We start from the raw sequence: 72,089 nt of genomic DNA, 5'->3' as shown, positions 1-72,089 counted from the left end.
ATCCTAATTTATTTACAATTCATTGTGTAATCCATAGGTAACATTTAGTTGCTAAAAAAATTAAGTAATCATCTACACACCTCATTGAATTTAGTTATTAAAGCTGTGAACAAAATTAAAAGACATGGTTTGCAAACTCGTTTGTTTAAAGAGCTTTGCAATGTCAATGAGGAGGAGTTTGACAACTTAATCATACACACTGAAGTCTGATGGTTATCAAAAGGAAACTGCTTGGAAAGGTTCTTAGCAGTTTTTGATACAGTAATTGAATTTTTTTCTACAAAAAACAGTGAATTATCAATTAAACTGCAAGAAAGAAAAATTGACATAGCATACTTGTCTGACCTCTATGGAAAATTTAATGTTCTGAACAAACTCCTACTAGGAAAAAATTTAAATATCATAAAAGTCAAGGCTAGTCTAACCAGCTTTACAAACAAACTGTAACTGTTTGAAAGAAACTTCAAAAAAGATCAATTCTGCCAGTTTTCAAGCTTAGAAAACTTAAAACATCAGCTAAGTAAAGATGAGGTAGAAATTTATACATCCCACTTAAAAGAGCTAAAACTTGATATAGTTCACAGATTTAAAGATATATTTCAATTAAATGTTCCAAATTGGATAGTAAGCCCCTTTGAAGCAAGTCTTGATGAAGTAAAAGTTGAATTACAAGAAAAGTTCATCGAACTAGTTGCTGATCCTGAGCTTAAAGTAAAGTTTTTGCGATTTGGGTATGAAAGTTTTTGGTTGCAAGAAAAAGTTAGACAACAATATCCAGATATTTGGGAGGAAATAAGTCTTTTATTCATTGCATTTCCTTCTAGCTATGTAGTTGAAAAAGCTTTTAGCTCAGTTATAAATGTCTTAAATAAAAGATCAAACTTAGACATATCCAAAGGAGGAGACTTGAGGTTGTATCTAACTGAATTAAAACCAAACATAGAGAAGTTAGCCAGTAGTCATCAAGCTCATCCTTCACATTGAATTGTAGGAGCAGACCAAACTTACTGTGAGTTTTTTTTAATACAAGAATTAGTAAATGTTTTTATTCGAATTAGATGTTTCTAGTGTACATTTATAGAAAAGTTTTACATATAATTTTGCAGTTTGATATTGTTATGTTTATAGTATTTAAAATAAGCTTTTCCAATATACCTATGAACAAAAAGAATTAACTATATGAGTTCCTTTTTTTTTTATTGGCTTAAAATATTTCAATCTGGTTTAAAAAAGTTATAGCATAGTTGTCTAAAAATTATAAAAATGTTATTATATACAGAGATTTGTCATTATATATATAACATTGATTAAAGTATTCTAATCAAGCAAACATTTTTTTTGATTTTATAACACATTACTTAGTTTACTGGTTGAAATGTCAAGAGTTTTTTTTTTTGATTATTTATTTTCGAGTACAAATTAAACCAGATTTTAATTGTTTTTTGACTTATTCTAAAAATAATTTTTATATTGATTTTATATAATTATAGTACTATTCATATATAAGACCACATAGAATGTTTACTTATGAATTTAAATAGAATTGTTTTTTACAGTTTTAGTTCAGCTTTTATTTAACTAGTATGGTTGCCACACAATCAGACCACCTCAATGGTTTTGAAATTAAAAATTAACTCAAGCTGGTTTGAACTTGAAAGTTTTATTTTAAATTTTATTATTTGTCACATTTTTTCTTATTTTTATACTTTTAAGCATTTCTTTTTCAAATTTTGGCTGTTAGTTTTTTTTTAAATAATGACCAGGTCAGTTTTTAATCAGTCGTGATGATTTTACTTTATTTTCAAGAGTGTCAACCCTCACTTAATTAAAAGGCCAGTTTTTTTCTTGTTAAGTTATCTTAATTAGGTATTTAAAATAGCTAGATTTATAAACTAAGTACAAATTCAACAGTCTTTAGCAAGCGAACTAGCCACATCAACTAGTCTACAGCAACGTAACTAGACAATCCAGCAATCAACACCCTAACAAGCAGTTTGCCTATCCAGAGAATAGTGTCATCTAATTTTATAACTCGATTATGTTTTATGTTTGTTAAATAAACTAATAATTTCATTGTCCTGGACAAGACGTTAAACTGTATCCAAGTAGTGTACAACGCGATTACCGAAAGGTTTTTTCAAATACTAGTACATTGGACTAAGTATTTTTGAGTTCTTTTTTTTCATTCCACAGAATATTAATTTCTTTGCAATTTTTATGTTACAACCATTAAAAATATCAAAATGTTTTTGATTAACGTTTCCTTTTCTAAATTTGATATATAAGGTACGAATTAAATTATTTAATGTGTTGCAACTAACATTTACAAAGACATATCAAATTAATAAATTGTATTTATTCCAAGTTTTTATTGTGATAGAGTGGCTTTTATTTAAACAACATTTTTGTTACAATGAAAATTATTTATTACAACCAGATGTAATGTCAGCGTTAGAAGCGAATTAAGAATTTGAATGAGTCACCTTAAAAATTCAAAAATAGAGTCTTTTAGTAACAGTGGTATTACGCTGAACTTATTAGAATGCACCTATTCGTTTTTTAACGAATAAAAAATGTGCACAATATAATTTTGTGAAGCCATATTGTAGGGGGGCCATGGCCTTTTAAATTTACTCGAAGGGGGCCATTAGAAAAAAAGTTTGGGAAACCCTGAGTTATACAAAGCAAAAGTCAGTTTCAATTTCAAAATTCATATTTATTAAAAAAAAAGTCTGAGCTGTAAATAAGCTGATTCAGCAAAAATAAATTTAATGTTATTTTTATTATTAATCATTTAAACTTCATTTTTTATTTAATTTTGTGTAAATAATTAAATTTATTAGTTTACTGAACGACAAAAACACGCTCAAAATATTTAGTCCCAGGACCTGGTGCAATAAAAACATTTTGGTTATTGAGTCGTACACCAGAAATACTTGTTGACGACTTATCCAAGATCATAACTCATAAGCGTAAAAGTATAAAAAATAAAATATTTAGCTGACTCTGCTTTTTCAAGCTCAGACTTTTTTCCATATTGTATATTGAACGATATTAAAAGAGCTCAAAATTTGGTCTAAGGACCTGGTGTACAAAAAAACCTTTCGGTTATCGAGTCGGACACTACCATAAGTAAACATGTAAAACGTATTTTTTAACAAATTTTTACATTAAATATATTAGTATATATTCAAGTTCTAAATCAAAAGTATTATTTTGTGTTAGAAACAAACCAAATTGAAAAAGAAAAAAACAGTCTATGTTTAAAAATTAGCATCATCTACACCAACAGAAAAAAAATCAAAGTCTTCTATTATGTAATTAAATCTTAGACTAATGACTTTTTCTTTTAAAAAGAATACTTGTAGATCAGTATGAGCTGAAAAAATCTGAGTTAGCTAATTTTTTCAAAGCTTTATTTTATTTTTTTATAACCTTATCCCTAACCTACCTTACCCAAAAGTTTTGAAAACTAATCATAGTATGAAATTTATTTAATTAGAGTTTGTATTAAGATCAAAAAAAATCCTTCTTTTTTACTTAGTCAGCTTTTTTAAAGCTCAGTCAGACTGACCTTTAAGTATTTAAAAAAAAACGCTGCACCTTTAGGAAACTCAATGATTACTACTATTATCCCACCACCATAGAAGCCAAATGTAGCTGAAACGCAGAAAATTTGTTAAAAAATGAGCTATTTTCCACAATAGCTTTTAGCTTAGCATAAACCTCTTTTAACCTAAATTTTGATTTTTATAGCAGAACGGCCTTAAGGTGCGTCACGTAAACGTTAAGGGGAATCCTGTTGTACAAAACATTTTGAAAAATAATTTATCAAAGTTTATAAACTGTAGTAACAATGCTTGTAACTACAAGTTGAAAGGTTTAAAATAATAAGTTTAAACTGTGACAAGTTAAAACATTATAAAAAGTTCTAATGGAACACTGTTCTTCAAATAAATTAAATTTGGAAATATTTAAAAAATTCTCATGCTCATAACTTTTATAAAAAAAATCATCAGTATTAAAAATCCAATTTTTAGTATGTTTTAAAATTTCAATTAGTTATATATATTTTTACTTTTTTCAGGTAGAAAATTAAATAATGTATTTAAATGTTAACTTAAACTTATTTAAACTTTTTTATATTGTTTAACGAAAATAAGACAAAATACTTTCAGCAAAATTCTAAGCTAAGTAAGTTGTTTATGAAACATTGCCAAATCCTTAATTACACTGAAAATAGAATTTTTTAAATTTACAAAGTGTTCAATTTAATGTTAAGAAGCAAAATAGAGGGTGAAGTAAATCTGATGGTTGTCTACCATAAAAAATTAAAAAATCCTAGAAATAAAATAATAAATTGTGATTAAAGTCTTAAAATACTCAAAGATTTTTATAAAAAAGTTTTCTTTTTAGTTCAATTTTAGTATTCTATTTTATATATTTGAATGTTATAATGAATTTTTAAATGACTTGATTAAATTTCAAATTACTATTTATTCAAACATAAGTTTATCTTTTTTTCAAAAACAAACATAAGGTTTAAATTTTTTTTAGTTTTTAGAAATGTCTCTTTGACTTAACTTTTGCACATTTTTGCTGGTCACTATTTACTCAAAAAAAAAAAAACAACAGATTGAGTCTTAATGAAATGGCTAAATAAGATTTCTTGAAAGAACCTATCTGCAAAATTTAATTTAATAATGCCACGCATTTTTAAAGTCTAGGACTGTTTCTATAGTAGCCATATACAAAGTAGCCTACAAATGTGCATAATTATGTTAACCATTAAAATAATAAAATTGTTTAACCTGTGTTATTAAGTTAGTCCAGTTTTATAAGGTAACTCTTGTTAAAAATATCTTTAAAGACTCTCCTTTTGTAACAACTAAATATTTTAACTCTATACTTATTAATTATTCAAGAATTAGCTAAATGACTTTAGACTAGTAAAAAACATTTTATGTATTATTTTAGAACTTAACAGTTATATAATGTTTTCTTTTTAGTATTTAACACTTTATTTACTCTGTTTAGCTCTTCTTTGATTTCTTAAATAAGTTCTTCTGTTATTTGATAAATATTTTTGTTTCAATTTTGGTTTTGATAAATCATGTTTTTCAAGAATTCTAGAAGTTATGATTTTATAGCTTAAGTTTAGAAGTGTACAAATTTTTCTAAAAACAGCTGTGTTTAAATCAAAATCTAAACAATGTCTTAGATTCACTAAAAAATTAACAAAGTATTAAGTAAAATAATCCTAAAAAATTTAAAAATAAGTTTTGTGTGATAAGTATATTAAAATGGTAGTTAAATAATTGATCTTAATCATCTAATTGTTATAAAAAGGAATCATTAAGAACAGTTTAATAAAATATTCATTAAAAAAATTTCCCATAAAAATTTGGTGGATTTGCTTCATTAAAAAAGTTTTCAGCTCACATTTCCCATATCCTACAATATATGAGCAAAAAATAAAATTATGTCTTTTAAAGCATTCAAATAGTCAATGAAAATGTACATTAATTTTTGTGGTGGACTTTAGATAAAATGATTGTGCTAAAAATTAATGTTTCAGTTTTAAAATTTGTTTGTATCATGTAGAAATTTCACATCAGTAGATTAATTTTTTTATAGTATCATCCATAAAGTCTATAGTAAGATTTTTTATACAACCAAAAACAGTTTAAATTAACTTTTAAGATATATTCAGTTAAAAAAAGTTTCAGATACATACTGTGTGTGGCACTCTTAGGCTAGTATGAACTTTTTTTGAAATCTCATGCTAGTGTTGATTTTAAAGTATCTCATACCAGTTTTTATGCCTTAATTATTTCTTATTTCTTACAAATATTTATTTTTAAATTTCTTCTGTAATTATTTAGGTATCTTTTTGTATTTAAGATTAATTAGTACTATTTTTATTCAAAAATTTGCTAACAAAAACGTTTTGTTTCTATTTTATTATAAACTCTAACTAGTCTCAGGTAACACAGGCTGACTATTTTGCCTCAAAGAGTGGCAATTCTGATTATTATTAACTCAGCTAAATTATAATTACTTCAACTTAGTAGTTAGAATAGTTAAAAGCAAAGTACACATTTGTAAGTTGTTTAAAAAGTAGGAAAAACATCTAACTAACTAACTAATGAATTTTTATTAAGTATTAAGTAAAAAAAAATATTTAATATTTATTTTAATAGCTTATTACTAACAAAACAATGTTTTACTGCTATATTTGCATATAGGAGATCCTCAGTTGTTGTTAACAAATCTGAAAAAAAAAATTTGAACAAATAAATGGAAGTAAAATAAAATTAAAAACAAAATATTAAAATAGGCATTTAAGTCAAGAACTTTAAATTGATTAATTTAAAAAAAGTAACAATATTAGTAAAAAGTATGTACAATTATGATTCCCAAGATTTATTTAATCCAAAATACTAAAAAAATATTATTTGTTATTTTATGATAGTTATCTTTATAACAGCCTATTTAATATAGGCACTAAAACATTTATTTGTCACAGCTGCTTAAAAATTATAACTGTGGAAATTGAAGCACCTACTAGGAAGAATAAACAAAAATATACTTCTAAATGGAAATCTGTTCCTGAGTTTAAAGGTAAATTAGTTGATTATTGCTTTACATAAATAAGACTTATCTATTAAATACAGAATATGATTTTACTAATAGACTAGATTATGCCTGATGTTTCTAGTTCATACCACGTAAGGTGTAGATATTGTAAGAAGAGATTACAAGCAAAATGCTAAAGTCTTAAATACCAAGCTAATACTAGCCAACATTTGAAAAAAGTTAGTTTTAACTAATCATCCTATCAAAAATTTTGAATAACAATTAAAAACATGTTAAGGGCATAGTGATGTAGATCACTATTTTACAATTTAGTCTTATAATATTGAATTTTAACTAAGCTACAAGTTGCTTTTTACAAATTAAAAATATCAAATTACTTTTTGAGATATAGCAGGTCAAATTGGACGGCAACAATAGGTTCCTTTTGGAAGGGGCAAACTAAAACAGCAAAAAAAGACTACTTCACTAAAAATCTATCTTCTTCTACGTTTTTCGAGATAAATGCCACAAACTTTCAGAATATGCTCCTTACAATTTTTAAAAAAATGTGTCGGAACAGAATTTAAACAAGTAAAAATAAATAATTTGTGACAAAAAAACAAAAAAAAAAACTGTTTGTTTTTTGTTTATTTTTTTATAATTTTTTTTTTTAACTTTAAAAACATTGTTTCTGACAAAGTTTTAAAGTACTTTAAACAACATATCCTGAAAGTTTGAGGTATTTATCTCAAAAAACGTAGGAGAAGATAGATTTTTAGTGAAGTAGTCTTTTTTTGCTATTTTAGTTTACCCCTCCCAAAAGGAACCTATTGTTGCCTCCCACTTTGACCTGATATATCTCAAAAATTGTTTTTTATTGTTAAAATCGGTAAAAACCATCTTGTAGCTTAAAAACTCAATAAAATGAGACCAAATGTGAAAAAAGTTTTTAACCCCCCTATGCCCTTGATGCTTTTATTAAAATTTGTAAGAATTTCTTGATTTTAAAAATAACAAAGTTAATTTTCATACTGCTCTACTATTTGCATGTAGTTTTTATAGATATTCATGATTAAAACTTCAGTAACAGTTTAATTCATTAATTTTTTTCATAAATAGGCCTAATTAAGCATGCTTGTTTTCAAAAATCTTATCATTTTGTATAAACCTTACCTGAACACAGTAAGCTGAAAACCGGTTAAAGCGTCCATTAAGTATGATAAAATAATCTTGCTGAAAAAAAATTGTACAATGAGTTAAACATAGTTTAACAAAGTTTGATTTCTTTGTTTTAAAATTTGTCTTGTTGTTTTTCTGCTTTAAGTATTTAAGAAATTATGTAAGTTTAAATTCAACTAGTTTTTGCCTATACAGTTTGAAAACTACTCCAAATTCTTCATAGTTTTGACAAAATTTTCTTGCAGAATGTTAGAGAAAAATTTCTGTAAGACTGATTTAGAGAAACTTTTTTAGCATTTTTCTTAAACTTTGTTGAAATGGTGTTGGATACAATAAATTATCTAAAAACTTAAAATTTTTAACTTAATTTTTTTATTTGATATTTAAAAAAAACTGAAATTAGTTAATTTCCTAATGATTGTTTTATTTTGTAAAATTGTATATAGAATTCTTATCATATATGCTAAAACATAAAAAAATGAAGATATTTCAGCACCAAGCAGTTGAAGTATTCTCTTTTAGAAATACTTTGTAGTATATTACCATAAATACATCAATGAAATTTTCAAAAGAAAATCAATTTTTTTGCTGAGAAAATATAGCTTTTTTTTCAAATTTTCAAAGAATTCAGACATTTTTTAACACTAAACCAAAGAAAACAAAAAATCTAAAAAAAAAAATCTATATAAAAGCTTTTAAGGTATTTTTTAGTAGTTGCTGTTGGCCTTAATTTTGACAAAAATTTGAGGTTTTTTCAACTTATTTTTCTATTTTAAAAAATTAAAAATTTGCTACATTTAAGCTTACAAAACTTTTATTAAACTTCAAGCAGAATAGAATCAATGCAAATTTAAAAAAAAGGAAGCCTAGCTATAAATAACTAACTAAATCTCTGGGTTTGATTTTAAAGTTACTAAAATGTTCAATAGCCATTTTCCAGCCCATGTGCTGAATTTCTTTATAATTTTAAAAATAGTATTATCAGTGAATACACAATTATTTTTAGTAAACTTTTTAGTTAGCTAAAATGTATTTTGTATTTGTATCAAAGTTGTTTTTTATTTATTTTTTGTTTAACTTTTTAATTGAAGTATTTGTACAAAATGATCAATTTTTAATGTTTTATACTTGAATAAAATTTATAGCTTTCTACTTTTAATGATATTTTATGTTTAGTATTAAATGTATATGTTCTAGTTCAACTTAATCTATCTTAAAAACCTTTTTGAATTAACAGGAATTCAAATCACTTAAAGCGCTGATTTCAGTTAAGCCAACCGCAAAAAGTTAGTTAAGATTTCAAGATAATGTTCCAGTTTGATAGTGCCTTTCAAAGTTGCAAAACAAATAGGATTTTATTGTCCCAGGAGCACTCATATCTTCTAGTTAGTTTTTGTTTTAATATTTCAGTTATTCTAAGTAACTCAGCAATGTTTGTAAGTTATCTATTTATTTATTTTTTAGACCATCTTTCCTAAATAAATAGATACTTTGGTTTTTAAGTTAGTTAAAAAAAAATGTTTTACCTTTCAAAACTTTTTATTTATTTTACAACTTAAATAAAAGTAGGATTCCAATTTTTCCACTTCATAATATTTATATTGTTTTTCTAACTCTTCGTTTTAAAATGTTTAATAATATTATATTTAACCACAATGGATTTTCAAATATTATAAAAATTATTTTTGAGTGATAAACAAGTTTTTGAAATTCAACGCTTTCTGTAAAAGTTTCAAATACAAAAATATGTAAAACAAAGCTTTTGTAGTAATATTTTAAAAGTTTTAACTAATTTAAACAACTTTTCTTATGTTCTTAAGCAAAGAACCTTGAATTAAAAAAAAAACATAATATATATCAATTAAATTTAGATATATTTTTACTAAAATGCAAAAGAAAATCAACAAATTTAAAAATGTTTGTATAAAGATTTTTATTTTTATTAGAATGCTAATCCAAGTTTAAGTAAACATTAGAGATTGAAAATACTCAAAATACTCTATTTTCTGTTATAATTTGCTCTTGCTTTGTGGCATGTAATACAACTTTCTGATCAAAAGAACTGTAATTTTTATTTTTAGTTAACTTTAGTATTACTTCATGAATACTGTATTGGTTGAATTGAAGTTTAAAAGATGCTAATGAATTTTGAAAAAATGTATAGCTTGATATTACTTTGTAGATTTTAAACTAAATTATATGTTGTTTATTTGTATTATTTAACAAATTATGAAATATAGCTGTTTAAAGTTGAGAGCTTATTTAATTTTTAAAATATTTAACAAATTTTAAATTTAAAATGATAGACAATAAAATGATTTAGATAATTATTTGAACTAGAAATAAAAAAAATAAATTGGTTTTATATATGTTTTGTAATTATAAATAAATGAATCTTAGTTATATACCAAGTATTTAATTTCCTAATTGTTTGCAATTTTAATTATAATACATTAAAAATAACATACTTCACTGCTAGGGTAACTTGAAGTAATTTGTTCTAAATGTTTTTCAGATAAACTTAAAAAATATTTTTTTTAACCTTTTTAATTTTTAATTAGTTTAGTACATATTTATTATTTTATTACTAACAGTTTTATGTAACAAATTTTGCACTTAAGTAAATTTAGTTGTGTTCAAAATGTTCACAAAATGTTGTTCTTGTGTTTTTTGAACTTATAGAACTTATAGTTTTATTACTAACTGTTTTGTAAAACAACTTAAGTAATTATATAAACTACTTCTTTTTTAATTAAAGTGTGTTCAAAAAAATCTTTTTTTGTTTTATTAGATCTTTTAAATGTATTTAGCTTTGAACAAAAAAATAAATTTCTGGTTATTATTTATAGTCATGTTTATTAAAAGATCAAACATTTTGAAAATTATATACTGTAGAAGTTAACTTTTTAAAATGATGTATGTTAAAAGATTAATAGTTTCAATAAAAAATTCCTCCTTGTTATGATTCTTTTACATTTTGGTGTTATTTTTTAGACAGAAAAATTACTTAAGTGCCTTAAAAATAAAAAACAGTTACTGTTTAAAGCAATTTGTTTTAATTGCTTTGGAGTTTCTTTATGTTTTAAGCCAACTTTACAATCTACAATGTTATTACTGATGTTTTTTCTACTTATTTTTATTAGTTAAGAGTTTATTTAGTTTTAGTCTATTTAAACTATTGTTTACATTAAATGTAAAATTTAACTAACTTAGTATACAAACTTTTTAAAAAAATTTAGAAATATTAAACAGTTTTTCATTCAGTGTTTCAACTTATAAATTGTTGGTTTTGTTAAAACTTATTTGTCTTGTTGATTTCTGATTTACTAGTTTTTTAATAATGCTTAAACAAATCAGCTGTGTAAACCAAGCTTATGTAACATTTTAAAATATTTTTAAATATATATTGTATTTTTATTAAACCTCTATTTTCGTTCAGATGTTTAAAAATAATTAAATGCTTAAAACTAAGTTAAATTTTTACCTTGTACCTTGGAAGTTTTGTTTTTAATAGAACATTTTGATATTTATTATTTTTGATCTTAAAATGCACTTTAAGCTGTATCTTTCTTTCAATTTTCTTCATACTTAATTTAAAATTATTTATAATTTTTTATCACAAAAGCTTTTATAGAAATGAAATTTTGAAACTACAAATGTAAGCTCTACTTTTTATGTGAAAACTACCTTTTAGAAAAAAATAGTGTGGAAATTTTTTTAAATCTATTTGATTAGTCTTTTTAATTACACAGTAGATTATTTGATGTTTTTTGATCTTTTTCTTATTAATTTTTCAAATTAATACCTAAAATAATGACATAAAACATTTAGTTATGAAGCTTAAATAGTATTACTTATTATTTTTATGGTTTAGTTTTAAGAAGTACCACTAGAAGCAATTTAATTCTAATAGCTTTAATCCATTTGTTTTTCATTATTATGATGAACAAAAAAGATTAAAAGACCAGCTTAAAATTTAAAATAAATTCTTCTAGGTGTTTTATATTGTAAAATAAGTTTTACTGTTTATAAGGTGTGTTTTTTAGTTATGTAAATAGTTTTGCAGAATTTTAGACAGTGAACTATTACAATTTCTGCAATTACTTTGATTTGTTTTTATTATTTGTATTTTTTATATGTAAATTATGATAAAACTTTAGTTTTTAATATATTCTTTTTAGCTAGTTTATCGCAAATTTTTCAACAAGTTACTTAATATATTTTAAGTATTGGAAAAAATACTTAAATTAGCTACAAAAATTAAACTTTAAGCTAATAAATTTTTTACATTTAAAAGTTTTCTGTATCCTAAAGGTAAATGTACTGAATTTGTATACGTGCAATTATTAGAAAAGATATCTTTTTTTATTAAGTTTATCCAAAAATTCTGTTCACTGTAGGAATATGTACAAACTAAATAAACTAAAGAGTTTTTTGTTTATAAAATTTATTATAAAACTGATAAATAACCTTTTCATTAAATACGTTTACTAAACTTCACTTTGTATTCGAAATAAAAGTCTAAAACTATATAAATATTACAGTTCCATACTAAATTAATGTATTTTTTAAATTACTCGATTTATAATAAAAAAAAGCTTTTATCCAATATTATCCTTAAAATTTAAACCAACATTTATTACAAAAAGGTTACATACTTTGAAGTTACTGTAAATTATAAAAAAAATCATAGTCTAAACATTAAGTACAATTTCATTTACAGATTTTTAAAAGAATCGTCTTTTAATAAAAATTGAAAAACAATCTTATAATTTACTTTTTTCAAAAAAAAAGTTTATTACTGCTATTTTGAGACTGAATTTACAGAAATATAAAATTAAAGTTCTCAATTAAGAAATGATTTCTTTGATTAGAACATTTAATACATTTAAAAGTTTTTCTTTAATTTTCTAATGTTTTTATATATTTATTTATATAAATTAGAAAAAAAATTACTCATTTGATAATAATATTTTGAAGCAAATATTAAAACTAAATTCACTTAACTTAAAATTGAAAAAGTTACATACTAAGCAATTTTTTTTAATTTTAAATCCAAACTTAAACAGCAGTGCGAACTCAATATTTGCAAATTTAACCGACGTTGCGAACTCAAAAAACGCGAACCTAACTGATACACTTCTGCATTTGAAAATTTTAAGTATGAACAAAAAACTGCAAACAACTTTTAAATCAGCTAAAAATGATACCGGAATTTGTACTTTTAGTTTGCAAGAATTATTCTTTTAGTATTTTAGTATAAAGAAGTTAATTTCAGTAAACTGAAAGTTAATAAGAATAGCACTATAGTATGGTGTTTTATTTGTAGACTAATTTATTTGCTGAAATTCAAAGAAAGCCAAACTTAGCTCTTTGGCGATGCTTAACGGTTAAAAATTTATATATGTCAATTTTCCTGTAGAAGTTGAATGAGGGCAAAAATAGCAGAAAAATTCTGGCAACTGTGCACCACAGTTGCCGTGCAGTTTAACGATGTCCACATTAAAACATAACAGTAGCCCAAAACAACACATAGTCTACAACAGGGTTTCCCAAACTGGGGGCGATTTTGGTAAGTCGGGGGGCGATAACTAGTAATGGGGCGAAATGGGGGTGATTTTTAAATTTTATGCAGTCAAGAAATTTTCACTACTTAGCTTGCTTGTTTACTAATTTTAGTTTGCTGTTAAATATTTGACCCTGAGGTAAAACTTAAACAAAAAAAAGTCTATTTTGTATAAGTGAAAAATATTTAAATGCCTAGGACTCCAATTTTCAATTAAGTTACAAAATTTATTTATATCTTTTATAATTTAACAAGTACATAGGTCATAGACGAATGAAATCCCTCTCACCATTTCATAACCTGACATATATGTTATTTGGGATCATAAATGGTTTGTAAAAATATATGTTATTTATTATAAACTATCACCTCATGATATTTACAATTGTTTTTCATAAAGTGACTTAGTTAAACTAAAAAATAAAACTATATTAAAATTAATTTTTCAGTAAAATAAAAAATTTGTTGTACTTAATTAACATATACTTGGCAAGTTTTTTTTTGAACTCAATATTTTGTTTTTGAGCTTGCACTACTAAATTAAAAAAAAACTTTTGAATATCATTTACTCACATATTTGTTATTTATATTTGATAATGCATACAGAAGTGAGATGGTTATCAAAAGAAGACTGTCTAGGAAGGTTTTTGACTGTTTTCAATTCAGTTATTGATTTTTCTGAAAAGGATAAGGTAGTGGTAGACAATCTTGTTTAAAGAAAAACTGAACATGTTTATATGTCAAACTTATATGGGAATTTCAACCATCTGAACAAAACTTTACAAGGTAAAAACGTGAACCTTGGGAAAGTCAAAAGTAAGTAACTAGTTTCAGCAACCAACTTGAACTGTATGGAAGAAATTTCAAAAATAACCAGTTTTCACAGTTTGGAAAACTTCAAATAAATAAAGGTGAAGTAGAAATGTTTTCATCTCATCTGGAACAACTTAAATGTGATATTGATAAACTGTTAAATTACATTTTTCAATTAAACGTCCCGAACGGGATTATGGATCCCTTCAAAGCAGATATTTTTGAAGTAAACGTTGACTTACATGAAACCTTCTCAGACTTACAAACTGATCTTGAGCTTAAAGTAAATTTTTCCAAAGAACGATATGAAAGCTTTTGGACTCAACAAAAACTAAGGCAAAAGTATCCCATCATTTGTGAGAAAGCTAAATTGTTTTTTATAGCTTTTCCTTCTAGCTATGTTGTTGAAAAAACTTTAAGTTCAGTTATCAACATCTTGAGCAAAAGATCTAATCTAGATAATTGTAAAGGAGGTGACTTGAGGCTTTATTTGACTGATTTTGAATCAGATATAGAAAAACTTGGAAGCAGTCATGAAGCTCACAATACTTCACATTAGATTAGACTTTAGTAGCAGGCATTATTTTCTGTAAGTTTTTCGATTTATTTGGTTTTTTGAATATTTCTTTTTAATCTAGTTTGTATTGTATTTAAGCAGTCTTTTTACAATAACAATTTTATTAAGTTATTTGTTCTGCAACAGGTTTGCTTAATGCCTAATAAATATTAACTACGGTAAACTTCCTCTTGAGTTCGCACTTTTTACCCAAATAAAAGTGCAAATTTATATTTTCTTAAATATAACTCAAATAAAGTCTATTACTTACTAAGTATCAACAAAACAACGATTTTTACAATATTTAATAGCTTATACAGATTCTTAAGAAATCAATCTTTGACTAAACTTTGCAAAAGTGCTAATACTTCTATGAGTTGCCTTACGTAACCTTTATAACGGCTTCATTCGAACTAACTTGTAAGATATATACAAAAGCATGAATACAAAAATAAAATGTTGCACCTTAAGGATAATTAATAAAATTTTATTTCTACTTTTGATTTTTGAAGCCACAGCTTCCTTTAGAATAAATTTTGCATTGCAGCTTTTTGACAAAATAAAGCTTTAATGCCCTAAATGTTACAATTTGGATGTATTTAATTCGTTCAATTTTTTACGACACTAAAAATGCTAAAGAGTACATATATGTCAAAATTATCTCTCAGGAGTGCAAAATTAAGCATAAATGAACACTAAAAGCTAAGACAGCAGAGTCTTTTCAAGCTGAAATAAAAGCAAGTATTTTCGAACATAAGTATACGTTTCTGTAGATTTGCAGAAACCTACCAAGCTACGTCCCTGGAGTATACTAAGGTTGTGCATTTTTTATTTGTATTCATGATTTTGCATATATCTCTGATGCTTTTTCGATTTAATCCGTTATGAAATAACTTAAGGCAGCTCATGATTGTGCGGACACTTTTAAAATTCTTGTCAAAAACTTATTTCTTAAGTTTTTAAGCTAATGTGATGTAACAACTTTTGCTCTAAAATTATGCGGGCTATTGTAAAGTGATGTTAATAGACTACGTGATGTTTCGGACTTCTGTTATGAGTTAGTTGAAAACACCGTTAAATTGCACGGCTACTGTGATGTGATAGTTGCAATAACTCTTAATTATCCTAACGAAGCAGCAATTTTAAAATACATTCATGCCGTTCCATATATCTTTAAAGTTAGGTCGATTTAAGCCAGTTGAAGGTACTGTAGGAAAACTGAGACTTTAAGCAAAAATTTAAGATGCTTTTCATTGTCGCATGACGAGAAACAAAAGTTAAATAGATTTAGTTGAATTTCAATTTAATACTTTTTAATTATGTCAGTACATAATTTTCTTGAGTATCCTTAAGGTGCAAAATTTTTAACTTTTATTCATGCCTTTGCACATATCTCTGAGGTTAGTGTGATTGAAGTTGTTTTGAAGGTAACGTAAGATAGTTTATTAAAGTGTGGAAACTTTTGAAAAATTGTGTCAAACATTGACTTCTTAAGTTTTTCAGAAAATGAGATGTAATAATTTCTGCTCTTAAACGTTGCGGACTACAGTAAAGTGATAGTTATAGACTACGTAATGTTTTAGGCTACTGTTATGTATTAGTTGCAGACACCGTTAAACTGCACGGCAACTGTGACGTGAGCGTTGTAGATTCATAGTATTGCAGTCTACTGTAATGTGATATTTGTAGTGAACCTGAAGGTGCAGCATACGTTTGGTTATATTCATGCTATTGAACTATTGAATATATCTCTGAAGCTATGTCGATTTCAGCCATTTTAAAAATACGATCGGAAATATAAAATTCTCAGCAATAATCTAAGATGGCTTTCATTGTTGTATAACAAAAGTAGCAGATTATATACCTCCAAATGTTTACTTAATCACTAATATGTTTTGTTAATTTACGATTTCTCAAATTTTATTAAGGTGCAGTAGTTTAATAAATACTAGTTCATATATTTCTGAAGTTAGATCAATTTAAGCCGTTTTGAAGAAATTTTTGAAAGCTAGTAGTCTTAGCAATAGTTTAGGATGTTTTTCATTGTCGTGTAATGATAAATAGCAATTAAATAGCTTCTAAAAGTTTACTTTAATATTATTAAGTTTTGATAATTACTATTTCATTTAGTATCCTTAAGGTGCAGCATTTTTTTATTGCATTCATGCTATTGCATATATCTCTGAAGTTAGGTTGATTTCAGTTGTTTTCAAGGTAGCCTAAGGTAACTCATAAAAGTGATGAAAAATTTCTAGAATTTGTCAAAATTTGATTTTTTAAGTTTTAAAACAAATGTGTTGTAATAGTTGTAGCTCTAAAATGTTGTAGACTATGTGCTGTTCTACGCTACTTTTTTGTGACAGTTTTAGTAATTGTTATATTGTAGCGAAACTGCGATGTGATACATGTAGATCCAATTTGTTGCTCTTTAATGTGACGTGAAAATCGTTAAGTCCAAAACTTTTCAATTTGGATTCTTGCTATTGCATATATTTTTGAAAATCTGTCGACTTTAGCAGCTTTGAAGGTTCTTTCAAATTTTGAGACTCTCAGCAAATATTTAAGAATTTTTTTTTTGTCGTATGATAAAGAAAAACAATTGTATAACTTTTAAATTTTGTTATAAAACTAAAATACTTTGTTAATATACGATTTCCTCGAGTAACCTTAAGGTGGAGCATTTAAAGTTGCTTTCATGCTAATACATATATCTCCTGAGATAGATCGATTTCAGCCGTTTTGAATACACCTTTGGAAAGGACGTAGTTTCAGCAACAATTTAAGATGTTTTTGGTTGTCGTATAACCAGAAATAACAATTATATGATTCTTAAAAGTTTTCTTTAAAACTGCTATGTTTTTTTAACTCATGATTTTTTTAAGTATATTTAAGTCGCAGCATTTTTAAGTTGCATTCATGCTGTTGCCTAAATTAATATAAGACAACTCATGAAAGTCCTTACACTTTTTTAGAGTTTGTCAAAAATTGTTTTCTTATGTTTTAAAACAAATTTGATGTGATAGTTGTAGCTCTAAATTGTTGTAGTCTACTGTAAAGTGATAGTTGTGACTACTTAATGCTTCGGACTACTGTAATGTGGTAGTTGTAGATCCGTAGCGTTGCAGTCTATTGTAATGTGATAGTTGTAGTATTTCTTAGGTATCCATAAGGTCCAACATTTCTTTAGATGATTAGTAGTTTTGCATATATCTCTGAAGTTATGTCGATTTCACTGTTTTGAAGGTACTGTCGGGTGGCCAGGAGTCCTGGCCCAGGACTCTTAGCAACAAAATAAGATGCTTTTTATAGTAAGATGTAACGTTAAAAGGCGTTAAATCCTGGAGATCCTGATAAGCTAAGCTTATCGGAATAAATACCACAGATGTTCTGTGCTAAAACTTTATTTCAACTAACGACGTTTCACTGCTCTCAAATAATTTTAAGAACAGATCTACGGAGTCTATAAAATATTAACACACATTAGATGGAGATCCTGATAAGCTAAGCTTATCGGAATCAATACCACAGATGTTCTTGTGCTAAAACTTTATTTCAACTAACGGCGTTTCATGACGTCTAATAGAACTAGCGTCTAATGTGTGTTAATATTTTATAGACTCCGTAGATCTGTTCTTAAATTTATTTGAGAGCAGTGAAACGCCGTTAGTTGAAATAAAGTTTTAGCACAAGAACATCTGTGGTGCTTTTTATAGTAGTAATACTGGAAATAGCAAATATATACAAATTTACTTTACCACTATTATAATTTGTTAATATACTTAAGTATCCTTAAGGTGCAGCATATTTTAGCTGCATTTATATTTTTGCATATTTCTCCGAGGTTAGACCAAATTCAGCCGTATTGAACGTAACGTATAAAACGTATGAACAACTAATGAAAGTGTTAACAATATTATACAGTTTTGTCAAAGATTGATTTCTTAATTTTAAAAAATGTGATTTAATACCGTTAGCATTAAAATTTTTCGAACAAAGTGATAGTTGTAAACTACGAAATATTTTGGGCTACTGTTATATGCTAGTTGTAGACATCGTCATATTGCAGAGCAACTGTGATGCGATAGTTAAAGATTCATAGTTTTACAGCCTATTGTGATGTAATAGTAGTAGTAATCCTTAAGTACCCTTAAGGTGCAATACTTTTTTTTTGTTTAATTCATTCTATTGAATATATATTTAAAGTTATGTCGGTTTCAGCCGTTTTAAAGGTAGTGTCGGAAAGCTTAGACACTCATCAACAATCTAAGATATTTTTATTGCTTTGTTACCATAAATAACAATTGTATAACATTAAAATTTTTACTTTAACACTATATTATTTTGTTACTACAAGATTTGATTGAGTATCCTTTAGAAGCAGTATTTTTTTCGTTTATTTTTGCTATTGCATATATTTCTGAAGTTAGGTCGTTTCTGCCGTTTTGAAGGTACTTTCAGGAAAACTGAGACTCTTAGCAACATTATTGTTTACGGTGTGCTTTGTTTTTGTTAAACTTATTTATAACTTTATTAAAGTTTTGTTTTGTTAGTTTAATAATATGTTATAAATATTTTATTCGTTAAAAAAAATGCTTTATCAGAAAATTTAATGAGCGTTTGAATATATACGTTGCATTTTTTAAAATAACTATATTACTTAGATAAAAATTGTTTTATTCTCCGGTCAAAGACTCATCATTCCATAATTACTAATTATAAAAAAGATTGCCAGACATGGCCTGATTTGCGAAGGTGCACTATTTATATAAGTAGGGAATAACTGTTCATTGTTAGAATTAAATAACTAAGAAAAAATGTTTATTTCCTATATTGTATTATCTAACAATACTATAAAACCTAACACTAGTTCTAATTAAAATATTACTATACAAAGCACTATTGCAAAAACTTATTTACTTTTTATGACATAGCATGTAATTTTCATAAGGGCTGACGAAAAGTATAAACTATGGCAACACGACACAAATATTTTGCCAATAAATTAATTGACCTCTTTTATAGTTGTACTATCAGAAATTTTTACTATTATAAAAACTATAAATGTTTAAATAATATAAAATTCTTTATTTTTGTAAAAAAAACTGTACTTTATGTGTCTTACAACACGAACTAATAAATTATTTACTGCATATATATAAATTAACTATAAAAGCTAAGTTTGTCTTTTTCTTAAAAAGTTCAAATATTTTTTTACTGTTAAAAACTGATTGCAGGCAAACCTAAAAAAGCAAAGGTAGAAAGATTTAACTATATTAATACTGAAAATTAAGTTCTTAATAACTTAAAGTCTAAAAAGCTAATTATTTTATTAAAAACCGCTTCTTTGTTTTTTATTTTCAAAAATTAAACATTCTCCTACTAGAAATTAAGCCTTAAATATGTTTCGGCGCCTTCTTATTATTTACATTTAAAAATTGCTACAAAAATATTTTGAAGGCGGTATTTGTTAGAAAGAAGTTTCTAAAAATATATCTTCTTAATATTAAACTTCAAACTAAAAATTTTAAAGCGATTTAGTAGTGAGTTTGACAAAAAATCAACACAATATTTGTTCAGAATAAAATTAAAGAGTATATTTGTGAAACTCTGGCATAAAGTTACTAAAATGCGCTTTTTATGTACTAGTAGATTTAAAAAAAAAAATTGTTTTTATATGTGTGTCTGAGGCAAGAGACTTTTGTTTAACGAACCGGATCTGGCCGGAGTACTGTAGTTTGCCGGCCGTTGTTTTAATACGGAGATCGGCAAACTGATGCTGGCAGACCCAATTAAAAGAAAACATTTAATCATTTTAAGATTTAATTTTTAATTTAAACCTAGTCTATTGAAAAAAAAATGTTCAACTCAAAACCAGGCAGTTATTCAGTTTCACTACTGAACGGATCACCAAACTGCGATTCTTATTCAATTAGAATTTCCAAGTCTAATATATGAATGCATAATATATATGAATAAGTTGTATTTATTTCTTTTTAAAATCTTTTTTAACCATATAATTAAAAATTAAGATATATCCTAAACTAAAAAAAACAAATTGTTTTCGGCATGTTAAGATCGATCTTTTATAGACCTGACGACCCCTGGTTTAACAATAAACTTTCAGATATCTTAAACTCTAATTTTTGTTTTAATTGTTAAACCATTGTTACATAACTACCCAAGGTCTATTTGTTTTAAGTTTTTTTAATCTTGTTTTTAACAAGTTATTGTTATGAATAGGCAACTCAATACCAGCATAGAATAGATAACAAATGATTGCTGTTGGAGTCTCAAAAAACGTCTGAGTACGTTTGTCTTTTACTGTATCATTTTAGTAAGTACTATAAAAATTGAAAGGTTTTATTGTTGATCAATTTATCTTTTGAATCGATTAAACTAATGCAAGTATTTTCTTTGTTGGCAAAAAATAGTATCTTATTAAGTTCACTCATTCTTTTAGTAATAATTAAATGTTAACCTTTACTTTTTGGTTGTAAGGTGTTTTGTTTTTGATAAGATAACTAAATCGAAAATATTCTACTAAGCATTGAAATAATTTGGTTAAAAAGTAGATTTTATTTTATTAGGTAGTCGTTATAAATAAGACTTATATTACCATGTGACTTTAAAAATTACACTGTTTTCACTTAACTCAACAAGAATAAATGCATGACAATTTAAGCTAGTGGTTGGCAACGTTTTTAGTCAGAGGGCCAGATATAAAAAGTTAAACTTAGTTTTCTTAGCGGCCGGAACATTTTAAGTTCAATTAATTTATTGAAATTACTCAATTATTCATTTCGACAAAATACTAGTTCTATATGACCTTTTCGTTACCATACTTCGTTTGTAGCTCATTAGCGCCTAAAATTATCGATACTAAAATATTTTATGCTTAATTAAACTATTTAAAATAAATTTACTACATACTAGTTTAGCTTTAATGTTATGTTTAGTATTAAGAATACTTTTGTTGAAACTAATTTTTTTAAATTGCATTTTCTTATAACTAATAGTTTTGTTTTACTTGAAAATTACCCGGATATCATACCTGAAGTTACTATAAAAATCTTATTTCATTACAAAAAAACGTTTAAAACTTGAATTCAAAGTTTAACTGCTTTTATAACAAAATATATTATGAAATATATATATATATATAAAAAGATAAAAAAGATAAGTTATAAATCTAGTAAAGCAAATTGTTGTTATATAACATGTTTCAGTAGGTTATAAAACGTTACTAGTTAATTGCATAAACAAGTGATTCAATGTAAAAAAAAGCTTTTTTGATTGGGATCGTCAAATTTATCAGTTCTTTTTTTTTAGTTTAAAAAAAATATGTAAGTTCTATTTTTTTCTTTCTATTTACAGCATTTTGAAATAATGAGAAAAGCAGAAAGCAACGTGTTATTTGTAATTTAGTAAAAGTTCTCATCATAGTTGAAACTAAATACAAATTAAAATTTTAAGTTTTTCAAAACCTTTTGAGTTAGAAAAATATTAAAGTCAAACAGTATATTATATATATAATTATATATATAAAATAAGGTTAATTTTCAAACTTGAACACCTTCTACTGCGCCCACTCGAAGGGTTTTAAAATAATTTATTAAAATGACGATTTTAAAAATGCTGGACCATATGTTTTATAAAGTCAAAAAAAAATTGTCTCTAATCTTCAGCCAGTTCAAACTTAATATATATATGATACCTTACTGAAACATTTTATAACAAAGCAATGATTATAAAGCTTAATAAACGCTTAAAAGGTATAAAAACTTATATTAATTAAAAAAATATGTAATAAGTTTACTTTATCTATGATTTACAAATTTAATCATTTTTAGACTAAAAAAAAGAAGTCTAAAAATATAAAGTTTTTGTAAATCATATAAAACAACATGAAAATGTTATTAAATGACTTTATATTTTTTTTGTTATTTAATAACAATACAAAAACGTAAAACATTTTTCTATAGCGAGAAAGTAAAGTGCCTAAAGTTTTAGTTAAAATGTAAAAATAAATATTAAATAGCAACAACATTCGATCTCCAGTAAGGTAGATTGGTACTACAAAACGATGCCCATTTATCTGCTTTATGATCGTGACATTCAACATTATTTCTGATAACTTTCCCTCCAATGGCTGCACTCCTAGTATGTATGTGTTTTTTTTATACTTAAAAAGTAAAAACTTTTGTAAATAAAAACACCAAATGCAAGGCAAATACCAATTACTTTTTATAATCATAAAAAACTATAATCAAGTTTCAATGTATAGCTGAATGAAAAATAAATTTAATTTGTAGAATATTTATTGATAAAACTTGTGCTCTATGAAATATTACATTGATAAAAGAAGTAAGAAATAAATACCCTCCAACGGCGTATATTTTATCGTCAATGACAACAGCATCCATGCCGTATCTACTCAGCTGAAGGTCAGCAACTTTCATCCATTTGTTCATTCGCACGTCCAACTTCTCACACGTGGTTACCGGGTAACCGTCAAACCCACCTATTAACAATAGTAAAACAATTCGTAATATTTTGAAAACGTAAACTGTCCGTAAGTATAAAACTTAAAAATGTGAAATTTTATAATAAGTAATTAAAAGAGTTATAATTACATAAACTTAGAAAAAGCACTGCACAGTACTTGCAATGTTAATAAAACATTTCATTAAGACTTATGCATTCAGTATAATAATTTTTGTTATTATTTTGATAAACTTAGGTTTTGCTTAATTATTAATCTTATATTGCTTTGATTTTATCTAGTTAATGCTTAAAGGTTAAAGTGTTTTTTTAGGTCTAACCTCTTATAATTGCTTGTTTTTTTGTAATTAAACGGTAACTTAATGATGAAAACTTTGGAAACTTTCTAACTATGATTTGTTTACAACTGTTTACATTTATCTCAAAATGCAATAAATTCATATCTTAGTTTACCAATTCCAAAAAGTTACAACATATAAAGCGTTTATACATGGAAAAAAATGAACTGTAGTCTTTTTTTTTTTTTAATTCTTATTTAAAAAACAACTATAGAGTTTTATATATCTTGAGATGAAATCATTAAAGTTTTTAAGAACAAAATAAAACCTTTATTAAAAAAAAACAATTTAAATACTTATTTCTAGATCTAACAAATTATATTTATCTATAAAACTTTTACCTGTTACTATAATTTTTTTAAAGTTCTTTAAGCATATTATTATATAATGGCTAAATACTATATTATCTTATGTATGTTTATGATGCTATAATACAAAAAAACAGATTTGTTTAATGAAGCGGTTTAACTGAAATTTATATAAGCTAAGCAACGTATTACCATAATAGGATTAGTTTCAAAAATTTTAAATGGTTTTCAATAACTTATACAACATTTTTCAAATTACTTATGAAGTAACTCTTTAAATCAAATTTAGGCAGGCTATAATTGTATTTTTAATAAATATCTTATTGATTTAAAACATTAGTTAAATAATAAGTCTACTAAAAAGGATAAAGCGAACAACAAAAAGCGATATTATTTTTAATTTACTTCATTTTTTATTTCAAATTAAAATATTCTTCTTCTAAACATTATAAAACAAACCAAAAAATAGATGAGTTTTAGCCGAGAACTAAAAAAGTACAAATAAAGACATCGTCAACAAACAAGTAGTTCTAAAATTATAATACTTTCAAAATACAACATAAAAATTCAGTCGCACTTTTGAAACCATTTTTTTTTAGTAATTAATAGCTAATTATACAAACGAGTTGTGAAAAGCAATAAGATTTAAAACTTTAAGCTTGTAAAAAAAAAATCATTTAAACTTGAAACTCACCAACGGCGTATATGCAGTCATCCAGTACGCAGGAGGCGAACAAGTTCCTCGTCTGCCCCATCTCCTTCACATCACTCCTCCACACTCCCTCCCTGCAGTCGTACGTTTCCACGCACTTCAGCCTTCTCACTCCTCCCCACCCTCCCATGCAGTAGAACCTCCCTCCGCAGTACTCCGTGGCGTGGCCATACCTTTCAAAGATTTAAACTACTTTGTTTATTTTTTTAAAAGATTTTCATAGGTAGTAAATATTCAAAAGGCACATTATAAGTTATTAACAAACTTAATTATTAAGCAAGAATATTTAAACAATGCTCTTCTGTCTTGATTGTTTAATAAGTTTTCAAAAACCTTGGGGTGCTCAAGTTCCCGCAAGAAGTCCACTGAGACGATCCTATTTTGTACATTTCGGCTTCTGATAAAATGTCGCAAGCATCTCCGCCGGCCACGAAAATTGTAGAAGTTCCTGGGTAGTTAATATGAATTTAAATTAAATATAACTAGTTAGCTGTTTTTTTTTTCTTAAACAGAAAAGGTTATTCTTAAAATATTTTGTTTTTGTATATATAACTACATTACAAAAAATGTTCTAAATTAGTTTTATATGCTAGTTTAATTAACTTCCATTCATGTAAGATATATTTTAAACAACAGCTTGTTTAAAGCAAAGCTTAAACATTGGGTACGGTATAAGAAGTTAAAAATTGTACAACTGCTAAGGTACAAACTTCTGTGTTAGGGAATAAAGTTTTTTTTAAAGCATAATGCTATCTAAGCAGTAAATAACAGTTTTTTATCTTTAGTAAATACTCCTAAGTAACAAAATTTTTCAAACAGTTTTTTACAGGATTTTTTTTAACAAATTCATACAGAAAAGAAAGAAATAAAACAATTAATAAAAAGATTAACTAGTGTCAATAGCAGCCGAGCTGTAGCCTCTCTCCTGAATCATGTCGGGACCCCTCTTCCAACAGACTTCCTCCGAGCTCCGAGTCTCCAAAAAGTCCAGCCTCGACACAAACACTTCAGACGTGTTTTTACCTCCGATCGAACAAATCAAGTCGCCGTGGCTCACTGCCATTCCCGACCATCTACCATCCGGTATATCCTATTATAAGTATACAATGAAAAGTTTACAAAATAAAAAACAAATGTATGAGTCATGAATTATATTATTTTCTACGGGTAAAATTTTTTACCGAACAATTAAGATTAAAACTTACAGGTAGGTTGGTCCATTTTTGATTTGTTAAGTCGAGTTTTGAAACATTTGTGTAGGTTTCAGGCTTGAATCCACCTAACACTACTAATGATGCTGTCAAATATGAAAAATTTTAAAACAGTAAATATAGTTTTTTGTAAATACTAGCAAATTAATGTTCAAAAATAAGTATAAATAAGTTAAGCTTTGTGAACTTAATAATATTTAATCCAAAATTTACTTTTTATTTATTAATACTAATTTGTTTAAAAAGTTTTAATCTTTCAAACTTACTCTTCAGTATTTCTGCTGGAATTTCATAACTACTAAAACTGTTTTCAGTATTTTTATCAATACTAATAACTTCAAAACTGTCGGAAGAAGAACTTTCAGTAACGAAGGAGCCTGAAATTAAAAAAATATTTAATGCAATTAAAAATAGACATTGTAAAGTAGACGTTTAAATTTTTTAATAGGTTATTTCAAAATCTTTTGACTTTAGTTCAGCAAAAAAAATCATAAACAAGTTGAAGTTCTTGTACTTGAAATTCCATTATAACACATCTAATTTAAAAAAAAATACTAGTGTTCCACCGTTTACACTTTACATAGTAAAGGAAAACGTAACAACTTTTTTATTGATTTTTTAAAATAATAAGAAGCTTCGATTTGTTAAATATTTACAAACAAACGATCATCACTCATGCTAGTCCATCCGTCAGCTTGGTCTTCAATTTTCGGCCGCATGAACACATCGCAGTTCTTCAAACGATTCACCTGCTTCTCAAGCTCATCTTTGTCCACTTGTAGCATCATACCTTCTAGCTCGTTAACCACTTTCTCAATACTCGGCCGCTCGCACGCTTCCTTCTTCGTCGCTTCGTTGGCTATGCTGGCTAGCTTTTTGAAAATGTTTTTCGCCGAGTTGCTCTCAATGCAAGTGTAGCTGTTCAACAGGCTGTCGATTTCGTTGTCGCTTTGAGAAGTGTCGCAGTTCTGGCTGTATAAAACGTGCTTCACAACGACTCCGAAGCTGTAAACGTCGCTGAGGCAGCTCAGGTCGTCTTCGGGCGCCGAGAAGCCCGGAGTTCCGGACGACTTCGAGGAGTTTTCGTTTTCGAGCGTGGCGCAGCCGAAGTCGATCAGCTTGCAGTTGACGTCGTCATCCAAAAGGACGTTTCTCGTTGTGACGTCATTGTGCAGGATGCCGACCTTGTGTAGGTGGAAGATGGCGGTGGAGATCTGGCAGGCCATGCGGAGGTGAAGCTCGGCGTTGGCGGCGAACGGAGCCCATTCGTAGGTGACGAGGTCGCTCAGCGTGGCGCCGGAGTATTTCTCGGTCAGCATCGCAATTTTCCTGCCATGATGCCACCTTGTGACACCAAGAACTTTTGGAACAAACTCTGAGCTCGTCGAAGCCAGGTTTTGCATTTTGATTTCCTTGAAGACTCTAAAAAAATGAAGTAAACTTGTGTTTTAGGCGTTTTCATTGTTTGCGTTTATAAGTAGTAATGCCGTAAAGTTAAACAATTGTATAAACATAGGTGAACAGCATACACTGATTAAAATAAATCTTAATTAAAAAAAACTAATTTTTGTTTAAAAATTTTCAAATATGTTTTTTTATCTCTAAAGTTTCATACACTTACTAATAGTATTTTTTATAATTTATAAATGTTATACATAAATACTAAAAAGAGCAGAATAAATTTACTGAATTATAATGTATTTGCCTGAATTGTATAAACAAAGTCAATAATCTTAACATTTAAAACAATATTAAGAAAAGAAAAAACAACCTATCCAAAAACTTTGCGTAGTATTTCTCTGAATCATGTTCGTCGTAAAAGCTCTTTACCGCAACAACTTTCTCCCAACAAATTCTTCCAACCCTAACAGTTCCAAAACCGCCCTGTCCTAATGTAAGATATTTCTTCTGACCATTGACAATGTTGAATCCCTTGCTGATTTTTTCTATCTCGTACAACTTCAACTCTAAATCCTTTATCTGCAGAAAACATAATACAATATGATGCTTGATTTTTATTAATTTAATTTTGGCAGTTCAAAGCATATTCAAAACACACAAGTGACTATAGTCTTGTATCGTTTTATATTTTAAAAAATCGATAATGCCTGAGTTAAATATTCTATTAACGGACTATAAAATTATTAAATCTAACCAAGTTTATAAAATATCAAAAAATTTTAAAATAAACTTTTCAGCTACTTATTTTTTGATTTTCTTCTGTAAAGTTTTTAAAAGTATTAACGGTTGATAAATTACATGATTTCATTTATTAACTCATATGTAGATAGAAAACTCGTAACTGAAATTAAACAGTAAGACTTTTAAAAAGTAGGAACTCATTTTTATGCAAAAAGTTTAACATTGTCATTATCATGCAAAAAGTTTTCAAAAGTATATTAGTTTGGTATAAGTTATCAAGGTTTTATATGCAAAACTGTATGTTGTAAAAAGTTTGAATGCAGCTTGAAATGTCGAGAAGATTATATAATGCATAAAGTTTGTGGTAAACTAAAGTCCCGTATTTAAAAAAAAAAATTAACACAAAGCTTAGAGTAAACTTCAGTATTTGCGTGAAATTTCTATTATCTACAGATTATAAAACACATTTAAAGCTTATGGTTAAATTTTCTTAGCAGTGTAGTTTATTACTTTAAATAAAAAACCGTTCTTAACTTATTTATGTTTTTAACAACAGATCATAAACTTATCTTTAAGAACAATTCAAAGTCTTAGTTTGCTAACTTGTTTTTAAAAACTACCTTGTCAATAAATTCCTCCATATTTTCTTGAATTGATAAAAAAAAGTTTATTTTAATAACGTACCTGCAGATTATAAAATTGTTTATTAAGTTTTCTTTAATTCTTTTAATCTGTAAACACTAAATTGAAAAGGTTTTTGAAGTATTAGCATAAAAAGACAAAAAAAATATATTTAAAACAAAACACTTTTTTACAAAACTAAAAAATAAACATTGTTCTATAAGGAATGAACTAATTGTATTGTAGTAACATTTTTATATAAAGTTGTTCAAAAATAATTTTGTATCAGATGAAGCGGAAACTTTTCGTTCAAAAGGTAATTTCCCAAAAGAAAGAATTAGCTTCTGGCTCTTCATTTTCTCACTTTTCTCTTACTATGAAAACATCAAAACAAAAAGAGAAAATAGTAGTTTTTGATAAAACAGCTTCTGAGTAGAAAGTTTTTTATGTATAATAAAAAAGCGTTACAGCGAAAGTTTGAATATTTAAAAAATGTACTAAGCTTTCCTGCAAAACTGTTTTAATTTACTATTTTTTCGAATGTACCTCAAATTTTTGCTATAAAGCATTGTTAATTTTACTTCAAACATTGTAAAAACCAGTCCTAAATCAATAATTAAAAACTAAGATTTAAAACTTACAATGAAACTTTAACATAAATGAAGAAAAAATTAAACAAAAAGCTTTATTTTTTCACACGATGTATTACAAACTCAGTTTTTTGTTTATTTTTACAAAATTATCTAAGGCTTGTTTATCTGATATAAAACAGTACACTTTTAATTGATATAAACTTTTTGAAGCTCTAATCATCTGTTATCCATCGTTAAAAACGTTTAATGTAACTAAAGTATTATTTTCCTCCAACTGTTTTAAATTTAAACATACATTTATAAATTAATTTGCTTTACAGCTGGAGAAAGTAGTTTAAAAACTAAAAATTAGAACCGATCACAACTTGGAGTTTTTGTCTATAAAAAAACTAAATTATTAAATTTTTTGTTTTGTTTAAATACTTTTAGTTTATGATCTGACTTCAAAATGTTTCTAATAAACCTTATTAACAATATAACTTAAAAATACTTCAGTATTTAAAACTATTGAAAACCAGTTACACTAAAATCCTTTTCTTTTAAACTTAAGCTTGCATTGTTATGCAAATAACTTATTCAACAAAAGAAGCCTATTTTTATAAAAAAACTAACGAAATTGATACATATATATACATGACTAACAAGACTTCTTATCTATTTTTTTAAGCTTTATACCTAGTTGAGTACAAAAAAAAATTAGCAACCAGTCAAGTTAAAAAACGTTACTCTTTCAGCTTTGAAATAATTTAGAATATTTTGTAATCTTAATTTAAGTAAAAATTATAAAGTTACAACTTTTATATGTTTTTTCGTTATGTTGTAATAAGAAAATATGCTAAAAAAGTGTTGTTATAAACATTAAAAAAAATATCGGTACAGTTTGTTTAGTTATTATTGTTTTTTAATTTTTTAATGATATATAACTTACAATTTTAATCTTTATTTCCAAAAAAAAATATAAATATATACTGAAAACTTAAATTATTGTTTACGACTGAATGTTTACAAAGAAACCAAAACCTCAAAAAAAAACATTAATTTATTTAGAGTTCATTTAACTTAGTAACAGTCAAAAACTTTATCTACTTAAAGTTCTATTCCTGCTATTATATTTTTAAACTTTTAAATCCACACTGATCTTTTTAACAGTTATGTAGTTGCCGCTACAGTAGCTTAGTTTATATATATTAATAAAAAAATTGTATAGTATGAATAAAAAAACTTTACAAAAATAAGTGCAAAAAAATTAAAATTAAAATCGCTAGGTTTTAGTATAATGACTCTGCATTTAACACAGATCAAAGCTAGGAGTTAAATAGAAACTGTTATCACTGCGACTAATAAACAACTGTACTAGATCATTACAACTTTTTAAAAACTATAATAAATAAAAACTTTTTTTTTTTACTTTTAGGTTTTTCTATTTTAACTAAGTAAAACAAACTTGGCTTTATGTTAACATTTTGTATTAAATAATTAAAAAATAGACGTGAACAAATTAAGCTCATCTATTTACAATTTGCTTCTTTTCTAAAAACGCTGATTTCTTAAAAAGTTATAATAAATGTTTTTATATAGAATAAACATTTTAGCAAAAAAATTTAATTTTGTTAATTTCTTGAAGGGATAAATGTTTTTTATGAAGTATTTTCAATACAAATTTAAAGCTTTTAAAATTTTAAATTTTTGTATTTTTGAACGTTTACAAAAATAATATTACGACAAATGTTATTTTGAGTTATTACTATAATAATTAACTCACAAACAATTGCTCGTCATAGCTACAACACAAACTTAAACTTAAGGGTTTTAATCATATAACATATTAATTATCATAAACTTTGTAAGTACAAATTAAGTAAGCAGAAAGTAGTTTTTAAAGTACCTTTTTAAATTGTATACTAAGTTTAAAAAGTAGAAACTAAGTTACATACTTTTTTATAGATATTTATTTTCACAAGCTTAAAATGATAATTTTAAAAATCAAGTGCGTAAAATAACAACTAAAAGAAATTGAAACGATAAACTTAAATTAAAACATTTTTAGTTTTTGTTTAATTTGAATATGACAAAAAAAACATTCCCGTTTTAAATTAATTCTTTTTCGAGAGTCTTAAACTTAGTCAAATTAAATAACTATTGACAAAATAAACTGTAACTGACAATGTAAAAAATTGTTTAAATATATTTTTTTATTAAGTATTAAAAAATTCAGAAATATTACCTTTTTCATCAGTAAACTTGTGAACTTTCCTAACTTTTATTATTTAAAACTAAAAACCTTACAAGTTATATATACAGGGTTATTATAGATATTTTCAAATAAAAGTTTTTGTTTAACAATTACAGCATGATAATGTATATTTAACATATATAAATGTGTTTAAAACTAATAAAACTGGGTTTCGGATAGAGATCTTAAAAATATATATATCAAAAAACTTTCAATTAGTAACACAGTATTAATTAACTCAAATAATTTTTTTTATATCACAAATAATCTGAGATTAAGGCCGATATTTATTTAAACCTTTTTTTAAACATATTATTACGGATTTTTTTCTAAAAATTGTGGCTAATAACATGATATTTTAAAACCAAATAAAGTTCTAACTTAAAACAGTTTTCTATCAAATGAAGTAATTTTAAAGTTTCATATTTTTTTTGTATCTAACATTCATAACAGATGGTTTTGCACACTTTCGTTGCTTTTTTTTAACAAACTACATTTAACAAAGTTGCTTACTATTCTCATTTACTCTTTTTTAATCTTGGATATAACAAGTGTTTTGACGTTAAAAATTGTAACCAAGTAGTAAACGACTCGATAAACGAAAGTAGGTCCTTATTAATTAGAATCGCGAACTGCCCCTGCTTTATAAATAAGTTTTTAAAATTATTTCAAATAAAGCATTAGACAATATTGTTTAAAACTTGAAATTGGAGTTGTTACGAACATTGTATAACAAACAAAGTTTCTGGGTCCGATTTTAAAGCAAAGGTATTTCCCCTAATATTTATTGAATCATCAATTATTATTTTTTTTAATATTTTTACCCTTAACCTTTACCCAAACAAAACAAAAACCGATTAAAACATAGTTTTTTTTTTATGCTGACTCAGCAAATATTGGGGGATTTCCGTCACATCAACAAAAGGACTCCCAAGTTTCTTTATAAACACTGGAGTTTAGCTGTAGCAACGAGCAGATGACTTGTTAGACTTCTTCTCGTTTTTGAAGATTGATGCTTCTCTGTGAACTCAAGCTTGTATCAAATAAGCATTCGACTTTTACTACTTATGTAAATTTCTTTTGTTTTTTTTAAAAGAAATGTAATTATTTTTAAATTAATTATCTCTTCCAATTTTACTTTTATTCAATTTTATAATTTTAATACACGTTTTTCTCACAAACTTTTGATTAAACTTTTCAAATTAAATTTTTAATGTTGTATTATCAGTTATTATCATTTAAGTTGTTATTACAGTGCCAATTAGTATATATTAAGTAAAATGAATAAATTTTCAAAAATAAGACAAAAATTAGCGTCTTTTGAGTTAAGATTCAGACTTAACCGGTCTTGCAGACACTAGAGTATCAGTGCCTGCGAACTTAACTTGGACCAGAAATTAAGCTTCTTTTGTCGCTCAATAGACTATTATTTGTATAAAAATATTTTTTAAATGGTTATATATGGTCGTAAATTAAATAAAAAGCAACAATAAGTTATAATGTAAACTAAAGACAAAAAGTTTAAAAACAATATATTTTTTTTATTACTAAAGTTTTATTAGATTATAATTTTTGATTATATATGGGGTGCAAGACTACGAGAATTCTGATAAGTACCTAAGAGGTATTCAAATTTCAACAATTCGAATTCTGAAAATTCTAAATTCCGTCTAGTCAAATTCTAAAACTTCTTAAGTAATTATCAAAAAATTAAAACTTATTAGGTAATTATCATTTACAATAAATATACGCTTAGTTTAGTCTTAACATTTAAAATAACACAACCACTTCAATAATTAAAATATTTTTTGATGTATGTTTAGAAGAAATTTTAAAATTTACCTATTTATGACTATTTCATGAGTTTGTTATGTTTTTGGAATTTGTATTTTGGTTTATATTAAATAACTTTGAAAAATAACGCTTTTATTTATAACCAAGTTAACCGAAAGTTAAAATCTATAAACACTATCTAAAAATTTAAAAAATTTAAAAAGTAGTAAATGTCTAGTTTTTGTTTCAAACTTACAGTTTATTTTGTATTATTTCTAAGTTTTAGCTAAAAGTTGTTGTCTGAAAACACTATTTTCTATTCGACATCACTGTCTTCAACTTTTTATATTTGTATTGGTAATCTCATTAATCAAAAATCTTTTTATAAAGATTTTTTTTTGTAAAAGAAAAGCAAAATATCTTCCCTTACAAAAGTTGAGAACACTAAATTATGAAATGTAAACTAGAATCGTTACAGTAAGGATTAATAAAGTTTTTAACAACCAAAACTGAAAGTCATATGGCAGTGTTAATTTTATAACACAATTCTATGAATTCTATTTTTTTACATCAAATTAAATAGTATGTATTTTGTAAAAATTAAGGGTTTCAAACTATTATTTTCTTAATGACATAAAAACAATTTGTAAACTAATTAAAAGGTTAAATTATATAATATAATACTATGTTGGAACATAATTTTTATTTACAGACTAATTATAACATTTAAAATAAGACTAATAAATTATTTTACTCTTAAGTTCTTAGAGCTCCTAATTAGTGATTTCGTACTACTGAGATTAAAGTCTAAATTAAAAAGGACAATTTATTTTACTTACTTAAGGAAAAAAACTAAAGTGTATTACCATTGCTTTTTTTAGAAAAAAACTTTTTAAACATGAAAAACTACGAGACTTTGAAACATAATTCAGAGACAATATTTTTATCCGTTTTAATAACTCCCAGTATCTTCAAAAATAGGTTCGTATTCACGTGTTTCATCGTTGGTTGGTCTCCAACTTTCTGGAAACTCCTTGCATGGAAAAAATGTTGGGCAGTGCAGTTTTCCTGCTCCGTCTCTGACGCCCTTGTAGTAAGTCGTAGCACACACCTCACCTTTGATTTTGCATTTTTCACACTGCTTAGTGTCTTGTCGTTCTAAAAAAACATCGTTGTTCATTGAACAGTAAAGGAAAACCGCTTAAAAAGTTTGGTCTAAAGACTTAGTGTGCGAAGGAACTTTTCGGTTGTCGAGTCGTACACTAAATACTTTTACAACTTTTAAAAAGCTAATACTTTTATGAAATTTGAAGTTTTGAGCCTTAACCAATAAAACAACTGATAAAAAAAAGAAAAAACAATTAAATAATGATTTTAAATTTTTTAGTGTAATAAACAGCTGCATTTGCTGTACGTGAAATATATTTTTAAAAAGAACTAAACAACGTATAACAATTTACCAATTTGAATGGGTTTTTTTTCGCAGTTTCAATTTATCATCTATCAAATACTATTTTTTAAGACGTTTAAAAAAATAAAACAAGGTAGCAACTATACAAGCCATTATATTATAGGTTAGCTGCTTTAGTATAACATGTTTCATAGCTTGAATTGATATTAACATTTCGAGAAGCTACAAATGCAAATCAAGAACGGTAGTTAGTAAATATTTCAATGCCAGTAAAATAACTTTTATTACTTGAAGTTTTTATTGAAAAAGTTAAACTAAAAATTACTTCTTTCTAACACCATGTGAAGCGGCTCTAAGCAAGTGTACGTAACTGTGCCTTGAAATCGTTGACTGAAATACAAACATTTTTCGTTTTGACTGCAACGTTTTCTATTTTTCTCCCAGCATTTTTCTGTAACAGTTGTTTTGGTTAAGACTCCTTTATATCGAGTAATAAAAGAAGCTGGTTGGAAAGGGGTGGCCAACGTGATATATTTGTTCCGCTAAGCAGAACATCACTAAAAGGCTGGTGACGTAAACTTGTAAATAAGGATGTCTAATTTATTTCGCCAATCAGATATTTCTACCCATGGACGTAATTTTTAGCTCGAAATCAATTCTTGCAATGCAAAAAACTTTACTATTTAGAAGAATTATACTTCTAATTGTTTTTTTAGTCACATTTTTAGCATACATTGACTTTATTTAATAAATATGTCTAAGCAATTTAGATTGTCTGAAAAATGTATATTTTTAAAATTTTGCGGCCCGTAAATTTTTTTTTATGAATTTTACACTCGAAAAACATTTATTTTAAAACATGCGCCTAAAAAAACAAATTATAAAGATTATAGAATGAATGTTTACAATTTAGCTTAAGCTAGTTTTATTTTATGTGCTAAGGTAAATTGACCATAAATATATCTGAAGAAAAAAAAGACGATTAAATTTTAAACTTTTAAATTTAAAAGTTACAGTTTTATGTAGGGAACTTTTGGTAGTTAATATTTAAATTTACAAATTTTCTAAGGCACCAGTTTGTGAAATTAAAAAAAAAAAATTTAACTAACTGTGAATAAAATTAAAATGAAGCAGTTAAATATTTCCTGAAATTTTCTTTATTATGTTATTTTTTTGCTTTATAAAAACGAAATTGAATAGTGTTTTAAGAAATTATTTTGCTTAATATCTCAAAATCATTCCTTTTAATAAATTTTGAATACTTTAGTAACTTTGATCTTTAATATAAAAGAACTAATAAAACTAAACATATATTTCTTTTCAAAAAGGTTTTGAATTTGTTGTTATAAAAATGAAAATTGGTTAGATTTTAGTAAGACGGACAAACCTTGTCGAAGTACAAAGTAATAGTAAAAGTTAAAAGTTTTTTCAATAGAATACAAAACTATTGCACTAAAATATTTAGGAAATTGATTTGTTCTTTAGTTAATTGTCTTGATTTTTAATCGATGCCCAAATTTCTAGTTTTTTACACTGAGAGAGCTATGTTTAACTTAAAATATTATACTTTAAATTATTTTTAGCAAATTTCAAAAGTACAATATACATACAAGCTTATATGGCTATCAAAAGGACTTCATTTTGTTCAAACTATAATTGACTCTAAGTTTAAATCATTATATATATTAGTTTATTAAGTATACTTAAAAAAAAGTTAAAAATGTGTAAAGTGTCTGGTTTCAAGGTAAGTCTATAAAAGTACTAAAGTTAGATACAATTAATTTACTTCATTATAAATTTTTATGTTTATACAAATAACTTGTATATACTTACCTTTATCGTATTCGTAGAATTCAAAACAGTCATATTTTCTAAGTGGATTTTCATTCAATGGAGTTGCACAGTAACAAGCTTCACAGGAGCAAGTAAATGAATTGCAAGTATTATCTTCTCTGTTGCCAACTGGATAAAAAAAATTATTGCATGCACTAAAGTATTAATTGTTTTTTTAGAGTTATAACTTAAATTAAATTTAAGTTTTAGAGATCGAGACAAATATTTCAGTTTAATTGTTTATATAAAGATATTTTTTGATAAAAAGGTAAATTTGCATATACTTTATCTAATTAATTTCGACTGATAGAAAGCTTGTATATTAATTCATATACTTAACTAAATAATTAAAAACTCTTTTTATACGAGAATTAAACCAAAAACATATTGGTAAAAAAGTAATCTCTTTTAAAAGATCTAAGTTTTAAAGCTTTAGCAATTCACTTCAAACCTATTAACAAATAAACTGTTTGCTAAGAACAATATCATGTAAAAACATTCATACTTTTAACAACAGAGATTTTATGGTGAACGCAACCGATTTCAAATGAAATGTTGTTCATTAAAAATGAAAATATTTGCGTCCTAAAAAATAAAAATAAAAACAGCTTTATTGGTCTCAAATCCTCCAAAACGTTAGCCAACAAATTTTGAAAAACTTTGAGTTTTAAATACATCTTAATTACGTTTAGTACGGTTTATCTGATTGATTATACTAACAACAAACATAATCAATTTATTTTAAACTTACGATGCCCATCATCAGCAAGAATTCTGTTTTTCAAACTGAAGATTGAAACTAAGAGAAGAAACCACATAAATCGCTTCATTATTGTATAAATTTGCAGCACCTATACTAATTATTAAGTTTAGTAAATTATGTATAATTTGGTTGATATAAAAATTAATTAGTTTTTACTTTTTGAGAAACTACGGTATTTTTTTACGTATGTTTTTTTTGTTTCCAAAAAATTTACCTACATTTTAAACAAAAAAATTGCACACTGACAAAGTTTTTGTTTTCTTTTATAAATTCAGCTGACTTAAATTGAATGTAAACTGACATTTATTATAAAATTTCAATAATGATTCGTTTTGTTTCATAAATTTTGTCTAATTTTGTTTTATTTTATTTAACTTAGTTTTTCTAAATCAAGCTAAGTAAACATTAAAGTAAACTTAGCTGTACATAGCTGCTTAGAGAATATAATAGTGTACAATAAATGGTGACCATTTATCTTATATTTATTCTCTTTAATAGCTATAATCAAAAAAGAAAAAAGAAAAAAGGTTAAATTGTAATTAACTATCACAACTTAAAACTAAAAATATTTAACATAAATTAAAACAGCTGCTGAAAACTTAAAAAAAAAGTTTCAAAGACCTTAAGTTTATTTGGCTTCATTTAAACTCAAAATAAGTATAAGTTCAACAGGTTCAATTGTAAAGTTTTAAAATATCATACGATAAAAACATTTGTTTTTATTAAAGGCAGCTGTATTAAAGGTTAATAAGTTTAGTCTTATAATAAAAAGTTTTTATACTGATTAAAACTATAGTGAACTCGTTTAAGAAGTTTACACATAAAACTTATGTAGATGTATTTTAATCACTTGAAAACAGCTGTAACATTTTAAAAAACTCACAAAGTTTAAAGAATTTTTTTAAACCTTTTATTGAAAGTGTAAAAGCAATAAAAACATTATCAAAAGTTCATGGTAAATAAATTTTATAAAGTTTGATAGGTTTAGTAACTTTAACTGATAATTGTTTTGCGTTATTGTCCTTAATAAAAAAAGCTTTTATCCGATCATTTAAGTTTAGTTTGCAACACTTTTAGTCATGCCAATTACTTGAAACTAATTGATCAATTCACACACTCAACTAACTGTTTATCATCTAAAAAGTCGTTTTCCTACTTTTAAACTTTAAAAGTGCAATTCTTTTTAGTTAATTAATAATACTGTATTAAGTTTTATAACGTTTAAAACTAATAAGTATTACACTCTGTCTAAACAAGTTTACTGTACACATTTCAAATACAAACAGGTAAAGTTTGTGGCTGAAAATAAAATTTACTATCGTTTTGGTACTTTAACTTAAGTTATTGTTAACTTAATTATTTAACTTTTTAGTACTTGCGAGCCGCCAAAAACAAATTTCTGAGCCGAGATGTATTCTTTAGATGTCTTCTGCTTGAAAAAAACCTTATGCAAAACAAAATTCTAAGAGACCTTCTGTAATTTAGTTTACAAATACTTAAGGTATGCTTTTAACGTATTTTCCGTGTACAGTAGATATTTAACAATTAAACGTTACAAACTTTATTCAAAGCGTTTTCTTAATTTTAAAACTACGTTATAATAAACGCGGTATTCATTATAAAGTCGTGTCCGCATTTTTATTAATTCTAATTGTAGATCACAAAGTAGAAAAGTTGTCTTTTTCTACTAAAGCTTCATAAATGATCACTTTATACTTTGTTTTTTAAAACGCTATAAACAACTTCAAACTTTTAGATAAAATTTTTTATACTTTTAGATTAAAAAATATCTTAATAGAAACTTAAGTACTAAATAAAAGTGACTTACAACAAGTATTTATATTATTTTATTGATTTTTCACATTAAGACGTTCAAAGTAGTTAAACAAAACAAAAAACCAAATAATTTAATATATTAGTTTTACTGTTCATTTATAAACTGTTCAAAGCTTTTAGTAAATAAAAGAATTGGGCTTCTTAAAAATTATAGAACCCATGAAAGACAGAAAACTTTCAAAATTCACAGTACTTGTCTGAATAAACATACTTTTTATGTAGAAGCAATCATACCGGCTAAATAAATTATTTTACGTTCGAAGTAATGTTAACTAAGTTGTAATGCAAAATTATTTAGCATGTTTAATATATGTTTTTTGTAACATAGTATAAAACTACTAAAATTATTTAATGTAACTAACAATATAATGTAACAACTAAAGTATTAGAAGTCAATAAGTAAAACGTTTGTAATCATTATAAATTTCGCTTTAAAAAAATAACTTTGAATAGTTTATTTCCTGTAATATAAATAAAGCTTCATTCTTTATTTAAAGTTTTTTTAATTCTTAACTAACTTGGTTTTGCAGTAAGCTTAAATTGTTATTGTTTGTTAGCTAATAAATTAAAACTTTAATTTTATTTGTATGCAATAAAGTTTTGGAACAGAAATGGCTTCGTCAAAATGTAGTTTAAGTTTTTAAACAAAACTCTACATTTCACTTTTTCAATTTAAATTATTTAGTTATTATTATTTAGTTATCTAAATACAGCAACTCAAAATGTCATAAAATCTCTGATTAAGAAAATGAAATATTTGAGTGTATAAAAAAACTGAAATAACACTTAAGGCATTGATATAAATGCTAATTTCTAATATTTTTTGCTAAATATTTCAACGCTTGTTGCAATCAAAACTTGTTAGAACATAGCTATCAGTATCATTATATGTTTTTAAAGTTGTGTTGGAATATACATACTAAAGCAGGTTGGACAAAGGAATCAATTCAAGTTGAAGATTCATGTCTTAAAATTTAATAATTAATTTAAATTTTAATAAAAATTAAATTATTATTTAAAAATTTATACAGTTACTGATTTTCACCGCAAATGTGTTTGTAAACTAAGTTACAGAAGTTTTAGCTTGGTATAATTTCTTAATTATTGTTTTAATTTTGTTTTAAGTAGTTTAATTTTATCCATACAAAATGTTATCCCTAAACTATCATAATGTCGAGTACTATATTTATTCTTTCAAAAATTTATTTTGCAAACTAAGTTTCGGTCAAAGACCTCGTCAGTGCTTAAATAAATCTAAAAAAAAGATATGTGACAGTCATGGAAAATAGCATTTAAACAATTAAATTCAAATAAAAACAAATTATTACTGAAAATTTTTACTTAAGAAACTAAACAAATCAAATTTTAATATTAAGACTGAGTTTTAGTAGAAGTTTAAATTTTTAGCTAAGTTTTAAAATCAATATAACAACAATAATAATAATAATAATCAAAGCTGTATGTAGCTTTCTTTTTTCTTCTAGATAATTTACAGACTAAACATTGCTTAAGCAAAAGTGTAGTTAATGAAATGAGCTTAAAATTTAATTAAAATTGGTGTAGCTTATTTTAATTGTGACGTAATTATTGAAAATTTGAACAATCCTGTGCTTTTAATCGTTATTAAAATTTAAATTCCCGCTCAAATGCTTTATATGAAAGCTTACAGTTAAAACAAATTTTTACCTTAAAACAAAACAAGTTAAATTATGGTACTAAGTTTGAATTTTTGAAGAAGTTTAAGTTCTAGTTAAATTTAAAAATCAAAGAACAACACAAATAAATAAGTTTAAGGTTAATAATAATAAGTGGGCTTAAGTTAAGATGCATTTTAATCAAGCTAAATTTTGTTGTGACTTGAATATTGTAAATTTAAGTAATTTTGTGCTTGTAATAGTTACCAAAATTTGAAAACATTGCTTGAATAATTTAGAAAAAAAAAAACTTTTAACTTTAAGAAAATTATAGTTACAAAAATTAAAAAGCATGCATAAAACCTGTATTACGAGTAATTTAAGTTTTGAAGTGGAGTTTTCGGAAGTGCAGGCAGGAATAAAAGAGTTCGTCCACCACATTGGCAAAGCAAAAAATCCACAAAACATTTGCAGTACTTGCATATTAGAAAAGGTCGCGATCGCTAAAGCAGACAGAAGGGATAATCTAAACAAACGGTACGAACTCTTTTATTCCTGCCCGCACTTCCGAAAACTCCACTTCAAATCTTAAATTACTCGTAATACAGGTTTTATGCATGCTTTTTAATTTTTGTAACTATAATTTTCTTAAAGTTAAAAGTATTTTTTTTTTTCTAAATTATTCAAGCAATGTTTTCAAATTTTGGTAACTATTACAAGCACAAAATTACTTAAATTTACAATATTCAAGTCACAATAAAATTTAGCTTGATTAAAATGCATCTTAACTTAAGCCCACTTATTATTATTAACCTTATTCTTATTTATTTGTGTTGTTCTTTGATTTTTAAATTTAACTAGAACTTAAACTTCTTCAAAAATTCAAACTTAGTACCATAATTTAACTTGTTTTGTTTTAAGGTAAAAATTTGTTTTAACTGTAAGCTTTCATATAAAGCATTTGAGCGGGAATTTAAATTTTAATAACGATTAAAAGCACAAGATTGTTCAAATTTTCAATAATTACGTCACAATTAAAATAAGCTACACCAATTTTAATTAAATTTTAAGCTCATTTCATTAACTACACTTTTGTTTAAGCAATGTTTAGTCTGTAAATTATCTAGAAGAAAAAAGAAAGCTACATACAGCTTTGATTATTATTATTATTATTGTTGTTATATTGATTTTAAAACTTAGCTAAAAATTTAAACTTCTACTAAAACTCAGTCTTAATATTAAAATTTGATTTGTTTAGTTTCTTAAGTAAAAATTTTCAGTAATAATTTGTTTTTATTTGAATTTAATTGTTTAAATGCTATTTTCCATGACTGTCACATATCTTTTTTTTAGATTTATTTAAGCACTGACGAGGTCTTTGACCGAAACTTCGTTTGCAAAATAAATTTTTGAAAGAATAAATATATTACTTCTCCTCCAGCAATTGAGATCTCTCTATTTGTTTTCTTAAAACCAAAACATATAATAATGTCGAGTACGTATAAATACTTATTTATATTTTGGTAATTAAAACAGATTTTTTACAGTTTAACTAAAAAGTTATGCAGTTTAATCTTGTGTTTAGCATCATTAAAACATTTTTTTATCATTTATTCTATAGGTTGTTAGTTTTCTTAAAGCTGTAAAACGAAAGTTAAATAACACTACAGTGTAAAAAAACAAATTAGACCAATCTTTAAGAATAATAATAAATGACTTTTCTTGAGCTCTACTTTACACTACGTAATACAGTGCTTATATACTTATCCGGACCTCACTTATCCGGGCACTCACATATCCGGACAGTTTCGTTCAGAAGAAAGTTCAACAAAATCAATATTAATCACTAAAATTTGTGTTAATATCAAATATTTAAGCTTTCATGCTGTAAGAAAATTTTAAGTGATTTTATAAATGCCGTAAGATTTCTGCTAAAAAACGTGAAAAAACTTTTAAACATACATCTATTCTTTATTGTTTTAGCAAAACTTACCATAAAAACTAGTTTGTTAGAAGTGATATGTTTCCGTTAAAATGACTTTAAACTTAGTCAAAGTTTTTTGTTCTTTTTATGTCTATTTTTTTATTGGTTAAAAATTTTTTTTTTTAATTTAGAGATAGGTTTACATTATTTTTCGTGTTTAAAGATAAATTAAATTTGTATTTTCTCTTAAAAAAAAAATAATATATTTTTCAAATTAATAGTAAGGGCAGGTGAAATTACAAATGATGAAGTTTACTTGCTTGACCCTCAAAAAACGTATATTGTTGCAGAGGGTAAGTAAGTCTGATGTTTTTCTACCTTAGAAAAAATAAATTAATTACCTAAAATTTAGCTTTTATTGTTTATCATTTTTTTTATATTATTCACAATTACTATGTATTAGTTTTTACCATAACACTTTTATTATGCATTGCATTATGTGTAGTAGTTATAATATTATATAAAAAATTGATTTTTTTGTACTTATACGGAATTTTGGTTATCCGGACATGTTTTTAGAAAAATCTTGCCCAATGTGTCCTGATAAGCGAATAACCACTGTACTAAATGTATTTAGATTCGGTTGTTTATTCAATTTCCCTTGAATAACCAGCGACATAGCGCTTGCCTGTAAGGACATATGATACTTTAATGTTTAAAAGAGGTCTAAACTAAAAGAAAGTTAAACTTAATGTTCGATTTCGAAAGTAAAGCTCAGAAATGTGCACAAATAGTTAATTTATCACATACTTAAAACGTTTATATGAGCATTTTTCCTCCTTGTATATATAGTTTTGATTTTTTTGTTAAATGGTATTGATAACAAGTCAATTAGTTTTTTGCTATGACTATTAGACTAAACATTTTGCTCGTTTTTTACGGTTGAATAAGTAATAAATTTCATGTTTTGTAAATTTATGTAAAAAGTTAGTTATTGCAATATTTTAAAATTTTATACTCTTTTGTATAATTTACCTCGATCATTCGTTATTCCAAAAAAGTTCTCTAAAATTTCAGTGAATTTAAGTTCAACTTCAGTGAATTTATACTACTAAACTTACACTTAGAAACTTTTCCTGCAAGCTACAAGTAAGTTTTGAATGATAAGATGATTATTAATTGTTTGGTAATATTGTCTATGTTTACAACTCAATCTATCCATCTATCAAACTCAATCTATCAACTTACAAATTTTCTCTCAAATAATTTATTAACACACTTATCGGTGCAGTAAGTTTCTCTTCATTGAACATCATTAAAAAAAGATTAAATCTTTGAATAAACTGTAATAGATCTTTAAACTAAAACACTTAGAAAGCAACTTTTCGTTTACTAAAAACACTATCAAAACTGCTGAAAAATACTTACTTACAGATAAATATAATAAATGTTAGTTTGGATATGTTTAACAAGGATTTTAAAATTAAAACTTAGTTCATTTTTTGAAAGACAAAGATTTTTAGTTACACATAATAAAGCTGAAAAAAACGAAAAAATTAATACTAAATTGAATTATCTAAAAAAGTTATTATTTTGTTCGTTAAAATAATTTTTCTTAGCAACATATTTGTAAGTTTCTACGTCATAATAACTTATGATAACCTAAAAAAAATGATTTGTAAAAGTTTACACTAAAAACTATTCATACATGCAAATAGTCTACTAATCACAAAATTCAGAAATGGCAGTGTACTATCAAAATGTAGAATTCTACCCATGCTTTATTCATGTAAGTTAAATTTAGTTGTACAAGTTTGTTTAATATGTAAGTAATAACTTCATTTAGTACTCTTCACAGCATCCACTTTAACAGACAAACTTGAACAAAATGTTTTGGAAAAAACAATTCTTTTAAAAAGTAAATAGTTTATTCTTATACGGCGTTTCACTGCTTATAAAACATAGACAACTCTACGGAGTCAAATGTACAAATGTATGCCATTTTTGTTTAGTACATTTGACTGCTCTGTAAAGCTGTTCATCTTTTATTAGCAGCGAAAAGCCGTCAGTCAACAAAATTTTGCGAAGAAAAACGCAAATTGTTTTTGTTTTGATTTTCCAACGGGCTCTATTTGTTTGGATCTCTAGGATTCAATGCCTTATTTGGTATACCTTTAATATAGTTGTAAGAACTACAATGTACACAGCTTATTTATCTTTATATGAAAAGTGTTAACGGCAACTTCTTTACATTGTAAGCTGACGCAAAATTTCTTGAAATGTTTAATCGCGTTCTTATGTTCTTAATTTGATTATTTTTTTCAAGGATGCGCATGCCGTGAATGCGTGTTTCGAGGAAAACGAATGGCTGAAGTTCCAGCTCGGATCTGCTTCAGCTGCGGTGGTGAAACTTGTATTGAATGAGAAGGAAATGCGGAAGATTATTGAGGGGTTTAAAATGAAGGTGGCGTTGTTGGAAGGGGAGTTAAGTAGGAGGCCGAGCAACGAGCAACACGTGAAAGAGATTTTGGAAAGAACTAAGCTGGAGAAAGAAATGGAAATGATCAAGTTAGCTTGTTTTTTCAACAAATAACTTTGTCGCTAAATAAACAGCTAACAGTGGCTTTGTTAGCTAGAAAAACATTATTTTCATATCAAACATGTCTACAAACTTAAAAAAAATACTATAACCTAATTAAGTTTTAGTTATTAATGTTGTTTTAAAATTTCTACTTATAAAATAACTTGTCATAATACAGAAACGCTAGATTTTTTTTAAATTATACTCGTGCAGAAACAGTTTTAGTTAAAAAACTTTTGTTATAGTTTGAATTAAACATTTAAACCAAAAAAAAAATATATATAATATAATTTAAGTACTGGTTAACATAAAAAACATTAGGGGTTATCTAAACTTTAAATCAATGCTATTAACAAAGTGTTTTTCTTTAAAAAAGCTAAAATAAATTCAGGTTTAAACAATCAAAATATACAAAAAAAGATTTTTTAAATTATTTATAAAGTTTGAAGAGTATTTAGCTAATTAAATTTTAATTCATACTAAAAACATTTTTATGTTTTGATTATGTATTATTTCATGGTCAACTAAAAAAAAATAAAACGTTCTGATACTTAAATTATTTAAATTTGTTTCAAGTTTAACTTTTTAAAACTTTGTAAACTAAGTTTACGTATAAAATTTATTAAGCAAAGTTACAGCTTAAAAATTTTTTTATTATGTATTTTTAAACACGTTCAATTTCTTTTACTGTTTAACTAAAAATAAAGGAAGGAGAAAAAAGTAAAGGAGTCAAAGTTAGAAAAAGAGTTAAATCAAAAAACAATAGAAGTAAAGTCGTAAGTTTAAAGACTTTTTGACTTTTGAATATTTTTAGAGAAAAGAATTAAAAAAAATAATGATGAACGGTAGTGATAAGTCATTTTAAGTATGTTTTTATAACTTAAGTTAAACGTCTTTTTATTTTAAAACAATAACGTTTTGCAGTTTTTAGATTTTTCTTACCAAATATTTCTGTTGTTACTTTTTTATCTAGCTTTCTAATAGCAGTGATTTTTTGCAAATTTTTTTTACTATTTGACAACTTATTTGTATTGACTTACTTTCAACTTCAGGTTTATGGAAGTTGCCAAAAGTGCTAATGTGTTGGTTGAAAACCTAAAAACAAAGCACCAAAGATTGCGCCTCGATTTTGAAAGCATGAGTTCACGCAACAATGAGCTGGAAAGAAATGCTAAAGAGATGAAGGCTTTGTTGGAAGAAGCTAAAGAAGACTTAAAAGAGTCAAAGTTGGAGTGTGAAAGTAACTACGAGAAGTTCATACTCGAAAGGTTTTGTGTTGCTTAATACAAAAGCTAACAATATATAAGTTGAATGCAATCTTATTAGAATTTTGTAAAATTTTTGGGTAACTAGCTACGAAACACTTGTCTTGTAGTAAACATAATATAAATGATCAAAATTAAATAACTAATTTGGAGTAAAAGTTAAAGTTTAAGAAAAAATAGAAGACTGCATTTAGTTTCAAAACTAAAGTTGTTGATGTTAACTTGAGCTTATTTTTTGATAAATACAATTATTTTAGCTTTGTTTTAGGTTAAGTTTCGTGTAAAACCAATCGAAACATTTTTTACGTAAATACACTTGTAGTTATTGAATAACAAATTATACAATAACCATAAAGCTATATTAATTAAAACAATAACAATTTACAAACAAAGGGAGGAGAGTGTGCTGACAATGCTTGAAAATGATTCAACACTGCAAGAAACGCAGAACAAAGTTGACATGTAAGCTTTAAAATATTTCATTTAAAAAATGGTTACAAATTGAGTATTTTTGTATTAAGTGTAACCTATATTTTTATTCTTTTATTGTTTTCAATTGATAAAATTTTCTATATTTTAATGATTCTTCATTTGTTTTACAACTACAGAATGTGTATTTATTTTTAACTTTTGTTGTAAAATATGTATTTATTTAACAAGTAAGGGGAAATATTTAGTTAAAGTAGGGCTTTTTTGATCACAACTTGGCGGTTATGAAAAAAAGTTTGGGAAATATGATTTAAGTGGTTTATCTTAGTATGGCTTATTAGTGATAATATATTTTATCAGTTAAAAAACAATTTATTAGCTTTATATAGGTTATAAAAATATTATTTTTTAAGGAAACACGTACGTTTTAACTTTGAAAATTTTATTTATTTTAAAAATTTTTAAACAAACTGAAAAAGTTTTTTTTTTTTTAATTTAAGTAGTTCTGATTTAGTTTCATACTTATTTGTTGATTTTCCTTAAAACTTTTATCTTATTTTCTAATGTACCTTTTTTAATAGCTCAGAATAGTTAAGACAATAGTTTGGAATGCTCTATAACCTTGAGGTCTATCTACAAATCAAATACATTAACTATACTATTAAGGGTCGTTTTTTTTATCATGTTGAATAAATTATATGTGAATTAATTAATAGACACTTTTTCTAAATTTACAGTTTATTTATTTATTTAAAGTACACATTTGTACTGAATTAACCTACTTTTAACTTTATGCAGACTCCAAAAAGAGGCTAAATCGGCTCAAAAGACAATTTTAAGTTTAAAAAACAAGAACGCTATCATTCTTAATGAGTTAAATTACTTGAAAGAAGAGAGAAAGTTTTTAAATAAAACAGCTGGAGACTTAATTGCTCCTTTAAAACTTCATAACTTACGAGTTAAAAACGAACGAATTGAAAATAAACGAAAAATTGAACAATTGGTTTTTGAGAGGTTTTATGTTACTTAATACGAAAATTAACAAGTTTTAGGATCAATATAAGTGTGGTATACTTTATGTAAAATAACAAAGAAAAACGTTTTCTTTTTTTGTAAACTGTGCTCATTTTGTTTTTTAATTTTATATAGGTATACAAAGTTTATAATACGTATAAATTGTGCATTTTGTTGTAACAAAAATCAGTTTTAGTTTGATTGTCAGATAAGTAATATACTGTTTTTTTGAGTTAATATAAGTTGTTGTTTTATTCTTTAGTAACTTAAAGAACCACTATACATCAAAGGCAGTTAAAGTTCAATAAAAATATATTATTTAATACAAGGGGTTCTAAAAAGTATGATTAGAAATTGCTTTACTAACTTTTTTTTTCTCGAAACAGGCAGCAAGTTGCAAAAATTATAGAGGTAATTCAATCTAAATTACAAAATCATGAAAATGAATGCAAAAAGTAAGTTTAAAAAAATTGTTTTAGTATTAGTTAGACCCATTTTTCCGAAATTTAAATTTTTCTGTGTTTTAGCAAAATGGTGAAAATGCTAAATACTACTGTAGTTTACTTTTAATAAATCCTTAAAAGTTAACACACAAGAAAATAGAAAAAAAATTGCAAAAGCTTGTTAATTGAAATTTGTTGTATCTTTTAATTATAAGTGTACCTATTATTTCCTTATACTAGAATTCAAGTTAATTACAAGTCTTTTTATATATTTGTAATAAAATCAAAGATTAAACTTTTTTTTGTACTTAGTTAACATTTATTTAATACTTTAGAGAGGATTTTCCGGTTTAAGATGTACAATGATGTCTCTTATCAATGTAAAATTTCAAAAGCTCAGCCTTACATTTGTATGTTGTTTTAAAGTAAGGATGATGACTTCCGACCTTGTACAATATCAACTCAACTATTCATGCCTCGCACCAGCTGCAGCTCTTAGCTGACGATGTACTTTAATGCATAATAATAAAATAAAACTGTAAAAATATTTTGTTTTTATTCAGATAAATAAATAACTCAAGTAATATAATTATTCCGATTAAATAATAAAGATAGTACAGTTGATACTTGTCTTTAAAATAATTTATACTATCAATTTACCTATAAATGAATATTTATAAATAAACTTACATATTTAAACATGTAAAACATGTTAAATAAAATAGCTGTCATTTATTTAAGTGTAATGAAAAAAAAATTAAACTAACCTTAACTAAAACTTAAAAAATAGTCTTTGCACAGTAATTAAATAAATTAAAATACAGAAAAATAAGTTTTAAGTGTATTGTTTTATTTAATTTTGAAAATATTAACAGCAAAAATATCAAAAGCAGTTGACTAACTCTGATAGTATATTTTTGTTATTAAAGATTAAACAGAGTCAAATTTCTTATATATAGATAAAATACAAAAAATACTAACTTATATACAACAACTTCACATATTCCTATATAAAATGCATCGAACCTTATTAGCTTTAGTTTTTTTTAAGTCATGTAATTTGGAAGTGCACAGTGTTTGAAATATTTAATAAGTTTTTTTTTGGTATAAAGTAATTATTTAGGAAATAAAAGCTTTTATACCAGGAACAAAATAAATTAAAAAAATATTTATTGAGCTTCTACGTTTTTAATTATTCCTATTTTTACAAAGTTTCTATGAAAGTTTTAATAAGACTATATTTTCCTTATAAGTTCAAGACACATATATAATAAAATTTATAAAAACAATTAAATAAAAGCTTTACTATCATAAAAACGTTTTATTAAAACTACATAACCTATAAAGTAAATAAAAAGTACGATGAAAAAATTGTTTTTTTAATGAATGTTTATCAGACATTAAACTTTAGTAACATTAGCTAAAACTTTAATAAGTATATTTTGTTTACTTAAAATTAAATTGGATTTAAAGATTTTTGTTTTAATCAATATAAATTGTATTGTTATTTTCATTAACAACTTGATGTTTTCTTTTTGTTCAAGAAGTGCTAATAACATTTGGTATACAAAAAATAATACATTATCACGTAAATAAAATCAACAATGAGCAATAGTCTATAAAAGTTACCATTAAAACAAAACAGAGATTAAATATTCTTCCTTCAAAAGTCATACTCATAACCTAATAAGAAACTACAATACAATATTTTTTTGTGTACGACTGCAACAATAATAAAAACTGAAACAGTAATAGATGTTAAAAAAATAAAAAAAATCTAAAATGCTTCTATTGGAATAAGAAATTAAAAGCTACAACTAATTCAAGTGGAATATTTAGTAGCTTAAATTTTGTTCAACATTTTAACAAACTGCTGACTTAGAAATTTATACCTAATAATTTTACTTATTCAGAACTTTTTATTAATTCACTTGCATACTTAGTTTACTATTTAATTTTTGAGAAAATTAATATGTATATACACAAATTTAAACTATTTTCTATACCTAGCTGTAACTAAATCTCCAACACTTCTAATTCCCCGACTCGCTCACTATAAATTTTCTAGCAGTATTCTTCAACTTGGCTAATAAGAGTCGGTTTGTGAGGTCAGTCTTCAACTTAACCCTTTATTGTTACCCATGTGTTCAAGCATCAACCCATTAAAAAGTAACTCATTGACAAAACAATATATGTTTTATAGCATCTTATAATTGATCGGAACGATATGATAAGTTAAGGTTACAAAGTTGTACTAAAATAACAGAATTACTTCTCATTATTTCTACACTACAAATAGAAACAATAATTTAAGAAAATTATAATGGATGTATGTCAATAAGAACAAATAAAAAAAATTAGTGAGAAAAGGTAAAGAAAAATACTTAAATTAAAACTAGTGAAAGTTTCCTCAGGGTTGCCCTTTTATTTTTTCTTTATATTCTTATAATTTATGTTTACGTAAACATTTATTATTATTTTTTTGGATGTGGTTTTTTAAATAATTTTGTAAGAACTAAATTTGTCAGAATTTGAATTGTCTTAAATATGTTAGTTTGATATGTAATATAACTAAAACCCTTATATAAGTGAGAAGATGAGTCTTTAGATATTATTAATGTAATAATGTCTAATATTTAAGTTTACGATTATAAGTATTTCCTATTTAATTACGCTTTAAGATTATTTACTTAAAGTAAGATATGGTAGCTGTCTACCTTGATTACTAAGTTGAAGCTTATTAATTTATGTAATCATAACTTTATCACAAAAAAAATCAAGCATAAAAAACAAAAATGTGAACGCTCATAAACGTTAACAATGAACGTGATTTAGAGAAAAAATGTTTAGTTTACACACTACTTACTAAGTATCAGTGTACTCAACTAACTTATTATTAACCATAATTGTTTTTGGAAAGTAGAATATATGATTAAAGTCTGAAAGCTTAACTCGGAAAAACTTATCAAATAGTATCTTTTTAAATTGAAATTATAAACATATTAATATTAAAAAGATAGCATTCGTAACTTTAACATTTTTTTTTTCTCAAGTAGCAAATAATTTATAGATTCAATTAAAAAGTTGTACAAAACAAGGATCTTAAAAAGAAATAGTAAATAATTCATTTAACCTAAATTTTGTTTTTAACACACATTGTTTTTTGAAAAAAAATTATACAAGTCAAAAAAATGACTAAAAATTTGCTATGAATATTTTCAAACTACTTAGGAATTTGCTGTTACTAAATAGTTAAAGCTAATTTTTGTATGTAAACAAACTAGGCAATATTTTTGCTGTGTTAACCACAGTTTGAATTAATTTCCTATCTCTAGTTGAATCAAGACATTTGTGGCTCGGTAGCCTAGCCCTTAAGTCTCGTAATGAATAAATTCAAAACTTCATTAGGTTTACGCTGTAAGATAGAAACTCGGTAATCAATCTATTTACATAAAATTTGATTCAGTTAAATTATATCACAATTAAATATCTTTCTCGGTTAAGTTCTATTAAATTACAAGAGTTATCAAATTTGAAATAAAACAAAACATAATGAATTTAAATATTTACATAAATCTACAATTACATTATAGCTAGGCAAATACTTATACATAGGTTTATGTTTCTTTGAAGTTTTTTTTACAGATGTAAAATATATTATCAAAATATTTTTATTTTGAACTGTTTATTAAAAATTTGGTTTTTGCAGGGTTACTAAACACTCAGGCTTGTTAGGATTTTCTTTGAATCTCATGCTTATTTTATGACTTAAAATCGAATTGAAGTTTTTTAAGTTTGCAGTTCAGCGTAGGTAATTACCCAAAGTTGAGATCATATAAATTAAAGCATTAGTTTTGAAAATGATTTTACACATACTTAAAATTTTATTCTTTTTTACTCAGAATTTAGTTTATTAAAACTGCAAAACAAAGAAAAATTAAAGTTAAATATTTGTTTATATTAAAGGTATTTAAAATTCTCCCATATGATGTCATCACAAATCTCCTCTTGTGGCAAATTATAGTTGTTTGATTTATATTACTGTAAGTTGATATATCTTTTAAACTATCTACCAGGCACACTTACCATTGTCAAAAGAGCATGTAATTATCTAGGATGATGTCGCACCAATGTCAAGCTGAAGTTGTATTATACTTGATCTCTTTTTTAACCATAATTTTGGGCTAAAAATTTATATTTTATAAATAGAAAAATAAAATTAAACTTTTTTATCATAAACTAATAAAACTTAAATATTTAATCGCTTTTATTTTATAGTATAAAACAATGTAATCAATTATATCAATACAATAATTTATGTGATTATAATATCGTAAAATCAAATCAATTAGATATTTTAGTTCGTATCAATTAAATTTAGTTCTTAATATGTATTTATATAGCTGTTTTTAAACAAAAAATATTATTAGATTAAACATATTAAGCTTAAAACATTAGTTTTTGGTCTAAAACTATGGTTAAAAAAGACATCAATTATAACATAATTTTAGCTTGATATTGTTGCAACATCATCCTAGATAATTAATTACCAAAGAACATACATTTTCTTTCAATATACAGAGTTTGATTTTGACCACTGTGGTTACACACCTATTCTTCAGTTTAAATGCAAACTTATCAGATATGTCTAGCCATAGCAATTAAATAATAGTAAAATATAAACTAGCCTTATTTTATACATCAATGACTATCATATTAGTTCCTTTTCATCTATAGTTACTTTGCCAAAATCCTGAGAAAACCTGGAATTTGATAATTTAGACAAGAATCTGGCAATTGAGAAATTAAAAAAAAAAACCTGGAACTTTAAACAAAAACTATTATAAACCTGAAATTCGACTAAATTTTATATGTAAAGTATTAAAATTTCAATAAAATGCAAAAAATGTATTATAAAGATAAAATATTTTAAACCATTAAAGATGACAATCTAATATAAGTTTATAAATATGCTATTCAACTGTAAAGGCTTTATTGATTACAAAGTTATTAAAATGATTTTTTTTTTTTTTCAAACTTGATAAGATTTACATATTGAATATAAAGCTTAAATCTATCCAAGACACAGTCAATGTTTGTTTATGATTTTTTTATGGCTTCAAGTAAATAAAACAAATTATTAATATCAAAAAAAATTGACTTACATGTGCATTAAAATTAAGTAGGTTCTTATAAACAATCATTCAAATTTTTTTGAACTTGTCATCTTAACTAAAGACAAAAAAATTATCATTTATTTAAAATAATTAAATCATTTAATTGCTATTATCTCTAGACTTTGTCATAGTGTTATATAAACTAAATTATAATAAGTAAAAGGAAACTATAAAAATTTATAAACTAATTTTATTTATTTTGCCTTGGTTATATTAGATTTAGACTATCTTTAAAAGATGATAAAAAAAATAATTAAAATTCAAAGGTTCAAGTAAAATTGAAACTTCATAGTTTATTAAATATTGATAATGGTGATGACATGACGATCAGTTTATAGTAAAAACACAAAAATAAAAAGTTTATTTGAAAGTGTTTAAAAGAAAAAAGGAAGTACTTTTGTTTTGCTTTTGGTCGAAAATTATTGACTTCTGAAAAAATAAAAATTATATAAAAAAATATTCAAATATGCAAAAAAATAGTTAGGACTTAAAGGAAGTTTCAAAAAAGGCAGGAGGAGATAGATTTTTACTATTTTTTAAAACTTATGAAATTAGCCACAAAAATTTCTTTTTCTCATATTTTTCTTCCCTAGTCTTAATAAAATTGACTTTATCTCAAATTAAAATGAGTAATTTACATTCTATTAAAATTATATTTTAATATTTACAGGGTTTTAACTTCTCTGTATTTTTCTAGATAAATGGTCTATAAAGTGTGTACCATTGCACACTAGTGTACATTAATTTTGTTTGGGGGTGCATGTATCCTAATTTGAAACTTACACTATATATTTTGGAGTTCATCATGAAGAGCACATTGGGATACACAAAATTGTTATTTTTCAATTTAGTTTTGATTAGTTTGAAGATGACTACTCAAAACAATGATAAGTTTACTAATAAAAAAGACTTAAATTACCTGAATAAAATTATAAAAATGATAAAAGACACTGGATTTACCTATATTTTTTTTCTAAATTCTGAATAAGTTTTTTGTTATACACACAATTGTTTTTTATGATTAAAAGAAAAATTTTGAATGACTAAAAAATGTATTTAGTCTTCTAAAGGCAATTGAAAAGAAGATCTATTATCATTTTTATGACATATGGGAAAGCTTATCCTGCATTTAGATTTATAGCATTTGAATGAAATTATTTTCATCTTGTTTATATAGATATTTTAAACAATATAAAATGTACCTAAAAACTTTTAAAAGTAAAATTTATTCTGTAAGAGTAATCTATTAAAATAAAAATACAAAACTATCTAATTTTATTTTATTGAGTATGATATCAAAAATGAGTGAAAAATAAATATGAAAATATGTTTCTCTTATGGTGAAAATATGCTAATTTGTAATCTCCTTATTGTTTGGTTGTAATTTAACAAGTTGTTTTTGTCTTCAATCTATATAATTTTTCTAAATTTTATGTAGCAAAATAATTATTCTCAAACATGTTTATCAATTATTTGTAAATGATGTTTTTATAACTATCATGATTTTAATTTTACCTAGATTTGTATAAATAGTATCAATGTGTTTTTTAACCAAATTTTTTTAGTTTTTTTATCTTATTTACAAGAAAAATAGTTATTATTTCTATTATATTTTCAAACTTAGTATATAACTTTATATAGATTATAAATAAAGATGGAAGATATTAATTCAATTTATGCTGGAAATGAGTTATTTTCAGAAAAAACTCTGAAATCACCTGACCCATTACTTTGTTCAACACCCAACAGACAAGCTAATAGTTCTTGCAAGTCAGTTTATATTTTTTTTATACCATGCAAATTATAATTGTTTTTTTTTTTTTTTTATAATGTATTCAATTATTTTACTTTTTCTCTTAGCAAAAAAGTTAAAAATAGTTAAATACTACATGCTATTATATTTTTAATAAAACTTTAAGCTATTTTGTACAACAAAGAATTTATTGTAGGAAATAGTAAAATATAATTATAGGAATAAATGCTTCTGGTACTACTATTATTCTACTTGTTGTAATATATTTTTATACATTGAATAATTATGTTTTTGGAATAATATATCTTTGAGCCTGAAGTAAAATTTAAAAAAAACTAAAACATATTGAATAACTTTTCTCAAAACTAGACTTATTCTAATAACCAAATTGTGTACAGATACAAACCAAGTTATACAAACGGATCTTCCCTGAGTCTGCTTAACAGCACAGATTTTCATGGTAATTTATTACTTTATTTTAAAGAATAGATTTAAAGTACCCTTTGAAATAGAATAATACTAAAAGATATTGGTCTACGTTTTCAAAAACTAGCATTCAATTTTAAAACACGTAAAAAACTATAAAAGTAATTTATAATCAAATAAATTAAGTCATATAGTTTAGATTAATTACATTAGCTATTATTTTATATGTTTGTATTTTTTCTAAATACAGCTAGTTTGATTCACCTTACTAGTAAAGAAAATACTCCAACAAACAAGGAAAATTTTACCCTACCTTGCTTTTCTCGTCATTTTGATGAACTTGAAAGTAGAGTAACTTCTACCAACAATGTTAGTAAATACTTATTTTTTAATAATTTTTGTATTATGCTTGATTCAAAATCTAATCAATTTTTAAACAAAAGCTTAAATTAATTATATTATAATAACGATGTCTATTCTTACAAAGGTCTTTTATTTTTTAGCAAAAATGTAAATATTTCTTTTTTGTAACTTTATCTAACTGCAAGGCATACAAAAGAGTAGTTTACAAGCCTATTTGAATAAAAAATTATATTTTTAAACTTGACAGTTAATTGAAGTCATCTTTTATTGACAATTATAGGTGTATTTTCTGAAAAAAATGTCTCCTTTGCAGAAAAAATTTCATATTATTAAAAGTTAAAAAACCTAAACATTTTTTATGTTGAATTCAAAAATACATCTAATTAAAAAAACTTTTATAAGAAATAGCAGTACTCTATTTCGTTTGTGTTAACAAGTTTTGAATAAGGATTATTTTAACACAAGTTGCTTGAATTAGAAAGGCTTTGACTAAGTATTATTGTATCACTTGTTACTTTTGTTGAACAAAGTTTATAGATTATTTTATTTGATTATGTCTAAAAAATTGTAAAAAAAATTAAACCTTAGAATTTTCTAGTTTAAATAGAATTTAATAAGCTTTTATTTTGTCTTGAATAGTTTCTATTTCGATCTCCATTTTTAAAGATGTTAGATTTTGAAAAGTTTATTTAAATTGTATAGATATATATTAACCATATTTTTCATTCATTTATAAATTATAATTCTAAAAAAATTTGTTTAAAAGTTAACAATGGCTTTCTTTAAACTTTATAACTATGAATAAGAGTTAGTTTTACAAAAAATATTCACCTAAATTTATTTTACTACATTAACCAGGTCTAATAATAAATTTTGACCATAATCAATACATTTATATTTAATTTAACTAGGATATTGTGACTTTAGCTAGTTTTTTTTTTGTGCTTTTTTAAGTGGTAACTATGCTATAGTATGGACTTTATTTGAAAAAATTATATATTGTTTGAAACAAAAACACATAGTATATAAAAACTACAAACAAAAATGTGTAGCAGTTTAATTTTTAGTCAATTTCTAAGATATGAAAAAGACCTTTTTTGTAAGTTAAATTTGAAATATTTGTTTACTTTGTTTATCTCCTTAGAAGCGGGAATTTTTTATTATAATGAAATTTATGCTTGAAAAATTAGGTATGATTTTTTTTGAATTTGTCATGTATATAACAAAATATATAATCTGTTAACTGTTTTAGGTGTTCTTATATGTTTTCTTGTTATTTATCTTAAATTTTTATTATAGTTACCATTTTTGCAGTAGTTGTATTTTTTATTTAGTTTTTTGTTAAATCTATATATGCATATTTTCAGAATAAAACATCAACTTCAAAAACACGAGATTTAACTGTCACAAGTGATGACGAAAATACTCTTGTTTTAGAAGAAAATACTGATAAAAACAGTTTGCACTTTTTGTCTTCTTTTTGTAAGGATGAAAACTTAAACAACTCGTCTACTGCCTTTGATAGTGTTAGTCTTTATTTTCTTATTTTTTACAACTACTTTTGTGTATTGTTCTATCATAGACACAGGCACCAACACATTGATCATTTAAAAAGACATAAAAGAGAATGAAAAAAGGTTTAAATAAATGAAAGGAAACTATAAAATTTATAAATAAATTATGAATAAATTAAACTTAAGTTTTTTTTTAACTAAGAATAAATAATTGGTTAATTAAATCAATTAAACTAACTGGATAAAAAGTTATGACAAATGTAAGTATAAACCTACATAACTGCGACTAAAAAACACATAGAATGAGTTGAAATATCTAAAAATGCTAGTTAAAAAGTTAAATAACTAAAGTTTCAAAGCTTTTGTGAAAAGCACAACAAATAGTTCAGTTTTTTTGATTATAAGGGAAAGTATTTATTAAAAACTTCCTATTAATTACAGATAAATACACTAATCTAATTTTACACGTTTGTAAATCTTTTTTAATCATGAAAAAACTTAAAAAGAAGTTTATATAATCTTTATAGCACATAATAATCCAATAGCACTGCATTTTTTGAATTGATTAAGTAATAGTAAGTAATTTTTACACGCATTAAGTAAAAGTAATGATTTTAACTTAATAACAAAAAATTATTAAACTAAGTAAGAATGTACATTTGTGCCAATTTCAAGCAATATTTTGAAACAGAAAGAAATACCGCGTACTGATACGTTATCTAGTAACACAGATGCTGATCCATTCAAAGGTTGGCCTACTGTTGCTGTAAGTTGTATATGTTCAAGACTTTTTGATTTTATAATATTTTAACGTATTGAGTGCCAGTTGGGCATCTTCTCTAGTCGACAGGGTATATTATTTACATTTTACTGATAAATTGTTAAAGCTTTACTATATGTATTAGTAAATTGCTTTATTTCTTTGTAATAAATAGGGTATTTCAACAATCTACTAACCTTTTAGTTGTTAATCAAAATTAACTTTTTTAAATGAACTTGAGCAAAAATTTATTAAACTAAGAAATGCTTAATATTTTTTTTTATTTCCTCTTGTTAAGCAACTTTTCCAACTTTATTTTCAACTTTATTTCCAATTTTTAAAAAAACATCTAGATCATCTTTAAGTACTGTAATTAAAATACTTAAGAATGGTAGTATATAGTTTAAGTAAAAAGTAAACAGTTACAAAAATTCTAGACCTTAACTTTTTATAATAAACTTATCAAGTTTTTGTATTCTCTGTTATAAATAGTTGATTTAGTATTTTTATTGATCAATCCCTGATATAATTATTTAAAAATATCTCTATTAAAGTTTCTATTGAATTGGCACCTGTAAATTTTTATAAGTGGTTCTTTTTAATTTAATAGTATTAATTACTTTTTCTTAGCACTTTTAATGGTTAATTAATATTAACCATTGTTTTTTTTTAAAGTTTAGTTATTTGTTACATTTACTGAATAAAATTATAAAATTAATATCCTTAAATATGATTTTTACATCATTAATTCTATAGTAGTTTATTAAGAAAATTTATTGTTTTAAACTGCTTAGAAAATTAACATGTTTTTTACCATTCTGAAACTTGAATATAGTTGAAATTTTTTTAATTACATGGTATAAAATAAGTAGTGATAGTCAGACAAACAGGACTTACACTGACAACTGTTTAAATTTTAGGATCAATCGCCAATATTTGAATTTGCATCTGAAAATCAGTCAGATCTCAACGTTTCGTCTTTCTTCATCAACAATAGTTAATAAGTTCATAATTGTAACGTTTTATTTTATTTGTATAAATATTCGTTTATTAAAATTTTTTTTATACTTGTTTAAAAAGTTCCTTTATTTTTTTTGAATTTTCATACCCTATCGTGTAGGAATTAGGACTCTAACACCTTTGATTTTTTATATGTCATTTTACTGTTCTTTATAGTTTTTTTATCATCTGACAGGGCTTAGGTAGAAGTTTATTAGCAAAAATAAAACTCTTCTTTTTCCTAATGGCAATTCAGTAACTTAATTTTTAAGTATAATAGTCTGAAGCTTGAGTACAATCTTTGAACGCAGCCCGAAAGTGCATACTTAACCAGAAGTGCGTATTCAAGAAGTCCTAACGTCAAACTTGATAAATTAACTCAATATAAGTATTTTAATAACACTTTTGTTTACAGATATATTATAAATCTCTTAAAAGAAATAATTAACATTTTTTGACCTAAATTGTGCATGGTATAATAGTTAAAACCACCTTTATCAAGTATCTGCAAAAACCATAATTTGAAACTCTTTAAAATTGCCTAACTAAAACAATTTATTTCTTCCTTAATGTTTAATCTATAAAATAAATTATATATTTTCTTTAAAACAGTAACAAAGTAAAAATGCATATTGACTTGAATTTAAGCAAGGTATCTTTTGTAAGTAAGACATTATAGCTTTAAAAAAATAATTTTTAATTATAAAACAACTGACCAGCAACTTAGTTGTAAAAACTATATTTTCACTAAGATTTATATATGTGGCTAATAAATTATTTTTTAAAAACTTTCGCCAGCACAATTTTTTTAATCTAGTTTAATATGAAAATTATGTTATTAAATAATGTTATTTCACTACAAAACGCAAAATTTAATTGTTTGCTTCTACATATTTTCACTAAGAATAAAGTTAAATGAACAAAGTTATTGGTATTTTTGTTTTTTTTTGAAGCTCTATACGAAAAATCAAAATCTACAGTTACATTTTAAGTATTTTGTTAATATCATATAAGAATTATTAAAAATATATATTTGTCGAACTCTTTTTATAAAACTAGTTTCAGTTTTTTTTTAGCTTGTATTACCCCATAAAACTTTTGTTAAACGTTAAAATCTGCTAAAATTTATTTAAATTTAAAGATTCTATTTAAAAAAAAAAAGTTCAAGTTAATTTTACAATATAAATACAGAAGTCAACATAGATTACTTCAAAGTATCATCCTACTAAAAAGAAATTGAAACTTATGAGAAGATCTAAAAGCTAATAAACTTTATATGTATATTTTTTTCTTTTTATAGTTATAAAAGTTTATCGGTTTCAGTTTAATTTATGATAAAACTATGTACAGATGAGAAAATGTGGTCGTTAGAAGAAAAAGATTTTGAAGAAGAAAACAAATTCAAAATAGGCAAAATTAAGGAGAGCTGTGTTGAAGATTTTACAATAGTATCAACTAATAAAAGCATTACTTTAGGTGTGTTGCATTAAATTATGTGCACAACAGCCTTAAATAAAATTTTATTGCGTTTAATTAAAAAAATATTTATCACAAATGTTAATAATCAGTTTAATTTAATTACTTATATTTTAAAAATAGAGTTTAAATTCAAAAAAATATTTCAAATCATTACAGAAAAATTATACTGTATTTTCATATAAATAATTTAATTGTTAATTTTTAGATGGTTCACAAGTTTCTATTGGAGAATATTTGCGACGTAGATCGTGTAAAATTCCAGAAAGATCAAAAATTTTCAGTACCAAACCCCTATGTAAAGAAGAAAGGCCTTCTTTTGGTTTATCATTTAACACAACTGCTGGTCTACCCAGTTCAAATGAATACTCTTCTTTTAGAGACATCTACGATGCAAGTTGCATATCTAAGAAAACTAGTGAGTATAGATAAATTATCTAAATAAGCATTTGGTATCATATTATTAATAATTAAACGATTTTTTTAGCATGTCAGTTAATTTTTTAAACAGAAAACCATTTGACTATTAAATGCTTATTTTACTAGATGTCAGTTTGGTTGATAGCTTATCTCGAGTAATTACCGAAAATACAGACGTTAACATGAAATGCGATCAAGTAGCCACTGTTGTACATGAACACTACAAACAAAAGAAACGACAAAAGATAAATGAAGCTAACAACCAATTAAAAATGTTTGTTAGTGTGATAATAATTTTTTCCAAGCTTTTATTGAAACATTTTAATGCTAAGCTAAGTAAAAAATCAGCAATTTTTTTGTATGTTTAAAAGCCTAAGGTAAGTTGTGCTAACCCTGAAATCGAAGTTATCTTTAGAGGTGGTTTTTAAATATATTTAAAAATTAAATCGGTTTTTAGTATGCTGGTAATTGTGCTTCAAAGATCATGATTTAGATCTTAGAGCAAATAACTTGTTTACAATTGTAGAAATGAATAGATAGATAAAGTTTTTTTGAGGAAAATTTTTTGGTCACATATGTAGAATTTTTACCAACTATACTATATAGTTCTAATAAGCAACTTAGTAATGGTGGTAGGTAGTTTTCGTTTAAATCTTTGGATTGTTTAACAATTTGCTAAAATTTTATCAAATACCATTACAGATAAGGATTATTATACATTTCAAGCTCTAATTTAAAGGATGATATTTAAAACACTTGTTTTTGATTATGTTTAGCTTATCAAGTTTTACTACATTTTTCTAAATCAGTTGGAATTTTTTCTTATTCTATAAATTAAAATCATATTTATTCTCAGTCAAAACAAGAAAGAAAATTCAAAAAACTCGGATGATAAAACTCGTAAGTGAAGTTTCTTAATGAATGTTGTAGGCTACAAATATTTTTTATTTTGAATGGTATACTTTTTCTTTTATATATCTAAAATTTTTGTTTTTGTATAAATATTTTGATTTTATAAAGTTAAATTATAGTTTTGATAACTTTACTTTAACGAGGGTATGCATTATAAATTCATAAGACTATAAATTTAGCAGCTTTTAAGCAAAAATATAGAAAATTTACTTTGCCACTGTATATAAACATAATGAGCGCTCTAATCGGTATTAGCAGGAAGATAGCATGCTTAAACATATCAACTGCTGCAAAAGTTAAAAAATAATATATGCATCTAAAATAATGCGCACAAAAAAATAAGTTAGTATAATATATAGTTTTCAAATCTGTTTCCGTAAATCTGTAGACAACTTAAATTGTAAAAATCCACACTATGTATCAAGTATATATAAATAAAACAAATGAAATACGTACATTTGTTTAGAAGATGTAAAAAGAACATTAAAAGTAGTTCAAATTTTATAAACCTTCTTACAACTTGTAAGATGAAACATTAGAAATAAATGAAAACCTTTAAAGTACAAAAAAAACAAGAAATCTGGAAAATATTCATGAAATATAACGAAAATAGATTAATACTTTAATTACATTTAAAAAACACATATAAAAAACAATAACATAAAAAACAAATAATAAACTATTTTTGTTTTCTAAAGTTAACAAAAGTTGTTTAAAAAGTGTGTTTTACAAGTCTTCTTTTTCACTTTCAAATTAACAACTGTATATCTACAAGAATATAAAATTGTTTTGTGTGTTTTTTATCCATATTAAGTAATAGTTCAAAAAGTTTTTTATTTAAAGAAAAATTAATTACTTGAAAAAGTAAAAAATATCTTGACTTTAAACTTTGGAAAAACACATAACTATTGTTTTGCTTGAAGTTAAACTAGGTCTAGATTTAAGTATAAAAATTAATTAACATTAATGTAACTAGTTTTATATCACTTATTTAATTTTTTTCTAAAGAAATGTAAGTTAATTCTTTATATATTCGTCTTGTATTTTTCTGACTTTTGTTCCAATTGTAACTAACATATTTACCAATAAAATTATTAAAACACTCATAATATATTGCTTATGTAGAATTTGATTTTTTTCTTTAAACAAAGATGAAATTAAAAAAGTTTCTATTATACAAATTAAATCTATAGAGCCAAAGCAAACGAAGTCGTCAATCTTTACAACTAGCTGTAGTCTACTTCCAAACAACAAGGCACCTTCAGATTATAGACAATCAAGTAATATGACTCCATCACCAAAAACTTGGTGTGTGAAATCCAAAATTCTCACTAACAAATCTTCATTGAGGTTGGTAAATTTCAGTCTTTTATATTAAAAAGGTTAATTTTTATTTTTAGCTAAACATGGATTCAATTTTTAAGAGGTATTTTATTATAAGGATCTGTTTTAAATTGTTAAAAAAAATTTAAAATTAAATAAAGTACAAAAGATTTGTTATGATAAAAAATTATTATAAATTTGATGAAATCATGGTTGAAGTTGTTAAAAATTCAACACTGAGCAGTTTTTTAATGAATAACAAATGAATTTAAACTTATCTAATTCTTATTTGATAATTTTTTTGAATAAAATATTTTAAAAGTTTTAGCGATCTCTTGATTGTTTAAGCTCTAAATATTTAAACGCCATATGTTCAATCAGATGGGGATGCGTGGAAGTAGATAAGCAAATATTCTTGTCACTAAAACTGATGAGTGAATCTTTATGTGATAAAGATGAAACATTAGTCAGTTTGTCTGTGATCGGTTCGGATTCTCAATATTTCAGTGTTGGTTTGCATTTCTTATGTGTTTATCATGATAGTTTTTTCAAGAAGTAAAATTTGTAAAGAAATAGTTTTACATACATAATGAAAAACATAAAAAAATTTCATATAGTTTATTTTAAATAATGAAATATTTACAAAAAACACATTTGTATTTTAGATGATAGACAAAAATAAACGACTGCTTAAGAAAAAAAGCTTATCACTTGGTCTTAAAAAACATTATAATGTCACAATGGCGTTTCAAGCTGATGAGGATAATCGTGCATATCAAGCACAACTCTGCATCAAACATTACGTTAACAAGTTGTTTGTTGTTACTATTCTTGAATGTAGAATGTTTTACTTTAATAGTTCATTTTAAATATAGTACAGGTTTTCAGTGTTTATTATAAAATTACCAATGTTTTTTTAGAAATTCTTCAATGGCAGTTAAGTACACTGTTCCATTGTTTGCATTTACCGGTAACTACTCCTTAAAGTTCGACTGTTATGGTAGCAAGGGTATTTACAAATTGCCTATCACAAGTTAGTTTAGTATAGTCTTGTATAGCTTTATATTTTTATAGATAATCAATTAAATTTTTAAACTTAATTGAGTTACACCATAATAATATCTCTCAATAATATACTTTGTAAAGAACTTATAATGTGCTGGTATTACAATTTAAAAGCTGATTTTCAGCATTGTAATTTAGCATGATGATAACAAGTTTTTAAAGTTTCTGAAACGTTCCTTTTTAGTAAAATATGTTCATAAAAATTAATTTAATCTAACGACTGATAATATAATTACATTTAATTTATAAGTACTATTTGGATTTAAATGTTTATAAATATAGGTTTTAAAATGTATGACGACCTTTATTTTGATCTGGTTTTTTTAAATTTCAAAAACTAATTCTACTCCATAACTATTAATAATAAAACGTTTTTTTAACTAAGTAGTCATATTTTGTTCGGCATTAAAAAACTACATCCTAGAAATTCTTTAAACAAAATGTATAAAAAATAGTATTATGAAACATGAAAATACCTAAACAAAGTAATGCGACTATATAGATTTAAAACAAGAAGCTTATGCTTCCAAATTCAAATTAGTTTTGTTTTGTTACATTAAGAACATTGCTTGTTGTATTTTTAATGTTTATTTATGCTGTAAATTGTATTAAATTTAATCAACAAGGTAGTTAATTTTAGTAGAAACAAAATCGAATTTTTTTTTTACTTTCTTATAAACTTTGCGTTGTAGCAAAAAAACTTTTTCGTTTAGTAAACAAAACTTAAAGCTTAACTAATAAAGCCTTGTCTAAAAAACGTTTTTTTAATGAATGAACTTAAACAAAACTATACAGTAAACATTGTATTTTTAAATGACTTGAATACTAGATATTTACTTTTAAACTGGAGTAAAATTTGTAATTTTTTTACAGATACAGACAATAAAAAAATGATAAGTATTACCAACACTGGTAAAAGAAGCGCTTTTATAGTTGCAAAGTCTAATAAGTAAGTTTTATTACTAGTTAAATTGATTTGACTTCTCAATAACTCTTAAAATTTTCTATTCTGTTTATTAAATCTTTGAAAAATATTACAACTAGAAATGACAAAGTAATACTTTAAAAACTAAGAGGTAACATAGATTTATAACAATAATTTTTATAGTAAAGAAGTTATTTGTTCACCTTCAAGCTACATCATTAGACCTAATCAAAGCATTGAGTTGCAAATTAACTTTGCCTCACACGAAAAGGATCATTCTATCGTTATATGGTAATGTTTACAAAATATTTGTTGAGTGTTACTATATATAGTCATTAAATTAGTGTCTTCATTCATTGAACAAGCTTTAAAAAAACGCTAAATAACGTAGAAAGAAAATGTTTTTATAATAAGGATATAAAGTTGTTTTAAAAAATCACAGTTTTTTTTTTAACTTAAAGTATATTTTTACCTTTTTAACTAATAAGTCAACTTTTACTAAATTCTTCTTTTCAAAATACTTGTTCTCTTTCATATAGTTTTAAATTGTTTTTAAGAGTGAATAAAAACTTTTTTTTTCTAAAAAAAAACAGTTATTCCTACTGTTTCTAAAAATTATTTTTAAAGCAAAACTACTATTAGCACTGTTTTTATTTGTTTTCATAAACAAGTTATTCAACTACTGAGTGGGCTATTTCTGTAGTCTTTTAGACGTTATTTTACAGGCATGGTAGTGAGTTAAGCCGACAGCTACTTAGACTTGCTAAAAAAAGAGGCGCCAAGCCAGAAAAGTACATTCAAAGTCGGTTTGAAAATGAAATTAAAAATATTGATTTCTCATCACCATTCTCTAATCAAGGTAAACGTTATGCTTTTATCTAATGTCTTAGTTAAGTATATTAACAAACAGATAAACTTTAGAAATAAACAATAATTTAAATTATCTAGAAAAAATTGAAAAAATTTACACTATAATTTAAAATTATGTAGTTTTTGTTTATTGGTTCTAATTTCTGTCTTTGTATGACTATTTTCTAAGTTGTTGTAAACTTGCATATCACAAGCTTGACATGTTTTGAACTTGTTACAAAAATTGTAGAATCAGAACTCGAGGTAACGGATGATGGATTTATGCACAGATGCGATCTTAAAAATTTTTATAAACAACTTGACAAAGCTGTTTTAGAGGTGAGCATGTTTTGATTACTTAAAAAGTTTATCTACAATAGTTATTTGATGATTTGATTTTTATGATCTGTTCATAAAGCTTTACGCAATTGTTTTTGTACACTTTTGAACTTTTTTTTAACTATGATTATTGGAGTGTTAATGAAGTAAAATGTTCTTTCTGTTCTACATAATTCTCTGATCGGTTTTTTACTAATTTCATCATTTTTTATAGTTTGAACTTTTGGAAGACAGGTGTTCTCCAAATAGTAAAACAAGTGATACTTATAAGGTAAGTTAAAATATGTAACAGTAACTAAGTTTTTTAATAAGTCTACTTTTTACGTCATAGTACTGCAACTCTATTTTTAAAGTTGTTACCAATATTCATGTTGTTTGTTGAGATATAATGTTTTAAGTAAATTTTCTATGTTTGTCTATCACCAATCGAAAGTTTATTATGTTAAAATTGGAACCATACTTATCACACAAATATATTTTAATAAAAATAAACTTTTTGAAAATAAAGCCTTATTACTTGGATTATTTTAATTTTTATACTAGTAAACATACTTAAAAAATCAATGCTTATTTTATCTAAAGTTTATAGTCTACTTAAAACTAATTATTTTGTTATGGTTTTCAGAAAACAGTTTGTTGTAAACCCATAGTAAAATCGACATCTCACGAATTGTTTGAAAAACACTCTGATGAAGTTATAAGCAACAACATCATCAAAATATCTACTGACCATTTGAAATTTCCTACAACTAAAATCGGAAACTGTTCAAGTAGGTTTCTTATAAATAAAAGTATTTACAAAAAATGTGTAAGATTTTGTTAAAGTAAGATAAAAATGAAACTTTTTGACAAATTTGTCATTATTTAAATTATAGTTAAAATCAACTACAAATTAAAATTTCACACAAAATTTTAATTTATAAAAACTAAGTAACATGCAAATTAAGTAAGATAACATAAAAGAATACTTTTAGTTTACAGTATCATTGGAAAATAAATTAAGTTAATATAAAATTAAAATAATGTTTAACTGAAATTTAGTGATCTACTGGATCAGGACTCAAACATTTTTTGCAAATGAATTTTCTAAATGGGATTAAATAAAATGAGTATAGAAAGAAAACGTTTTTATTAAAAAATAAAAAAATCGCACTATATTTACATTAAAAAAACTTTTGGAAAGACACAACAGCTTTCCAACAGTATTACGGTGTTTTTAATTTCAATTGATGTATACTGTAATAATACAAATATTTATGAAGATTTTCTAATTGCTATACAGAGGTTGTAAACCTGGGACCCACGAAAATATAGATTTTGCCCGCTAAATCAGGTTTTTTTTTTAAACTTACACTAAGTATTCTGGGATTTCTAATAAAGAGTTAAAAAAGTTTAAATAAACTAAATCTAGCGGGATCTTAATTTTTAAAACAAGATCTGGATCCGGATACAGGTTGATCCTAGTTTTTGGATCTGATAGACCACTAATAAGTATACTATTGTTTCTTTTTCGTATACATTTGTTCGAAAAACTAATAAGTTTTAGTTCAAAGTAGATGACAAAGTTGTAGAAAATTACTATCAAATTGTTTGTGATTGCTTCTAAAGTTTTTTTTAAATGATATATTTCCCTTTTTTTTGGCTATAAATAATGAGTTTTAACTATAATCAATCTTAAATACTAATAAGTCTTAATCTATTTCTAAAACACTGTTAATCTTTTTATGCATATTACCATTCGTTTTTACAGTGTAAAAAATGTTATTTTTTTAATGTTTTGGTAAGCGTTGGTTGATTATGTTTATTATAGTATTACTAGTTCCTCACAAGTACGTTTGTTTGCAAGTACAGACCAATTCTCAGACTACATTACTTTTTTTAGATAAGTATTTTATCTTTGTTGTCAATCTTAAATAATTTATTTGTTTAAAACGCCACTTTTAATTAAAAAACTCTTGCTAACACAAGTTAGTTTTGTTGTTTTTTATAAATCTAATACTAGTTTTTAATAACTTTCTTTTTTCAAAGTTTAATTATTGTTAAGTTTTTTTTTGTCATTACTTTAATATTATTAGGTGTTTTAAGTTCCATTATTATTTTTTTTTAAATATTGGATCATGTTTTAAAAATTTTAATTTTCTAATAAACTTTAGCTGATTAAGGCCAGTTTAACGTAACTATTTTTTGTTCAGTCAAGCTGTATTTTTAATTTATGAGTGGCAATTAACCCTGTTGATAGTGATAGTTTGGATAATTTTAACATAAATTCTAGGAAATAATTGGTTATAATCAAAAAACTAAATTTAAAATCAATTTATATCTAATGTCTAACCTAAGCTGTGTAGACAGAACGAGTGTCTGTATTCAACCATTTATAAATTTATTTTCATTTTGAAGTGAAGTCTATTACTTATACACCCAATTTATTTAATAATCGTTAATACTTTCGCATTGTGTATTTAATTTTAGTTTGAATACTTTTTATACATTTTGAATTTAATTTTTTTTTTGTTTTTATATTACCTTTTTTGCATATTGCGTTTTATTGTGAATATATTTAAATATTGACGAGTAAGGTTAAAAACACTTATGTTTATCTTATTTTAACAATTCTTCTCTAAACTACTTGTTGTAAAAAAAATTTTCATAATTTGTCGTCAACACTTCTAACAATAGTAATTAAAAACATTATAATATATTTTTGGTTTTTAGATATGTTCTCAAGTTATAAATTTAGTTTTTTAAATAGTAATATAAAAGTTTGATATTGCTTATGTTTTTTTATTAATCCTACTCTTTATGTTATTTTCTATTGATCATTTTCTATTTGTATTTTAGTTTCTTTCAAACACATTAAAAAATCATTTTATAAAAGTAATTAACAGCTGTTTTTACAACAGAAAGAGAACTGAAAATAGAAAACACAAGTAACTTATTGCTTAAATGGAAATTAGTCACAACGCTTCTCAAATGTAAGTGATTTTTAAACTTAATTACAAATTAAACTATAGATAAAAGTAGAGGTTAATTTTTTTATTTAGTTTTAATTTTAATTATGTAAAACGAAATGAAACATGCTTTTGAATATAATGTAATGGATTTCAAATTTAAACTAAAATTTATCGTTAGTAAGTTTTGTAGTAAATATTTTTCGTCTAATTTGCTAGATTAAGTTTAACATAAGTAATAAAACTGTAGAATGATGATGATTTACTTCTCTTTTTTGAATAACAAAATCATTACATTTTGACAAAAATTTTTTTGTTGATTAATAACTTTAACTGCCATGATCTACAGACTTGATATTTTTTTTTTATCAAATGGAAAGTGTTATAATACTAGACTAACTTACTTAAGTTTAACAAAAATCCAACACTTGTTGAATTTCCTAAAACTAAAATAAGCTTTCTTATCAACTTACCTCGTCCATCAAAATATAGTTTCTGCATAAGTCTGTTTATATTTAGCATATAAAAATTAAGTGATAATGATTTCTTGCAAAAAGAAAAACAGATGCTATATATTTGTAATGTATTTTTTTTTTGCTTAATTTGTATTTATATGTTTTTTTAATTAGTTAAAGCATGTTTTTAATACACACATACCTTAATATAGAAAAAAAAAATATTTAAAAAATCAACTACAAGATTGCTAGAAACTTTGAAATTTATAGTTTCGTCTTATGTTGTAAAATAATTTGTGTAAACAATTATTAAAATAATAAAAAAGAGTTTGCGTTCAACTATAGTTATGAAAATATGTTTTTATTTCTATAAGCATCTGTTTTCAGTGAAATATAATCAGTCATAACGATTTGTTGTTTATTATGTTGTAACGTAAGTGTTGGTTTTATAATTTTTTTTTTTTGAAATTTTGTGAATTTTTTTCTAAATACAGCAAAGAGCTTAAATGAGGCTTTTCAGTTTCCGAACTTCAATAGCAAATTTCAAAAACTAAAAGCTAGAAGTTCAACATCAATACAGTTTAGTTTTGTACCAAATAGAGTTCGAAGATACCTAAAACATATGCAAGTTAAAGTAAGTTTAGTTTAGTGCGAATGATTTCTATTTTACTTATTTTTTAGTTTTGAAACCAAATAGTATATATTTTTGATTAGTAAAAGTGTAAGACTTTGATGTTTTCTTGTTTTCTTTATACAAAAGGTTTATCTTTCCTATTTATTATAAATTTTGTGTATCATTTTTATTTAAATATGTTAGTAATGTTTACAATCACTTTTATAAGTTTATCTGTTTCTAAATAATTATTAAGATTTCTAAAACTATGTGCAAATATTATACTACCCTACATTTTCCTACTTTTAATTTTCTTACCCCTACTTTTCATTTTCTAAAAATTATATTTGATTTCATAAAAAAAAAAGTTATATAAAGTTATTAAAGGTAAAAGTGCTGTAGAAAAGAAAAATAAGTCTACGTTATTTAATAAAAGTTTAATATTTTACAGGTTTACAACCCCGAAAGAAACAAGTTTGAATCTCTTAAATTTACACTTGAAGCTAAAGTTAGTTCACGATTTATTTTTATTTAAGTAAGGTAAACATTATAAATAACTAAGCATTACTAACAAAAGTTTGTTTATTTAGTGTTCTATTGTATATTTATTTTTACTACATCTCTTATTAATCGAAATTTACAGTGATGAAATAAATATTTTTAGGCGACTGATAGAACTCAGAAAAAAGCAAGTATAGAAAGCAGTTTTCATTCACAAATACATTCGTAAGTTTAAATGTATACTTTTTATCAAAGGTGGTCATAAAAATCTTTTGCAAGAATATTTGAGCAAATTTTTTTGAACACTTTTAAATTTTGACATCGGAAAATTTCTTAAATCTTTGTTACTGTAGATAAACTATTATGGTGTTTTGTTTTTTTTTTTAATTTAAGATTTTAAGTGAAAAACTTTAAAGTTGCTTTTTAGTCATTTAAGTTGTACTTTAAACATCTGATTTTCTTGAAAATTCAAGATTTTTAAATTTTATGCGTTATGTTATGCAGCATCTTCTCAATGGACAATCGTATGTATTAAATGGCCAATTCTACTCTACTAGTTTTATCCACATAGGACTCATTTTACTTTTTAATCTATTTCTGTACATAGTTATAAGCTATATTTAAGACCTATTACTAATTCCAGGGTTGCCACTTTACCTGGAAAAACCTGGAATTTTACAATTTAGGCAAAAAAAAACCTGGAAAAACATGTAAATTGATAAATTTAAAAAAAAAAAAGGAATTTTTAAGTTTGAGTTTTTGTTAATTGTTACAAAATGGATAAAATTAAAATACTTATAGTTTTTATGATTTAGAAATCTGTAGTTTTAGCTTACTTTTTTGTTATGGAAACAGTAATGTTTTAACATTAATTTTTGTTGATATTCTTAGTGAGTAGAAGTCATTAGGAAAGAAATAAAAATATTACTTTGTAGTTGTAACAAAAATGTTACAAATATTTTACAGAAAAGTATGAAGTGAACACAATCAATTTTTTTTAACAAAAATATAG

At 24.7% G+C, this 72,089-nt stretch overlaps 2 protein-coding genes across 2 annotated transcripts in view; one reads left to right on the top strand and one right to left on the bottom strand.

The window, feature by feature from the left end:
* Positions 1-22,681: 22,681 nt before the first annotated feature.
* Positions 22,682-28,573, bottom strand: LOC145842515 (uncharacterized). Its single transcript, XM_082949973.1, has 10 exons — positions 28,527-28,573; positions 27,536-27,744; positions 26,429-27,186; positions 26,031-26,141; positions 25,759-25,850; positions 25,445-25,643; positions 24,887-25,001; positions 24,536-24,726; positions 23,073-23,214; positions 22,682-22,850 (listed from the first exon to the last, which is right to left on the bottom strand). Exons 1-10 carry the CDS (start codon positions 28,545-28,547, stop codon positions 22,724-22,726), a joined length of 1,965 nt encoding a protein of 654 aa, XP_082806099.1. The 5' UTR covers positions 28,548-28,573; the 3' UTR covers positions 22,682-22,723.
* Positions 28,574-63,273: 34,700 nt separating this feature from the next.
* The window catches only part of LOC145843022 (uncharacterized), a 10,661-nt gene continuing 1,845 nt past the window's right edge, over positions 63,274-72,089 (top strand). Inside the window, exons 1-14 of the mRNA XM_082950492.1 lie at positions 63,274-63,409; positions 63,764-63,890; positions 64,048-64,193; positions 64,303-64,415; positions 65,321-65,396; positions 65,556-65,663; positions 66,098-66,231; positions 66,472-66,560; positions 66,775-66,831; positions 67,186-67,330; positions 69,461-69,532; positions 70,458-70,597; positions 71,028-71,084; positions 71,241-71,302. Coding sequence (XP_082806618.1) covers positions 63,345-63,409; positions 63,764-63,890; positions 64,048-64,193; positions 64,303-64,415; positions 65,321-65,396; positions 65,556-65,663; positions 66,098-66,231; positions 66,472-66,560; positions 66,775-66,831; positions 67,186-67,330; positions 69,461-69,532; positions 70,458-70,597; positions 71,028-71,084; positions 71,241-71,302 — 1,391 coding nt within the window. The 5' untranslated portion in view covers positions 63,274-63,344. The remainder of the gene's footprint in view (positions 63,410-63,763; positions 63,891-64,047; positions 64,194-64,302; positions 64,416-65,320; positions 65,397-65,555; positions 65,664-66,097; positions 66,232-66,471; positions 66,561-66,774; positions 66,832-67,185; positions 67,331-69,460; positions 69,533-70,457; positions 70,598-71,027; positions 71,085-71,240; positions 71,303-72,089) is intronic.

The sequence above is a fragment of the Thalia democratica genome, chromosome 8 (assembly GCF_965202585.1).
Source record: "Thalia democratica chromosome 8, ktThaDemo2.hap1.1, whole genome shotgun sequence".
Lineage (NCBI taxonomy): Eukaryota > Metazoa > Chordata > Thaliacea > Salpida > Salpidae > Thalia > Thalia democratica.
This window is presented reverse-complemented; position numbering and strand designations above follow the sequence as displayed.

Excerpts from the sequence above, each read along its gene's own strand:
- LOC145842515 (XM_082949973.1), bottom strand. The coding sequence starts at position 28,547 with ATGGAGGAATTTATTGACAAG. Across the intron at positions 25,002-25,444 it reads CTCGGCTGCTATTGACACTA|GAACTTCTACAATTTTCGTG; the intron begins GTTAATCTTTTT and ends TTAACTACCCAG. Across the intron at positions 22,851-23,072 it reads AAAATATACGCCGTTGGAGG|GAGTGCAGCCATTGGAGGGA; the intron begins GTATTTATTTCT and ends CATACATACTAG.